The following is a 72,089-nucleotide window of genomic DNA, read 5'->3' as shown; positions in this document are numbered from 1 at the left end:
TAGTGCAACTGCTGAAGGAAGATGGGAAGTCTGAACAAGTGTGGGGTTACAGAAAGCGTGACGGACCGTCGTGTCCATGACAGTCTGTCCTGCAGGTTCGTCATGAAGTTCAGTGAAGTAGTCCCAGTACCCATATTCCAAGAGTTCAATTGTTTTGGAATGGGGACCCTCGACGGACTGTTGTGCCTGTGACGATCCTTCATACTTGCCGTCGAGGGTAATGAAGAGAGAAACGGAAGAAATTGCATCAAGTATGGGACGACGGAGTCCATGACGGTCCGTCGTGACCATGACGATCCGTCGTGTTATCCGTCGATCCAGCCGCGTTTTGACAGATTTCCAGCAAATAGAGTCTTTGTTTAATTAGGTTTTTATTTCCTATAAATAGTTCAAAAAACCTCGTTTTTGAGGTTAGACTCTGGATTATTAGGTTAGGCCCTTCATTATTGTTAGATTCTTGATTATTTTGAGATTTTTTGAATTGATTGTTGGTGATTTTTGTTGATTAATCAAGCGAACTTTCGAATTTTACTCTTTCTCATTGAAGTAAGTACATGATTCTTATACCATATATTTGAATATTGCGATTATGACTATGGGTAACTAAACTCCATAACTAGGGTTGTGGAAACCATAGACAAATAATGAGGTAAAACCTAACTAAAATAACAATTCTAGAATAGTGTCTTGCATGTATTGATAATTCTTTCGCATAGAAGTCTTTTTAACGGATGGCCAACGTTAGAACTCGCCTTAATGCTACTTGCCGGACCAAGGAGGTAGATAATAGAAAAAGAATTATCAACATAGATTTAGTGTATAGTATCTAATAGGCTAGTATTGATTGGTACGAGGTAATAACTTAGTCAAATATCGAATACGATGCTTAATATGAGGTAAAGATTAGGGTTAGGATAGCAACACACGTAGCCGGACCAAGGTGCGGAGTGTAATTTTCTAGATGCCGGACCAAGGATTTAGAAATACATAACTCATCACTTTGCATGCAAGATACTAGGAAAGAATTGTTATAGTTAGACTTATCAAGTTATGAACCTGCGGGGAACACGTAAACCCTAGTTACTTTGATTAATTGATTAAACTTCAACATTCGAAGCTGTTAGTTGTCTCCTTTTGTTTCGCTAGTTATTTTCATTTATTTAGGAATCGAAACCCCCCTTTTTATCATTTTTGCTTTCCAAGGAAGTAATTGACTGAACAATAGTAATTATAGATTGAAGTAAAGTCTAAACTATTTTCTACGTGGGAACGATCCCAACCTCACTAGTTGGGTTATTTACTTGACACGACCGCTTTACTTCTTATTTGAGAAGTAAGTTTGAGCGTATCAGGAATTTAGAAACTCCATGGAGGCAAGAGCTCCATAGAGAAAGACTACGATTTTTGCATAAATAACTATACATCAATAAAAAATATGTGAGTATCTATTATGAGAATCTTCATTGTTCCACTTTTGGTCAACTCATGGCATCTCATAGAGAATCAAAGAATACTTTAACATAGAAAATCTAGGTTGAAAATAAGAATGTATGGTGAACCTGAATCTAATCTTGTTGTCTAATCATTTAAATAAAAATGCAATTTTTGCAACAAAATTAAAATATGTAATGAATAAAAAATGAAGTGTTGAAGACTTTGTAGATACAATTTAAATAAATACATGTACAAGACAAATATCACAAAATTAGAAGTCGTGGCCATCAACATAAGTCTAAATTGAGAAGCAGAAATCGTATAGAAGTGAGTTTAAAGTGATGTGTGAGATCCTAAAATCCCAATAGGGATAACTCCTAAATAATTTTATAATAAATGATAATTATGATATTATCCTCTTTAATATACTTTTGTGATATTTAGTCATGTGGACTTTCTAGAAAGGCTCAAGTTAAACTTTAGAAATCACCTAGTTTTAAAATGAAATCACAATCTACCTCTTTAATTTGTAATTCTTTAAAAGTAACACAAACCTGATACATAATATGTAGCTCAAATAAATTAAAGAGTATCTCAGATACATTATAATATAGACCGAATACATAATATGTAGCTCGAAAACATTAAAAACTAGTTCAAATATATAATATGTAGCTTGAATACATTAACAACTAGCCCACATACATTATAACAAAACCGGATACATAATTTGTGGCTCGGATACATTAAATATTGGCTCGAATACATTAAAGAAAGGGAAAATTACTCATCATAACTATATTTTGCTATAATTACAACTCACGACTAACATTATACATTAATTATGTGGGCTGACTTCGAGTTTGTATAAATAATCACGTTTGTATATATATAAGTCGTCAAAATATACAAATACATATGTATGATATATACAATTATTTAACCTATATACATAGACAATTCTTCTCTCTCCCACTCTCTTCCCTCTCTCACTCACCTCTCTCCTCCCTCTCACAATCTCACTTGCCTATGTACAAATGTATATGTATAATATACAATTATATACATATACAATTCACCTCTCTCTCACTGCTTCCCTCTCTCGCTCGCAACTCTCCTCCCTCTCCTAGTCTCGCTCGCCTCTCTCCTCCCTCTCCCAGTCTCGCCTGCCATAAATATAAATACATATGTATAATATACAATTATATAACTGATATACATAGACAATTCGCCTTTTTTCCACTCCATTTCCCCTCTCTCTTCCAGTCTCACTCTCCTATCTTCTTCAATAACATGTAGCTACGAATTGTAATTATCAAACTATAGCTATGTAGAGTAATTAGACTATTTTAAGTAGTATGTGAAACTTTCCCTTAAAGAAATAATGGATTTTAGAGGTTTTTAGAAATAGAAGGGGATATTGGAAATAAGGAAAATATAATACGTGTATTTCAACAATTTTTGATATATATATATATATATATATATATATATATATATATATATATATATATATATATTAAGATACTTATTTTTGTAATCTAAATATATTTAAGTATTGACATTTATAAAAAGGGATGTTGTGGGTTATACAAATACTTTTTCTAGGTATTTTATAATTTACAATTAAAAAGATTTATGAAGTAATGATTACTAGTTGGTGATGTTAGCGTAAAATCAAGAGCAAAAATTAAATTATTAAATTTACTAGTCCCTGTTAGTGTTGGGCGATTTGTACAAATTAATGAGAAGATTATCCAATTGTGCAAAAGTCATAATAATTAGTAGAATCACCTTTTCTTCTTCTTATTTTTGAAGTGAGCTCTTTTAATTATCGTTATTTCATGTTTAAGTAAGATTTACCATCAGATTTTGTTGTTATAGTCACAACTAATTGGTAAACCGGTCAAACCTGACCAAACCAAATCGATTTATGTTATTTTTGTAATAAAATCGTGGATTCATATTTAAGTGTAACTGTCCTGAACAATTTGGATGATCTTTTTAATTTATGGAAAAAAATATTAAAAAATCCAAACCGAATTACGTTACATGGACGTAAATATAATTTATATATTAACAAGTTAAATTTAATATATAAATATATTTTATAGCATTTTTCAAATATAAAATACAACATAGGCCCTAGGTCTCTGGTGACTTGAAAACTTTGAGTATTTGCTCTTTGATTAGTCTTTACTTAATCAGGTTTAAAATAAAAAATAATGTGATAAATACTCTATCAAACAATAGCATTAAATGTTTAATACCAAACAATACGACAACAAGGCTTTAAATTCTTGTCATCTTAGTAAAGAACTAAAGTGTTACTTTAAGAATTTATTTGTGAAAGAAATATTTTATAGTAGTATATTTTGAGGTGATACTTTAAAAGAAAAAACGAAAATTAACTGAACCGTAACGATACCAAAGAGAAACCGATATCATTGAGATGGTTTAAAAAAATAATTTTGATTTATATATTATAAAGTACGTGAAAATTGGGATGGTATAATTTAAAAAATAATTAGCCACACCGTACCATAAAAACCTTAATTTGCATTTTTGTTCTAAAAATATATGTCTCTTCTAGCATGACTTCATTTTATGTTTATACTAGGCAAATTGTCCGCGCTTTGCGCGGTGGTGAACTACATCAATTATCTACTTTTGAACATTTAATAATATAACTATTTTCGAGAGGGTACAATCCTACCATGAATTGTCAAAAATATTTTATCCAAAAAAGAAATGAATTGTGTTTTTAATCTTAAAAAGAAAAAGATTTGATTCTAAGTTGAACAAACCTTACCCCAGAACAAGAACCAGGTTCTTGTAAGTTGCTTTTAAGTAAAGACACAAACACTTGTTGAATTAAAAACCTTCCTCACTCAAGGAAGGAAAAACCTCGTTTTATTAATTCAACTATAAGATTTTGCGATTACAACTCAATAATCGAAAATCTTATCTCTATTACCTCCCTCGATTGACTCCAATCGATCTCTCCAAAAGGCCAAACCCACCTTTTGATACAATTCTCACTAACACTCAACCCTACAAAGAGCCAAACCCAGCCTTTGTACAATAAACTGTAAATTACAATCGAAAAAAAACAAGACAAATAGTTCTACACGTTAAAACCTTCTCACTCAAGAATGTTTTAAACGTAGCAATCCTATCAATCTTGAAGACTTCAGTTTGGTGAATAATTCTCCCTTTTCTCTCTGTGTGAAGTCGTGAGATTCTTCCTATGCATCGTGTTCTTCTTATAGAGTTTCTTTTGCCTTGTACAATCCTTATTAGATAAGGTAGGGAAGTTATTGTTAAATAAGTATTCCTTTTTTAAAGTACAATCCTTATTATATACAAATTCCTTCGTTAATAATATATTTAAGGTTTTCCTTATTTGCATCAAATTGTACCTTTAATATATTATTTTTGGCTTTGACAAATAACTCCATTTTACTCGATCTTGGACTCTAGCTTGGCTTCTTTTGCTGCGTACATTTGCTACTGTTCTTTGCGCTTCTTGTATATCATCAAAACATGAATTATCGATTCTATCATATTCCCCCTTTTTGATGAAGATAAACAAATCTTTCTGTGTGATGCATGCGCAAATACTCTTCTCCCTTTTGACAAATCAAAAAGAATCCAACAGCGGCTAAACAACCCAATCATCATCCATAGCAAAAAAAATAAGCCCAGCCAGTTGAGCAAACTAAAATGTTCTGGCAAAAAAACAAAGAGCAACAATACAGAGTAAAAACGACTAAGAGAACTAGGTTCAAACATTATGCTTTTTCAATGTGGAGGTTGACCAAGCTTAGTTGAAGCAGAAGCCAGCATATCAAGAACTCTGTCAACTCTTGCATTGTTAGCAAGTTATTGCTGCACCAACTGATCCTTCAACCTGTGTATTTCAGCATTTGAAGAGTCAAGCTCAGCACGTAACTTCTGGTTTTCTGACTCAAGAGTGGCATTCTTTTCTTCAGCTACTTTAATTTCCCTGAGTAACTGAGCAACAGAACCAGATGTACGTGGAGATGCAGTTGTAACCTGCTCCGACTCCATGGGAATGCCACAATCAGCAAGGATGATTTGAGTGAACATATCTGCATGAGTAAAAATTCTGCCTTCTCCCAATGGTACTTCAAATGCATCAAACACTCTAGTCAACAAGTTTCCAAAAGCTAACTGATGAGAACCTAGCTTAGGATCCACAATTGTAGTAATATGTTTGATAATCAGTGTGGGCTAATCAATGCGTTCTTTGCACTCAAGTGCATTCATAAGTCCCATGTCTCTTATGGAGGCAATGTGACGTTGGTGACCTCTAGGCAGTATCACCATATGAACTATCTCGAAAAGAAGCTTATGCAAAGATCTCATAATTCCCTTTAAAACAGTTTGAGCCCTAGAATTGACTCTACCTTGAGAGAATTTGGCTGGCAGACTAGAATATTCATCAAAACCCCATTTGTACTCATTTATCCCCACAGATGGTATATGCAAGATTTCCCCAAGTTTGGTTGCATCAAACACAATGTCAACCCCCTTTACACTAGACGACACCACATCTCCTTCTAGGATGACCAAGTTCGTATAGAAATCTACCACTTCCTTTTCATAAATCAAACTAGGTTCAAGGAATAACTCCTCCCACCCCTGAAACCTTAGTAGTTCACAAACCTGCTTCACTATATCCATTGAAAGTATATCAAGGTGAAAGGTTCTACCCCTAAGCACTGATTTGGTTTGGAAGTACTTTTTTCTTCCCACTTTGAGAAATTTATTTGCATTTCTTTTTGCAGATTTTGATTCTGATTGGAGAGTAGCAGGATATTTACCCTCAGACACATCATCAGTTTCAGAATCAAGATTCATTGGAGAAACGGATGAATGAACAGGAGACTTACCCAATCGCCGACGCTTCACACCAGATGTTGCATCATCAGTTGGTTTGACCACATGATGCGCACTCCTTGTCACTGGCCGGTGTGGACGAACCTGTTTAACTGCAATGTGCTTTCTTGGCCGCCTTGGTTTTTTAGGGTGAAGGGAGCTAAAAAGAATATCATCATTGATTGGAAATGGTGGTGGATTTTGAGGAGTGGTTTTGTGATATGGGGAAGGAGGGGGATTATTTGGGACAGTGGTTATGGGAGATTCTGGATTTGGTGATAGTGGGGTTTCATGGACTGGTGATAATGGGGTTTCTTGGACTGGTAGTGGTGGAGATTCTATGATGGGTGGTGGTGGAGAATCTGCAACTACAGGTGGAGATGCTTCTTTAACTGGTGATGGTGGAGATGTAGCTTTTGGTGGTGGAGATGGAAGTTGTGGTGGTGTAGACGTAGCTTTTGGTGGTGGAGATGGAACTTGTGGTGGTGGAGATGTAGCTTTTGGTGGTGGAGATGGAACTTGTAGTGGTGGAGATGTAGCTTTTGGTGGTGGAGATGGAACTTGTGCTGGTGGAGATGTAGCTTTTGGTGGTGGAGATGGAACTTGTGGTGGTGGAGATGTAGCTTTTGGTGGTGGAGATGGAGGCAGATCTGATTTGGATGAAGATGTAGATGGTTTTGTTGGGAGTTGGCTTTCTTCCCCAAGATTGGGAACAACATCAACAACTGGGTTCTCTCCCCCCTGAGAATATGCACTATCAGACGAGCTTTCGTCATTAGAGTAAGCAACGAGTGGATTTGCCATGGTGATAGAAGGGATTTTGGTTTCTTGGTTTTCTTAAGAATGAAGATGAGAGAAAGTTGGTTGTTTGTTTAGAGAGAGTGCTTTATTGGGAACGGTTTTGATGTTGTATTCGAGGGGTTTGAGTAATTATGGGGGATTGACATCGAGGAGACGTGTGCTGTGACGGTTGCACCTGCTTTTCAGAGAAGTGACATGGGAGAGAGAAGATGGAATTGATTTCCCCCATTTTTTTATTTTTTTTAATTATTAATTTTTTTTAAAATTCCTCCTTTTTTTTGTTTTTTTTGAAAGTAAAGAAAATGTAGAACCAACTTGACTGAACATGGTTTATATCTCCTTATAACTTGGTTGGACAGAGTTCAATCTAAAAAGATGAGCCCTAACTCAAGTCTATTTTTATGAAATGACTCTCTTCCTAGTGCCTTGGTGAAAATGTCAGCAACTTGATTCTCAGTTTTGCAAAACTCCATTACTATGTTTCCTTTTTCAACATTATCACGAAGAAAGTGATGTCTAACATCTATGTGTTTGGTGCGCTTGTGTTGAACTGGGTTTTTGGCCATGTTCATAGCACTTGCGTTATCACATAGAATAGGAATACAACCTATTTCTATACCAAAGTCTTTAAGATGCTGTTTTATCCAAAGAAGTTGGGCACAACATGAAGCAGCTGCAACATACTCAGCCTCTGCAGTAGATAGAGCCACTGAATTTTGTTTTCTAGTTGCCCAAGATATTAAACATGGTCCTAAAAAGTGTGCCATACCAGAGGTAATTTTTCTATCAACCATATGTCCTGCATAATCTGCGTCAGCAAATCCCTTTAGATCAAAAGAGTCACCAGTTGGATACCAGAGAACCAGGTTCATTGTGCCTTTCAAATATCTCAAGATTCTCTTGACAGCTTTTAGATGTGATTCCTTTGGACAAGACTGAAACATTGCACATAGACCAACACTGAACACTATATCAGGTCTGATGGCAGTGAGATATTGGAGTGATCCAATCATACCTCTATATATAGTGTCATTGAATGGTGAACCAGGTTCATCTTTATCAAGCTTTGTTATTGTCCCAATATGGGTGTCATTTGACTTAGCTTCATTCAATATCATACTTCATCAGTAATTCCTTGATGTACTTTTGTTGATGAATTGATGTTCCAACTGGAGTTTGCTTAATTTGGAGTCCCAAAAAGAAGTTCAACTCTCCCATCATACTCATCTCAAACTCACTATTCATTAGTTGAGCGAATTCTACTCCTAGTTAGTCATTGGTTCCTCCAAATATGATGTCATCTACATATACTTGGACTATGAACAAATCTTTTCCTTGTTTTCGAAGAAACAGTGTATTATCAATTTTCCTCTTGTATATCTATGTGTGAGAAGGAAAGTAGACAATCGATCATACCATGCTCTAGGTGCTTGTTTTAACCCATAGAGTGCTTTGTCCAGTTTATATACATGATCAGGATATATGGTATTCTCAAAACCTGGGGGTTGTTTTACATACACCTCTTCTTGTAGGTAACCATTTAAGAAGGCACTTTTGACATCCATTTGGTAGAGTTTGAACTCCATGTGAGCAGCATATGCAACCAATATTCTAATTGCCTCAATTCTTACTACTGGTGCAAAGGTTTCATCATAGTCTATACCTTTTTCTTGGTTGTATCCCTATACAACTAGCCTAGCTTTGTTGTGCACTATTTGACCTTGCTCATCGAGCTTGTTTCTAAACACCCACCTAGTTCCTATCACTGTCCTGTTTTGGGGTTTTGGAACCAGGTTCCACACTCTGCTTCTTTCAAACTGGTTGAGTTCTTCTTGCATAGCACCAATCCAATCAGATTCTAGCAGTGCTTCCTTTATATTTTTAGGCTCAATCAGGGACACATAGGCAGAGAATGCACACATACTACGTAATTTGGATCTTGTAGATATGCCTGAGTTAAGAGGAGTAAGAATGTTTCGCAAAGGGTGAGAGCTTTGATGTTTCCAACTGTGAGTTGGAATACTTACTGGTTCTTGAGGTGCAGATGAACCAGTTTCATTAGTAGACTTATCTCCTATTTCAGACGTTTTATCAGAGGGTATGGGTTCTTTTTCCCATATTTTTGGTTCTGATGGCTTGGAGCAGGTTCCCTCATTTTGTTCATCCTCTGAATTTCCTTCTTCACTAGTATGTTCATTAAAGACAACATGGACACTTTCTTCTACACGGTTTGTTCTTTTGTTCAGTACCTTGTAGGCCTTGCTTTGTGATGAGTAGCCCAGAAAAATTCCTTCATCACTCTTCGCATCAAATTTTCCCAAATTGTCTTTGTCATTGTTGTGTATAAAGCATACACACCCAAAGGCCCTAAGATGTGATAGATTTGGTTTTCTTCCTTTTAGCAGCTCATATGGTGTTTTGTTTAACACTGACCTGATCATACATCTGTTTATTAGATAGCATCCTGTGTTCACTACTTCAGCCCAATAGAATTTTTGAAGTTTGCTTGAGATTAGCATTGTTCTTGCAATATCTTCCAGTGTTCTATTTTTCCTCTCAACAACACCATTTTGTTGTGGTGTTCTCGATGCTGAGAAGTTATGGTCAATCCCATTTGTAGTACAAAATTGTAGGAATTGTGAGTTCTCAAACTCCAACCCATGATCAGATCTGATGCTGATTATTTCTTTGTTGAATTTCTTCTGAACCAGATTTGCAAAGATTTCAAACATAGTGAATGTCTCATCCTTTGTTGCAAGAAACAATGTCCAAGTGAATCTTGAGTAGTCATCAACTATTACAAACACATATCTTTTTCCACCCCTGCTTTGTACACGCATTGGTCCACACAAATCCGTGTGAAGCAGTTCTAGTGGCTTGGTAGTACTTACTGTCAACTTTGGTTTGAAGGATGACCTAACCTGTTTTCCTTGAATGCAGGTTCCACATACTTGGTTGTCCTTGAAACTTTTGGTTGGCAGTCCCCTAACCAGGTCTTTAGATATGAGCTTGTTTATAGTTGTCATGCTAATGTGTCCCATTCTTTTGTGCCATAACATGGAACAATCAGAGACTTCACTTAGACATTTAAGAGTACCTTCCTTGGAGTCAACAATCTTGGCTTTGTACATATTCTTGTGTCTCTTACCTAGTAGAACCAGGTTCCCAGTCACTGAGTTTGTTACTCTGCATTCCTTTTCTGTAAAAAGAACGTTATTTCCTTTATCACATATTTGAGATATGCTCAATAGATTATGTTGTAAGCCATTCAATTAATATACGTTCTCAATTGCATGAGTATCCATTGATCCAACCTTTCCAATTCCCTGAATTTCACCACTTTTTCCATTACCAAAGGCAAAGTTTCCTCCTTTGATGTTCTTGAGTGAGAGGAAGCTTCTTTTATCTCCAGTCATGTGTCTGGAACATGCACTATCCAAGTACCATTGTTGCTGCTTCTTCTTCACTGATCCTTGGAATTTAATTTTGGGGATTAGATTTTGGTACCCAAATCCACTTCAATTTATGCTTAGGAAATGGGTGGATAAGATTTCTTCTGGCCCATCTAGGAAGAGATTTGACTGTAGGAATTTGTTTTTGCTCGTTGGGTTTCTCATGATGAAGTTTTCTGAAAGACTTCAAGTTTTTGTTATGAGTAGTTTATTTTCTTTGACAATCATGACTTTTATGCCCTACTAGCCCACAGTGCATGCGTAGACAATCTATGTTGGGATTTTTTACTTGAGAGCTAGTTCTATCAAAACCTATCCCATGTTTCTCAGATGTGCGATTCTTGTGAATGTTGTCAAGCAGTATGGAGGACCTGGTCCATCTCATTCCATTTTCTGCTTCAGTTTTAGTCACAAGAAGCTCTTTGGATAGTGCTTCATTCCTTTTAGTTACCAAGTGTAGGTTTTTACTTAGTTCAGTATTCTTGGATAAAATATGAAGATTCTGTTTTTTAAGAATCTTGTTTTCTTCTCTTAGTGATGCATAGTCTTCCATTATCAATTCCCTTTTTGAGTCTATGGTTTTGTATGCATCAATGAGAGTGTAGAGTAGGGATTCTAGCTCCCTTTTTGAGTATGAGCTTAGATTTTCTTGTATGTGATGAAGACTAACCTTTTCATTCTTATCTTCTTCTTCTTCATCTTCTTCAGAATCTGATCCAGCCATGAGTGCTAGTATGGTTTCTTGTGATCTGCAGGTTTCCTTTTCTTCCTTGGTTTCCACTGCTACAAGATCAAGAAAGTCATGATCATCTCATTGTTCTAGTGCAAGAAGGGACTGGTTTTCTGTCTCATCACCCTCAGACTCTTCATCAGATGAGTTCCCCATTGCTGCAAAGGCCCTCTTAATTGACATATCTGCCTCTTGAGTTGTCATTCTTCTGTTTGAGGGGACAAACTTATCCTTTTTGATGTCTTTGCCCTTCTCAAAGTTTGTCTTTTTCTACTCTAAGGCCCAAAGTGGACAGAATTTGATGAATTGATCTGGGCTCCCACACTTATGACAAACCTGGTCTTTAGTGTTTTCAGATGGTTTTTGAGAAGCTTTCTTTTGAAAGGCCTGCCCTCTCTTTAGCATTCTGGTGAACCTTTTGGTTATGAAGGCAATATTTTCATCTTCAAAATCATCTGATGTAGTATCCTTTAGAACCAGGTTCCTTTCCTTTCTTTTTCCTCCAATTTCCTTTTCTTGGTTTTTCTTGAGTTCGTATGTGATGAGATAACCAATTAACTCATCCATGGCCAGTGAGTCTAGGTCGCGGGATTCAGTGATAGCCTCGACTTTACTTTCCCAAGTTTCATGAAGGACACTCAAGAGTTTCCTTACTGTCTTTCCATTAGGAACTATCTCTCCTAAAGAGTACATCTCATTAATGATGGAGGTGAACCTGGTGTGCATGTCTTGAATAGTCTCCCCTTCTGCCATCCTGAACAGCTCATATTGCCTGTTCAAGTTATCAATTTTAGACTTCTTGACTTGCGTTGTTCCCTCATGAGCGGTTTGTAGTGTTTCTCATATGGCTTTGGCATCTTGACAAGACGACATTTGATTGTATTCGTTTGGTCCTATGCCACATATCAGAATTTTCTTGGCTTTGGCATTGTTTTGAATTGCAAGCTTGTCTTCAGCCTTCCATTCTTTTCTTCTTTTGGGATTTTGGTGATTCCATCGGTTGCGGTTTTCATAGGTATGGTTGGACCATCTAGAATTATTCCCCATAGATCAGGGTTTTCGCCTATAAGATGATCCATCATACGATTTTTCCACCATCCATAATATTTGCCATTGAAGAGTGGTGGTCGTGTTTGTGAAGCTCCTTCTTCTGGGGTAGGTGGTGCTGTGATTGAGTCTTTTCAAGGTGTGAATCTTTTAGCGAAAAGACCTGCTCTGATACCAATTGAAGAAACCTTACCCCGGAACAAGAACCAGGTTCTTGTTAGTTGCTTTTAAGTAAAGACACAAACACTTATTGAATTAAAAACCTTCCTCACTCAAGGAAGGTAAAACCTCATTTTATTAATTCAACTATAAGATTTTGTGATTACAACTCAATAATCAAAAGTCTTATCTCTACTACCTCCCTCGATTGACTCCAATCGATCTCTCCAAAAGGTCAAACCCACCTTTTGTTACAATTCTCACTAACACTCAACCCTACAAAGAGCCAAACCCAACCTTTGTACAATAAACTGTAAATTACAATCAAAACAAAACAAGACAAATAGTTCTACACGTTAAAACCTTCTCACTCAAGAATGTTTTAAACGTAGCAATCCTATCAATCTTGAAGACTTCAGTTTGGTGAATAATTCTCCCTTTTCTCTCTGTGTGAAGTTGTGAGATTCTTCCTCCGCATCGTGTTCTTCTTATAGAGTTTCTTTTGCCTTGTACAATCCTTATCAGATAAGGTAGGGAAGTTATTGTTAAACAAGGATTCCTTTTTTAAAGTACAATCCTTATTATATACAACTTCTTTCCTTAATAATATATTTAAGGTTTTCCTTATTTGTATCAACTTGTACCTTTAATATATTATTTTTGGCTTTTACAAATAACTCCATTTTACTCGATCTTGGACTCTTGCTTGACTTCTTTTGCTGCGTACATTTGCTACTATTCTTTGCGCTTCTTGTCTATCATCAAAAAATGAATTATCGATTCTATCATATTCTATCTTAAGTGTTTATGAATTTTGTTATTAATTCTTGATTTTACTGTAGTTGTTCATCACCAAAGTCTTTGGAGATGACATGTAGTTGTTTCATTGTTTATATTTGTATTTTCAAAAATTGGTACAAACATTTTATTCATCAATTGCAAGAGTTTATATCCTATTCAAAGCCTCTACATACATAATCTAATATTATTCATCTTATATAATTAGTTGTGTACTTGATAAGTTGATTAAAATATAAAAACACATATCTTGAAGTTCAATGAAATAACGTATGTCACTCAAATATTTTGAATTAAATGATGCCTTGGCATGTCCCTTATTCAAAATCATACGTAGTCGATGACACTAATTTGAAAGCCAAAAGACGTATTTTGTTGTTTATGTTTCGATCAATATAGTAAAACATTATTTTTTGGGACTTTTAATCTAAAATTTATTAAGAAGATTATTATTTTTTTAATATTTGATTAATATAGATTCATCATACTTTGAGGGGTTATTCAATTACTCCAACCCAACATTTGAACCCCAAACATTTGATTAAGGTTGAGTAAAATACTTACCATCCCACTACATTCATTTATTTATTGGATGTCACTGATCGATTGAATGCCTCGATAAGATTAGAAAGTTGAATAAATAAAATACAAAGGTAGTGTGGAACCACCATAACTTTTGAGCACTCAAAATCCCTTCTTAGACATCTCATAGATCTTTTAACCACTGAAAATTTATTGTACAAGTGTAAGAATTCTAATCTACATGACAAAAATAGTACATCAAACTCATAAAAAACATATTTTTACTTCAACATAATAATCAAAAGTGTAAAAATAAACAAAAAATTTAAAACATGTAATCAATAAATACAATTAATAACATAAGCATAAATTAATGACTATAAAAAATATACCAAGACCTATAATAATAAAATGAAACATAAGAGAAAAAATTGAGTCCATTGAATGCACATTGTCTTTTTAATGAAATTATTTCATTCTAGTACCTAAGGGATAAAGGAATAGATCCTCTTAGGGTAGAATAATTCTATTCACTAGTGTGGTGATACAAAAGCAATGGTGTGAGTGAGCCACTCAACAGGATAAAAGTAAACAAATATTTAATTGTGCAGGCGAAGAAGAAGAAGTCCAAAATTTTCATTTTTTTTTTTGAAATGAGAGGAAATTCCTCTATTTATAGACTACAAAGGGAGAATGAATCAATGTTTTTTGTGCCTTATCGGAAAGGTCACAAATCTTTAGACAAGTAGCAATCATTTGGACAAGTCCAATTATTCAATAATGTTGAAAATCTTCATAAAAGTCGTACCTCTTCGTAAAAATTGCAACTTTTCATAAAAAATCACAATTTTTTGTAAAAGTCACAACTTTTCATAAAAGTCACAACTTTTTTATAAAGGTCACAATTTTTTTAAAAGTCACAACTTTTGATGAAAGGAAAGGCTAATTTTTAAAAATAAATGAATTTAAAGGGAATATCGTGGCTGTCGGCCAACCACCGACGGTGGTTGGTCACCTTTTTTCTTTTAATGATTTCTATGTTCTTCCTATCGATTAAAGTGAAGCTAGTATAAATTATAGTGTGTTATATTATATGGTGCCAAAACCTAATTTGTCTATTGACAAATCTTTTCATGATTCTGTTGGATCAACATCACAAAAATCCACATCTATTTAGTGTAAGGAGGTTATCATGGTGGAAGGTATCCCACATGATAAATAGATTGAGGAAGAGGTTGAAATCATGATTAGAATTCAAAACCTTCAGTTTGCAGTTATTGACAAATTTATCTATAACGGCACATATATGGCATAAATGCAAAGAATTATCCCCAAACATTGTTGTATTAAGGGTGACTATCAAACTGGTTACTTCGAGAAAAACATATTTTGATAACATTATCTGAAGAAGTATATTTCATTAACCTAATATCAAAAGGGGCTTTCCATATCACATGAAAAGATGGGTACTTTTGCCTTATGTACATGCTCATGTATGATTGAAGGTTCAAAATAAATGAAGAAACAACAAAATCCTAGCATGGATATATTTTCCTAATCTTTTACCTACTTACTTTGTTAAAGAATGTTTGTTCTCATTAGTATCGACAATGGAAATCCAGTGCAACTTGATCTAGCCACTATTAATAAAACTGATCAAGTTGTGCTAGGGTAACAAATTTGATTGATCTAAAAGGTGACTTTTCCGAATCAATTTCAATGGATATTGAAATGATTCTTCTAGGGAAGTAAGGTCAGAAGAGATATATATCAGATATGACTATATTTTATTTTATTTTTGATGAATGTAAAATACAAGGGCATACCACACATGAGTGTATAGTTCATAATAAACATAAGGTGATACGGGAAGATACATGAAAGAAAGTGGAGGAGACTAGAGCTCAACAACAACTTAGGATGCATCAACCATTTCAATTATTTCACAAAGGAAAGCTAAAATCATGTCTAATAGAAAATTAGTAGGCGATCCAGGAGCGTGGAAGATGGTTGGACGTGAATCCAACAAACAAGTAGCTTATACTTCTATTCAAAATACTAATAAGTTTCCTACTTTTTAAGATGATCCACAAGCAATCAGATCAAACAATTATGAGAGTCAAGAATCAACAAGACCGGATGAAGAGGATGAGGATATAAGCATGTGCAGTCTAGCAAGGAATGGGTGTTACAAACTAATAGGAAGTAATAAATTCCAACATAAGGAAGGTTAACAACTTAATAAGTGAACAACCAAGGATTTGGAGTTTTGAAAAGACTATAGATACCCTGCAAAGTGTAGTTAACATTCAGGAAAAGAGGCGTAAAAAAGGTTGAAAGAACAAATAAAGTGATTAGGATACCATTTTAGGAAGTGTGGAGTACCAATGTAGTGCTAACAATGAAGATGATCTATCCATTACTATTAATTTAGTAATTTTGCATAACCTAATATCAGATGATATTGAAGAGAATAAATATTAAGCGAAAGTAATTATAGAAGATAATATGTCAAACACAATTATAGTAATACCACACCAACAAGTTGATCTTTTATATTAGCCATGAGTCATCCTGCAATTCAAGTCAATAATCAAAAGTTAGATAACAAGTTTCAATGTTAGTTGAAATAGTGCAGGGAAGGGATATGGATGTGACTGGAAAGGAAAATCTCAAGGCAGACCTCTCATAGACAATAGTCGAGTTTCCAGTGATGGTTCAACTGGATGTTAGTTAGTTGATTCAAGTGGAATCCCCTAATAGAATATTAAAGAACATTATATCTCATAATGTTGATCTAGGAAATACTGTTAACGGAGAATAAGATGGTACACTAATTGCTAAAGATTTAATGAAGGAAGACAATACTGATGAATTGTGGGATGTTCAGCTTGATGCAATACTATCACTAAGACTGTTGATAAGTACAAGAAAAGGGAAGAAACAAGTCAATAGTGATAAAATGTACCTATTAGAGTTCAGCCTAAAAAGATTAAAACAGGTCCTAATAAACAATGAATGCTTTTATATGAAATATTAGATCAGTCATATCGCAACAAGCTTTTGAAAGAGTATTATGTTGCATAACCACCATAAATTCTCAATTGTGGGATTATTAGAACCTTTTCAGAATATTAGACACATCAACATGTATAAGAAACGATTGAACATGCCATTTGCTACTGTGATTTTAAATGACAAAATTTTGTTCTTTGAAAATAATAGGATTAATGCTACTGTTGCAAAGAGCTTAGATCAACACCATGATGTTTCACAATCAGCTAATCTCATATATTTTATTTGTAACATCGGTTTATGAAAAAATTACTGATAGACATATTTGAGGTGGCATCATCAATGACTAATCCTTGTTTTGTAGGGGTGATATTAATGTGGTATTCAATGTTGTAGAAACAATTAATGGTCCATCGGTTCATGATCTTGAACATGAGGATTTTCATAATTGCATTTCATCTTATGATATTACATAATACAATTTAAGGGAAGCCCTTTCACATGGTGAAATGGAAGGACTGGCCATGAGTGCATTTTGGAAACATTCGACAGAATCCTAATCAATTAAGAGATGCAAGAAAGCTTACCCTTATGGAGGTGGAACACTTATCAATGATAGGATCAAATCATTCCCCAACATTTCTCTCTAGCAAGGATGGGGAGATTAATTAATAAGAAGAAACTTTTTAGATTTCTTTAAGTCAAGGGTTCACAATCCAAAGAAAGGTAGTTAGACATATTTGATTTGTTAATGAGTCCCGAAATTTCTCTTTTGACTTTAAATCAATAGAGTCAAAGCAACATTAAAAAAATGGAGTTGATAAACATATGAAGACATTTTAAAGAAACTTATTATTAGGGTGGATATTCTTAAGACAATTAAGAAGTTATTTAAAGAATTTCCAAATGTTGAGAACAGGAAAGTGCTACACAGAGCACATGCTGAATATGAGAAATACTTGCATTATGAAAGGATATTTTGGCAATAAAAGTTTGGGTATGATTAGTTTGATAGTGGAGACAAAACCACAAAGTTCTTTCGCAATATTCTGACGGGTAGGAGAAGAAACCTACAACTTCAAAGAATTCAACATGGTAAGAAGAGGCAGGTTGAAATGATAGAGAAGATTGTACATTTATCTCAAAGTCAGTTTTTACAAGAGAGGGATGCTACTGATTTCTCTTTGTTGAGAAATATCCCCTCTCTTATAAATAAAGTAGAAAATTATTTGTTGTGCAAACAACCTTCTATAGAAGAAGTCATGAAAGTTGTGTTAAACCTAAATGAGGATTATGAGTGGGCATAAATATCGAAAAGTCAAAAAAATCAAACCAAATAAAAAATTTCAGTTCACCGATTAACTGAACCTTTATTTTTAAAAATTTAAAAGTTAAAAAATTATATACATATACATATATATATATATATATATATATATATATATATATATATGTATATGTATATATATATGTATGTATGTATGTATGTATAGAAATTCTCCTAAATAAAAATTAAAAATTTAATCAACAATAAAATCATTGGTGAAAGAATCAAAGTAACACAATGTCATAACCCGAAACCATACCCTAGAAGTTAGGGTACAATCTTGGATTGTGACCGGCGTCGTCGACTTCTCGAATTTCTTACACAAGCCCTTTCATATCATTCATTGCATATACATAGTTAAAAGTAGTGTGGAATTAAAACTTTTCACAAAACATAATATAGTCTTCGAAATCTCTTTCATATAAAAGTAATAGGAAATACTAAGTCTCAATCTCATCATCTTAAGACACAAGAATACTTGGGACATGGACCATACTTCAAAATACGAATAAAGAAATACTTAGTCTATTATAATACTTTGAATGAAAACATAAAAGACATATATGCCCTCGAGTCAAGTGAGTCTCTTAAACGATCTTCTAAGTCTAAGTCTTCACTTTTCAAAGCTCCTCACCTACCAAGAACTATATAGATAGATAAAGGCATGGAGTTAGTGCATACACATGTACTAAGTATGACTATATGCATAAAAATCATGAAAATGGACATTATTGGAAATATGAATCTTTTCATTTAAAAAATCATATTATAATCATAATAACATCACAAATCAATTTAGAGACACATAAGATACTTCTAGCATGTAATTTCTCACTTAAAGTCATCCTACGATTCACTTAATTTACACAAAGAGAGACCGCTCATACACCCTCTCTAGATGTGCCTAAACGACCGTTAAGATTACCTATAATGATTCAAATACATACTTACAAAGCAATCATAAACACCAAGGTAAGATTTATTAACGAAAGGTAAACTCTAAGTATCACTTGAGTGAGTTGTGAAGCGAACACCCATAAAATCCCTTTCACACACACATTTAAGTGATCCTATAGACTCCCTTAGATAGAATCATTCTCGCTACCTCACACATAAATGATATGACATTCTCTTCCCAAGGGCTATCAAAAGACCTACTTAAGTAAATCAAGAAGATAACGTCCATAGTGACCTCTTCGAGATTACCTAAATAGTCCTTAAGACTACCTAGGGCTTAGATCATGTCCACAAATCAACCAACTTCCCTAACTAGAGTTATCCTGAAGATTTCCAAAGATAAGACATGAAGAGATCATCCCTTATGCCCTCTTCAAACTTTAGCAAAGGAATCTTTAAGTCACTTTAGATTAGGTACTACTTTATTTGCATACTCCTTAACATAAGTCATTAGTTCATTAAGACTCATACATCACATAAAGGACATTCAAATAATTGTCTTGTACAAGACCTAGGAACTCCACTTAACATCTTGAAAGTCTATTGTGCAATGTCTAGATAGTGTCCTATACCACCACCTTAACTCCATAAACTCCTCAAATGCTAATAGGTATTCCATATGATGAGAATAGCAAATAACCGACATAGACCATGATAGCAAGACATGGAATCCGGAGTTCTATACTACTCCAATGAGGTTGTTCTACTTGCCAATGGTAGAACTTGGACACATCCCGTGTAGGCACATGGTTAAGGTATATGAAGGATTTCTCGTATTCTAGTCTCATACTTAACTCGAACTACTTCCCTTACTATACTAACTCGGTGCTAGCCTTCGTTATCATAGAGTTATTTTATACATTAGGTCCATATTAAAGGTTTCATAACTAGTTCATAACCCAATCACATTTACCCTACCAAGGAAGGTCCACTAGGGATACCTCACAATGGCGACAAGAAGCTCATGACATCATTTAAAGTCACATTTGAACGATACCATTACACCATACACTTCAATCAATCTTAACCTTACCCTTAAGTCAAGGTTTTCACATAATAGACCCTCATAACATCATTTAAAGTCACATTTCATTCATACATTCAAGAATAAGAGATCTAACACCCTAAATCAAGACATCACATATTCATAATCATATACACATCAAGCAAGATATACAAGTCAATCAAGAAAAGACATCACATACTTCACTTTTAACTTAGAATACAAGCAACCTAACATCTTCAAGTCATCCTATATATCATCATAACATCATTAATATACTCAACATAGACTCATAAAGTCAATTAGGAATAACCAAGACTTAATCTAACACTATACTCATAATGTCAAGTTAAAGTCTAACATGATCAGTTAAGGCAACATAAGTAGAAGAATACATATATGACTATATAACTTCACATATAGATAGATAATGTCATGGTTCACATAATAAAACTAAACACATAGCCACATAACTTCAAGTAATTGCCAATAAGGCCATGCTCATAATATTGCATAATAACGCCGACAAGGCCACGTCAATTGCAAGTAAAACACATAACACCGCCACCATAAGTGGACAATACCAATCACAATATAATCAAAGTATAATTATATAGAATTAAATAAATCCCGGCAGCATACCTTTATTCCCTTATTAACACTTCAATTCAATGCTAAATCGTCCAAATCAATATCACAATGCCCTTACCAAAGGCCATAACAACAATTCAAGCAATAATCATAAAATCGAATGAAATCTCTGTCAATTCAATCTAGGTCTAACAATCTAGGATCAATTAGATAAAAATTGAATACAATTCTTACTTCATTAGAAATCCCATAAGAAACTACATAATAATTCATCAATATTAGCTTAATATCAAGTAACCCACACTATAGTAAAAAACTAGGGTTCATCCAAATTTACATGGATTCATTAGGTAATTTAGATTGGATTCATAAATACAACATCAATTAGATCATAGTTCAATGTTTAGAAATCATTTATGCAAGAACCCATGGTAGAATCATGAAATTGGACAATTCACTTTGGAAAACTTTGAAAAACTTGTTGAGAGTTGGGCTTCTTGATGAAACGAGTTTCTAGGATAAAAATTCATACCTCAAGGATTATAATTATTCACTTTGATGAAGAATTTAGACACAAAAACCTCTCACCAAGCTGCCTCTTCAAGTTAGACTTTAATATAGGTTTTGAGATATTTTCTAAGAATTTTTGGGTTTATGAATTTGAAGAATGAAGTCTTCCATGCGATTACCCCTTATATATTTAATTAAAATACCAAAAAGACCCTGAATAAAAAGTCCATGACTTAATTTAGAAGTGGGGTGAATTTAGACAGCAGCACCTGCATAGAAACAGGTCGTGAGACGCCTGCCCTTGACGGGCCGTCACAGCCACCAGGGGCCGTCATAGCCCTCTATCGTTGACTACTGTGGTTTCCAAGTTTCCTTTCCCTACAATGGTTAAGTCCTTATAGACGACATCCTTTAACGGGGAATCACAGCCACGACTGGTCGTTGACTGCTCCGTTGTTTGGGGTCTGCCTGGGATTGCCATGCCAACAGTTTGGGTCCTTCCTCAAGGACCCTTAGATGGTCCTTGGGGATATTTTCCCAGACATTTCCAACCCAAATACAATATTCTATAATCTTAAAAACTCTCACATGAATTTCATCAAAAACTAAAACATAAAATTTGACGAAACTCGTCTAGACGTACAAGGTCGACTCAAGGCATATGTCTCGAACACCTTGGACGTTCTTGGTCGTTTGACCTCCAAACTACACGAAACTTTAACCACTTCCTATAAATGATATATTAACTATATTAAGAACCTTAAAACACCATGAAACACAGATAAACACATAGAACCACATTTTAGACATTTAGGTGACTTAGTCGTCAAACGTCTTAGTCGTCCCTCAACGTTTGACTTCCAACACCTCTAATACTTTAGCTACTGCCTCTATACCATATATTAGACATATTTAGGACCTTATAGAACAAATACAAACATTTTAGGATCTAGTTAACCTAGGTAATCTTCGGGGTCTTACACACAAAATATACGATTCATAGTTAACTTGAAATGTTAATTTCCAAAGAGAAACTTAAACATATTTCTGTAAGTGTACATTATATAAAGGAACCATGTTCATACTTATTTTTCTCTATAAATTGTTGGTAAAAATTCTTGATAAAGATAAATATAGTCTTTTAGTTAGCACAATAAGTGTTCCACGGTAATATGCACAATTCCTTAATATAGTTTAAAATTCGAAGTATCTTATACTTTATCCTTATATCATTATTCAATCACATCGAAAAACCAATTTTAAAATACCAAACTTATAAATCAAATCAAAGTATAAAAATTCAAACCGAATTAGTTTGATTTATTAGACGGTGCACACTTTTCTAAAATCAAAAACCAAACCGAAGTTTGATAAAATCAAATCGAAGAAATGAACGCTCACCATAATGGGGATAGTGCAAGTGGTCTAGATGGTTTGACTGTTAGATTTTACCATTCAAGTTAGGGATTTTAGGTAATAATATCCTAAGGTTGATTCAAGTTTTTTTTCAATGGTATACCCTTTCTAAATCCATTACTCATTCTAATTTGGTCTTGTTTCCGTAGAGATTAATCAATCTTTTTCTGACTTAAGGCCAATTAGTTGGAGAAATTTTATCAAGAAAATCATCTCCAGATTGGTGCATGACTTGCTTGAGGTATTACTACCTAAATTGATTTCGTATAATCAATATAGTTTTGATAAAGGGAGGAGTATCATAGAAAATATTTTGCTGACACAAAAGATAGTTACTGAAGGGGTAAACCCGCTAATATGCTCATTAGACTGGATATGTCTACGACATATGACGTAGTATCTTTGTCTTTTCTTATGTATGTGTTGAGAAAGATGAGTTTTTAGAAATATTTATATGTATGATTTGAAGACTACTTGCTATTAACTGGTATTTAATATTAATTAATGGTCAACATCATGATTTTTTTCGCTGTACTAGAGGTGTAAAATAGGGTGATCCTTTATCACCTACATTTTTTATATTGTTGTTTGAAGTTTTGAATAGGTCTTTAAATTCTTTATTTGAGGATGATCAATATGTAGGCTATGGATTACCAAAATGGAGAACTAATATAAATAATCTTGCTTATGCAGATGACCCTGTTATCTTTACATCAGCTAATGCATACTCTTTGTAGAAAATATTGTCAATATTGTAGGATTTTGAGAGGCAATCTGGAAAAAAAGTAAATTGTCACGAACCGAGTCTACACTCTAGACGAGGCCAATACTCAAGAACCATTGTTGGTCCCCAAGCGAACTGTCATCTTGGATAACTACAATCGGAAGACTAACTTAAGCATGTAAAAACTTAAAACTGAATAAAAATCAATGACTGAAATACAAATCTTTAACTTAAAAGATTAACTCAAAATAAAACAATATATTAAAATCTTCATGAAATAGGCAACTTAAGTCTTTAAAACATTGAATAAAATAAATGAACAAATACAAACTTCTTAACTAAACTGACTATCTATGAAACCTCTAACTGATAATGATGGAAGTCGGGACAAGACCCATGACCTCCTCACTAAATTTAAAAGTAAATGAAATCCTCAAGAATAAAGGAGGCTCACCATAGCTAACTCAAACTCTCAGATGTATCACAGAACCTCCTGTTGATGATAGTGAATACATGTGTCTGCATCATGAGAAGATGCGGGTCAAATGGATCAGTACATTAAATATACGAGCATGTAAGGGGAATTCTAAATCATAAACATAATCTTCCAACTTTATAAGAAGGAAACATACTTACCTCTTTCAATCTTAGTCAACTCAAGGCAATACTCAAGGATACTCAGAACTACTCAACTTAGTCAACTCAGAATTACTCAAGGATAAGATATTCAACTCAAATATTAGATTCTAAATTCAAAGATTAGATACTCAACTTCAAATATATGATACTCGACCCAATGAAGCATAGATCAACTCAAGATACTCAACATAAGCTACTCAACTCTGAATACTCAAATCCTGATATTTAGCTAAACTCATTTAAATATAAAGCAGTTTAGACAAAGGCAATATAAAGAAAAGTTGTTCAAAAACATTATGTCAACTCTGTGTATATATCAAGGATACAACATAACTCTGAAATGTATATGGAAATACAATGAACTGATGTATATAAAATACAATAACTTCTATAGGAGTTTCTTTTACTGATAACCATTACTTAAGATCTAGAGTGATCATACAACATTTTCCCTCACGCTGCCAGGGTCGTCCTACACCTTGCAAACGATATAGGACCTGAACTGCCTAATGAATCCACTAGTCTATGCTAAAAAACACTAAAGGAATCATCTAAAAAGTATGACTATTTTCTATCCATAGTGGTTGCATGGGTTATGGGGGGCTGAGAGTTATCTAAACTCTCCCCCATATCAGTTCTCAATACTACTCCCAAAAATATTATTATGTTAGGTCTTATCTTTTAAAAATATACTTCTTCTGTGATTTGAGATTAGTTCTCAATAACTTAGCTCAAAGGCTATCTTCTTAAACCTCAGTTTCCTTTCTTGCTTTATTTAGAAAATGATTACTCTTTTCTGGAAACTAGCCCAAAAGATTTTCGCAAATCTTAGTTTCCATTCTTTTCTAAATGTGAAAATATTTTTAATCTTTTTGATAATACTTAGTCCTCATATACTTACTTGAAGACCATAACTTCAACTTTACTCTTTCTCAACTCAGTACTCAGGTCTTTAAAACATGATTTTAAAACAATTTGTAAAAAGACTTCTTAAGATAGGGTTCATCTGTAAATAGGGACATTAATGAATCAATTCAAGGTTTTCAATAACCATGCATTGAACCCAATACTTCGAACTCAACATCTCTAAAACCGATAGAGTCAATGATACTACTCATGTCAAGAATGCTCGACTCTAAGGGTTCATGTGGAATCATGGCCCTAATCTACTCGAATCAAGGAATTCATGGTAATATTTATTATTCACATGATTAGAAATGAATCTCAAAGACGGACTAGGAACTCAACATTTAAAGGCTTAAAACTTGAAGATACTACTTTTATGAAAGATGCTCAACTTACAAAGTTCATACTAAATTATGGGCATGAAACAACTAGACTCAAAGGTCTACATAACTACATGGAACTATGTATATGACTCTTATCATTCCCTTGTTTACTTCATCAAAACTTAGTTCAGTCAAAGATGGATCTCAAAAAATTCACAGTTGAACTTAAAGACTTTCTTGAACTCTACTCTTAACACCCTCTTGAATGTGAATTATGAATACAAGAGTTTAGTTCATGACATGGAGGATCTCATGATGAAAAGGTAGACTCATGAATACATTTTCTTCATCATCATACTAACCTTCTTGAGTCTTGAAACATGTTACTAGAAGTTGTAGAAGACTCTTCAAAAGGACTCGAACGGACTCTCTCAAAAGGTTCGGAAGAACTCTCAAAACGTAATCTTAACTTTACTTTGAATATGAATTAGTAATTCAAGGTTATGATCCATGTTATGAATGATTTCTAAGTTTTTAGAAGTATTGTTTAGAATCAAAAGGAGTCAAGATACACTTTAAATGAGCTCAAACGTAACTACCGTCGGAAAAGGAGTGCGGGAAGGTGACCCTGGCACATTCCGGACGCGGGGAGCCAGCTCCTAACTTCGGAGATTGAATTTGGGTGCAATTCAGGTACGCCGCCCAAGCCCCTTGAGCGCATATGGGGCGCGGCGCACCAGCCCTTCCCCAGGTAATGTTTTGATGAATTTGCCTCTTGTTTTCTGACCCTAAATCACTTTTAATCTATTTGTTTTCTCAAGTTTTCCTTATATTCAATTGTCCAGCCTAATTATACACTAATGAAATCCAAACAACACTTACAACATTCACTTTAATCTCAAGAAATCATCAAAACTCCAACAAGATAAAATTTATAATGAACCTCAAGAACACCTTACAAGAACTTAAATCCTTCAACTTTATGAGAATGAAATTACACTGAAAAGAATATGTTTGGCATTTCGCTGCACTCACCCAACACTATGAAAGATTACGTACCTCTTAGGGATTAAACCCATGCCAATAATCCACAACTAAACTCAAGAACGTCGACGAAAGTCTTCATTCTTTCCTTTTTTCTCTTCTTGTCTTTTCTTGAACTCTGCAACTAAAACCTAGGTGTATATTAGTAATATAAAACTGAACCTTAAAGTATTAGACCCATAAAATAATACAAAAAATGAATTAAATTTTGATTGGGTAAGGAAAGGACCAAAATACTCCTCATATTTTCGGCTAACTTTCTTTAACCGGACAACCTAACTTCAAAAGGTCATATCTCACTCACCCAAACTTGAAAATTAGCAAACTCGGTGGAGATGGAAAGAAAATTAAAATATCTTTTGGAACATCTAACTCATTTTGCGCTAGGATTGATGGTAGTTTGAAGTTAACCAAAAACTCATACTTAACTTAACTCTCCAAATTTCAAAATTTTTTTATTTCCAATTTAGTTATTTTGGTACTCAAGGTTCTACATCTAGGCACCTGACCTTAATACTTTAACAAATTTTAAATTCCTTAGTATAAATAAGAAAAAAAGTTCCTTTTATCTTCATCAAAAGCTATAGTTGAAGTTAAAATCTAGTGGAAGATTGTACATGTATAAAAATGGGCTTTTTTCCTTCTAAATACCTAGGTTGTCCTATTATTCATACAAGGAAAAGAAAAGAGCACTATGAAAAGCTAATTCAAAAAGTGAAGGCCAAGTTGCAAGATTGGAAACAAAATATGCTAACATGTAGAGGTAAAGAGGTGTTTATTGCCAGTGTGTTATAATGTATTCCCATTCAAGTGTTTTCATATATTGTTACTCTTAACTATGTCTTAAAGGATATTCATAGGATATTTGCTAAATTCTTTTGGAAAAATTTATATCAGGAGACTTGCTTGGGAAAATATTTTTTTTCCTAAATAAGAAGGTTTAGGATTTAGGTCCATCTTTGATATCTCAAAAGCCCTGTATGCAAAGATCTGGAGGAGATTCTTAACACAAAACACCTTATGGGAAAATTTCACGTGGAACAAGTATTGCAACAATCAAATCCCTACACTTGTTCAATAGAAAGTAGAATCTCAAGTGTGGAAAAATATTCTACAACATAGAGAATGTATTGAACATTTATTATGTTGGGAACCTAAAGGGCTAATTCTTCCATTAGGTATGATAATTAGACTATGCTAGTTCCCTTATATCTTCACCATACAGAAGTACACACATTTTACCCAATGATAGATGTTGATAAATTCTTGAAGGAAGCTAGTTGGGATTATGTTAATATGGAACAAAATTTATCAGAGAATGTGGTTAACCAAGTTACATTGCATATGAATCATATTTTTATGACTCATCAAGGGGACAATCCTAGGTTGACAAAAACAAGACGAAAAAGTTTAGTGCAAAGAGTGCCGGGGATTTGTTACGAAAAAGAGAGTATGTAAATGTGAACTTAAAGCAAATTTAGTTGAAGGGTCTTCTTTTAAGGTTGCATTATTTGCGTGAAAAGTATGGTCAAATAGAATTCCTATAGCTACTATAAGGATAATTGGAACCCAGTATTTCTCAATTATACACCCTAGTAGAGAAACCTTAGAGAATTTATTTATAAAAGGTGAAAATTGCCAACAGAGTTCAAAAATACTTCACATCTGGTATCATTGACCCCTTGATTCAGATTAAGCAAAGAGTGAATTTGTAGTGCGGTTCTACTGGGAATGCTAGGAAAAAAATTATTTTTCAAGCAATTTCTATTATAGTATTATGGTTCTTATGGAAGAGAATATTGGGTTGAAAAGGAGTGATTAGAGCGTCATGTAGAAACTTACAATTGAAAAACATGAGTGATTAATAAGATAACAAAACTAATACTAAAAATAAAAATTGTTATTATATCAAAACTAATATAAAGAACATTAAAATTGTAGAGAGAAAAATTTCCCCATAAACTAACTCTTAAGCTTCTATATTGTGGATTCTATTGTGTTGTTTTAGAAGAAACAAGCTTATATTTATAGAGTCCTAAAACCATTTCCTACTAGAAAAAAATAGCTATTCCAAAATATTTTCCTAAAAGGAAAGAATAAACCGAATATATAGAGAATTATATTTTCCTTTCAGAAAAAGTAAAAACAATTATGGTAATGCTTTAATTTTCCTTCAAGGTAAAAATAGAACTCAAATATGGTAAGAGAATCAGGGCAAAACCCTAACAGAGTAAAAACACACTCGTTCATGATGGTTCTTATTCAGTAAGCATGGTTATCTGGATTACAAATAGCATGGTACAAAAGTTTATGACATGTAGATTCAGGTACAATGAGGTCCCACCGCTTATGCTGGCACTTCTAGATGGTTTCAGACCTTGTTTTGTCATGCCCTAAGGCTACCCCCTTGACGTAACATGGGATCTAGGATCACGAACGACCCCAAATTAACATTGTGTCTGGCATATATCAAACATATTGAGAATAACTAAATAAAAAGATATACTGTGTACAAGCTAAACTATGGATAGCTGAAATGAGGAATACCCAACTAGTCTGAATGTATGAAACATACTAAGAGCTTAATCATTAATGAAAGATAAGCTTAAGAAGTCAGGTTGATTATACTACTATGTCTGCAAAACCTCTAATTGAGTCGAGTTGTTGGGACATGCCCACGTAACTCTATCAAAATTGAAAACTGAATAAAAGACTAAAAATGAAAAGCATGATTGTTGTCCTCAAAGTATGAGGACTCAGCACTGAAGTTGCGAAATGCGGAAAGATAATCGATCTAAGCGTGATCTGGATGTTGAGTACCTGAACCTACATGATGAAGGGATGAAACATAGAGTATATGTTAGTACTTGAAATGTACACAACATGTAAGATATAGATGCTAAGCTGAACAAATGTATATAAGCTAAACTAGTTTAACTGAGAAAGAATATAAATACTGAAACATAATGAAAAACTAAATTGAATGCAATAACCAAGTGTTAATTATGAACATGACATGCTAATTGAAAATTGAAGTATATATTTGAAACCTGGTCAAATGCACTAAGAATCTTACCATGAGAGCTATATTAACCGACATGGAACCATATGATCTAAACATGGAGTTTGATGTATACACCCCATCGAGAGGACCAAATATACCTTAACAGGGGTATAAAGGCATGACTGACATGATCACTAAATCTGATGCCATAGACGGATATTATACTCTATGGGGGTACATTGTTTTGGGACTATGAGGGTACACTAAACCCTAGTCTAACTCAGTGCTAAGTCTACTCCCAACTGAATATGAAAATGATCGAATATAATTGTAATACTGAATAGCTCAAAATACTAACATGAAATCTGATAATGCAACATTTATTTACTTATAATGTAACGTTCAAAAACTAGAGCATGATTATATGCTTATCTGAACTAGGAAGTATAATTCATGAACTAAGAGAATTTATACAAATTAGGGTTCTGAGTTTCATGTAAAGAACTAAGAAAAACTTCTAAGAAACAAGCTAATTCGATTTAGGATACTACAACAACTATATCACAACAATTTATCCCAAGGTTTAAGAACCCTAGGTCGAAACGAGATATGGAGAATCAAGAATCTCACTGAATGCTTGGGACCTATTGGATCAAAGGAACCCATTACTGAAATCTCAAATACCTGATGATGAAATCTATGGAGAAATCCTTTGATTTTGGGCTGAAACTTGAATAAAGCCGATTGCATGTTCTTGAGAAACTCGTGTCTCTTTATTCTTCTTTTTTCTATAAGTTTAGATGATTTTTGGTGAATAATGTTTTTGGGTAAGTTTTTACTAGAATATTAGGGTTAGATCTAGCAAAATGACTTAGTTTAGACATTAAACGACGTAGTTTAAGGGTCCCAACGCATAGAAAAAAGAACTAAATTACCCTAACTTAAAAGCTAACGAAGGGCATCCATATAGGGATGTACAGACTCTCGTTCGACTAGCAATCGTCATCCATGGTCGTGTTTTGTGGTCAGCCAGCCAGAGCTTCACTAAAATGAGCATAACTTTTTACTCTAAGGTGGTATTTTATCAAGCTCAGTGGCGTTGGAAGAGGATTCAATTAGTTTCAATTTGATAGGTCATGGGCTACCTAATTCATTTTGTTCTAAAAGATATGATCGACTAAAATTGACCCAACAAGCATTTCTCTCCTATTGACTGCTGAATCTCTGTAAGTCCAACCATAGATTGTCCAGGTCAATTGTGGGTGGAATCAAAGACTATCAACATTTGGTGCCCAACAACGGACCCCCACATACGGACTGGTGTCAAACCACGGAGTGTGTCAGACCACGGACAATCGATGATTTCCATAGTTTTGGTGGAAAGATTCATTCTTTCTATCTTCTCAATATTTTATGTGTTACATCTTTTATATCTAGATGGGTAAGGTGGAATTTGTCTAATTGAAGTTTGGTTGAAGGTGAACAGTGATGGAGCTTCAAAAGGAAATTCAGGTCCTAGTATTGCGGCATTGTGTATTAGAGATAACAATTGAGACCTAGTTTCTACAAGAGGTTTGAAATTACCATACACTACTAATCTAGTTGTTGAGGTTGTGTCTATTAGCTTTGCAATATTGATGGGAGAACAGATTTAACAATGTTATTGTAGAAACTGATTCTTTGGCATTTGTCGATATGCTAAATTGTTTTTGATATATACTATGAAGTGTGGCTTTGAAGTCAACTACATTTAGGCTGAATGATAGCATATGCTATCAGTAAATATAACATTTTTTAAAGGAGGGAAATACTTTTGCTTATTTTTTGGTAACCAGTGTTTTGTTTTGCAGGTAACTATGAACTTACAAATTTCCAGGATAGTAGAGGCAGAAACATAATCAATATGGATAAGAAAAAGATTCCAAATTTGAGAATTAGATAGTCAAATGTTACAAGTCACTAAAACTTTGAGTGTATTTACAAGTTTCATGGTGAAATTTTACGCAAGATAGATTAAAACTATATATCGATGCCTGTAGAGTCTGAAGTAACTTCATTTGGTCAATAAAACCAGGACTAAGAAAGTAATGACATTCAAGTTTTATCTGATCTTGTTTTAAGTTTCACCATCTTTTGTAAGAAGACTTATAGGAATTGCAAGATCATTTTGTGTTAATAGCGATAGGTATGCAATCTCAGTCTAATAATGAATAAAACTAAATATAATGCTACTGGTTAACATACCTGGTTATGTAGCCTAAAGAGATAATTGAAGATAAAGTCAAAAAAATTTCACAAGCTCCACAACACACATTGCAACAATCAACAAAATTAGTCAAATTTATCTGAGTTTAGGAATAGATTGTGGTATTAATCTCTTGGTTGGATTCAACCCACGTAAACCTATATTTTTTTTTTTTTTTATTTTTTTATTTTAATACCCTTGGAGGGGTAGGGGCTGATCAATACCCCCAGGCCTTAACATTAATAAAAAGCAAAAATACATAGAGGGGGGCATATACCAAACCTCTAGAAATATGATGGTTTGGAGTCTACTTCCCAAAAGAAGTTGACTCCTCCCCTTACACAAAAGATGATTCAGAAATACTAAGCACCATTAGAGAGGACTCCTCTCTTAACATAGAATCTAAGAAGCATAAACAAGGGAGACTCTCCCTTTACATTTGTAAAATAAAAAAAAACTAACCTATTTAAAGAAGTTGTTGTTCATTGAACTATAGCTAAGTTGAAAAGATAAAATCAAGGGGGTTCTTTCATTTTCTTATGTTTCTTCCTTCTAAAACTTGGCATTTCCATTAAGTCTATATGGTAGTATGCCTTAGCTTCCTTAGGTAATTGTTGTTGCTTGAAGAATACTTGAGGGATTGTTGTTTGATGGTTGTGTTTGGACAAAGCATCCACAACCCAATTTGCCTCCGTATAAACATGTGTGCACTTGAATTTTTGGGTTTGGTTGATCAAGTTCTACAGCCTGCCTAAAGAAATTAGGAAGTTCCATTGAGGAGTTGCCTGTTGATTAATCCATTTAACCACAAGTTGTGAATCCAACCCCAAAATAATGCTCCTGTAACCTAGCTCCAATGCCCAAGTCAAACCAAAAATAGCTGCCTCAATCTCTGCTTTATTATTTGTTCCTTCTCCAAGGGTTGATGCAAAGGCCATCAACATTTGGCCAGACTTATCCCTCAAAATGCCTCCAGCCCCCAGCCTCCCCGGATTGCCAAGGGCACTGCCATCAGTGTTGATTTTAATTCATTGATCTGTAGGCTTGTTCCAAGTTACCACACTTACCTTGGTTTCTTTGATACATGTTTCACATTTTTGGATCAAATCTGTCCATTTTGATGGCCAGCTAATATGTCGAAAGGTTATGCTTAGCATCTTATAGTTGTCTTTATAGATTGCATACCTCACCCTGCTGATATTAGTTGTTTTCCCCCCATATTTGACTGCACATATATTCTTCCACAGGTTCCAGCATATGAGGATGGGAGTGGCCTGCAACAGCAACTTATGTGCTAAATTATTTGCCTTTGCTATCCACCAAGCTTGAAGTTGTTGTTGTAGTGAGTGGCCATTTTGCTCAATCCTTGTTGTTCCTGCAAAGCTCCTCCACACTTTGGCAGCAAGTTGACCTGAAATGAAGATGTGTTGGATGCTATCCATACCTGCATTATCAGTACAACAAAAACACTTTGATGGCTCAATGCCAAAGATAGTTAGTTTTTCATTAGTGGGAAGTTTACCCCTTAGGGTCCTCCAAAGAAGAAAAGAAGTTTTAAAAGGGATATGTTTATTCCACAACAAGGAATTGAAGTGCTGCTTATCCCTTTTTTCCCTTATCTCCTCCCAAGCTGAAGAACAGGTGAAATTGTCATGGTTAGTGAGATTCCAAGCAGCCTGATCCTTGAGGTGGATTTGAGATGGAATTTTTGTGCTGAAGATGTTGGAGAATTGACTGACAGGGGCCTGTTTAATCAGCCTGCTCCAGTTCCAGTTTCTTCCTTCCCAAAATTTAGCTACAGATTTGTTGTTGTATCTTTTGGTATTGCTGGTAAACTGAGTTAATGGACCAGTTCCAAGCCAATTATCCCACCAGAAAAAACAATTTCCAGCTTGCAGATTCCATTGTATATGTTGTTCCACATGCTGTCTGTTTGCCAGCATGTTCTTCTATGTTAGAGATCCTCTTGAATCCCATTATTTGCAAACTGTATTGGCTCTTTGGCAATATTAAGACATGAAGAAGTCACCCCACAAGGTTTTTTTGGTTCTAATGATCCACCACTGTTTGAATTGAAAGGCCATACAAATATCTTTCAAATTTTTCATGCCTACCCCTCCTTCCTCATATGGAAAACTAAGGTTATTCCTTGATGCCCAATGGTATCGCTTTCTCCCATCCCTCCATCCCCAAAAGAAATCAGCAATCAACCTTTGGATTTGTTTAAGTACAGAGGATGGAGGAGTTACTGCAGACAATAATTGAATGGGTATTGCTTGTAAAACATGTTTTGTGAGGATTGCTTTTCCTCTATAACTAAGTTGTCTTGTTTGCCAACCTGTATTCCTACATACAACTTTGTCTATAAGGTCAGAAAAATAAATGTTCCTAGGATTGCCAACAAATAAAAGGCAGCCTAGGTATGTGAGGGGTCCCTGTTTTTGCTTGAAACCAGTAAGCCTCTTAATCCTATCTCTTGTGCTATTGAAAGCATTAGAGTGCAGCATAAAGTGACTCTTGTTTTCATTGATAAGTTGTCCAGAAGTCTCTTCATAATCCTTTAAGGTTTTCATTAGCAGCTTCAAAGATTTGTACCTTCTAGATGTGAAGTGAATTATATCATCAGCAAAGCTTAAGTGGTTAACTGGAGGACCCCTCCTCTCCATGAAGAAACCATGATAATCCGGGTGAGTATGTAGCCTGTTATGTGACCTGGATAACACTTCTGCACCTAAAATAAATAGGGCCAGGGATAGGGGGTCACCTTGCTTAAGCCCTCTTGTAGAGTAAAAGAAGTCATGTCTCTTACCATTAACTATGATAGAATACCAGTTGTTTTCCATTATTGTCCATACCATGTCAATGATCCTCTCTTCAAGCCCCATCTTCCTTAGAACCAGGAATATGTAAGACCAAGAAACCCTGTCATATGCCTTTGCCATGTCAAGTTTAATGATGACATTACTCCCAACATTGGGTTTCTTAATTTGGTGGATAATTTCCTGAGCAAGCATAATGTTCTCATAAATACTTGTACCTTTAACAAACCCGGATTGATTGGAAGAAATCAAGGAGGGGAGAATAGGGCTAAGTCTGGTACTCACTATTTTAGAGATAATCTTGCTAGTGAAATTACTCAGACTTATAGGCCTAAACTCAGTTAACCTATTTGGATTGTAACTTTAGGGAGCAGGACAATACAAGAATGGGAGAAGTATTTAGGAATCATTTGTCCACAAAAGAAATCCTTAACAACTCCCATTAGATCATCCTTAATAATATTTCAACATTTCTGATAGAAAATATCCATTCATGCCATCAGGGCCAACTGCAGAGGTAGGGTCACTTAAACCTATATTTAGATAAGGATTAATAGGTTTTAGGTTAATAAAGTATAAGATGAATCAAAATGAGAGATTAGATCCATTATTCTACTACTCGATAAAGTTTAGACCTAATCATCAATTCAAAATAATAATTGATTAAGATCAAGAGCATGCCTATCCCTTGAAGATGAATCAAAATGACATTCGAGAGATGAAGTGACCTGGTTATCCATATTTCTAATTAAATTTAAGATCCAATGGATCCTTTTGAGGATAAATTAGCTAAGTAGTCAATATTTCAAATATAATTATTAAAAACATCTATAGTTTAAAATAATTGTTAAAAATGTCAAAATGTCAATATGTTATCAAATAAAATGTATCATAATATAACTTATTTACCTTCTTTTTATTTCTCAACTTGCCCAGTTTGACTTAATTTTAAAAAAAAACTTCACTGCCACTTTTCTCTCTTAATTATTAACCACATTCTTTCCTTTCTCTCACACTTTTACTCATACTCTCTCACCTCAATTACCTTCTTAAATTGAAAATTCTCCATTTTCTAAGAAATTTCAGTACTCATTCAAAAGAATTTCAACCTTTGATATAGGTAAATACATTGTCATGAAGTATTTCATTTTTGCATTCTATAGTTCTTTGCTTTTGTTTGAAGCTTTTTAGATTTTTGTGTGTTCTTGTACATTTCAATCTACCTATTATCATTTAAGATTTCAAATATAGGGGAAAACACAAAAAAATGCAGTCAAATGTACGATATGAAGAGGACTATAAGAAGTATCACATATAATCATCAACTTTTAGGGATTTTGACTTTTTGATTTATGCATTACTCAAGGATTATTCGAAAATGTAGGTTGTGCACAAAAATGACTCAAGAGAGGAGATATGAATTTCTTCATGATTCTACTCACATTCAAGTTCAAGATAGTAATGTCAGTAGGGTAAGTATACTATTAATAAAAGAAAAAATATTGGATGTAGAAGATTTCAAAATCTTGTTGAAGACCAAGTTGAGGAAGAACAATTTTTCATTAGTTTTTTTTGTATTTATAGTTCGTTTATAGAATTTGGTATTCCTTCTCAATTTATATTCAAATCACTATGTATGCTATCAATATTTGTATTTATTAAAAATCTTATGTTGCATAGTTTATGAATCTTGTATTTGTCCCTAATTTGTATCATCCCAAATGTATGTCAGCTAGTTATGTATTTTGTTTATAGGAAGAAGAACTTTCTTTAGTTTATTTTGTTTTTATAATCTTTCCTTCAAATTTATATATTCTTTCTCAATTTGTATTCAAACTACTAAATATGCTATTAATATTTGTATTCATTCAAAATCTCATGTTGCATAGTTTATGAATCTTTATTTGTTCCTAATTACATTCCTCCCAAAGGTAAGCCAACTAGTTATATATTTTATTTAAGAATGATTGCAAAAAATATTTTCGTATTCTTTTTATATTTCATTGTTACTTTTTCATCATATTATTTTTATATTTTATACACTATTATATAAAATATAGTATAAAAACTATAATCATTGTTGTCTTGGAGAACAAGAAATTGAATCGGTTCAAGAACCAAACTGAAACTTCCACCTGAATACAAATGAATAATATACATATTGAAATTAATACGACTTAGGAAAAGAAACAAGATTTTGAAGAGAAAAATGAATACACAGTGAAAAAATATATGAATACAAATATCTTTCTTAAATAGCTACATATTTATTTGACATACATATTGGAAAGAATACAAAGTAATCAAGAAATACAAATTTCACTATACAAAATAGGAAAAATGCACAAACACCCCCTCAATCTATGTCCGAAATCCAGAGAGACACTTATACTATACTAAGATAATATTACCCCTCAGAACATATTTTATAAGTAATTTTCTATCTCTTTTCGGCCTACATGACACTAGATTGAAAGAAAAAGTCAACCGGCGTTGGGCCCACAAGATTGTGTCAAGTAGGCCGAAAAGGGGAAGAAAATTATTAATAAAATAAGTTCACGGGGATAATAGGACCTTAGTATAAAATAAGTGTATCTTTAAGATTTCGGGCATAAGTTGAGGGGATACTTGTGCATTATCCCTACAAAATACAACATGAATACTAGAATTAAAACAAATACAAATAGTATACATATTATAATGAATACGATTTAAACAAGGATACAAAAATCTGAAAAATAGAACATATATACCGTGAGAAAAGTATGTCAACTAACAGATTAAACTATAGATGTACAAATTTCTAAATTAAAAAAATTTAAATTTAAAAGATAAAACTATAACGTATTATTATAAAGTTTCATAATAGTAATAAGTGAAAATTGGATATTAATTTTTTGATTCCGTGATTTTCATAACAATATAATTAGTGAAAATTGAATATTTATTTTGGTAAATAAAAGTGTTTAGAAATTAAAAAAATAAAAAAATTGGATATTAAATTTTTTTAGTAAAAAACGTGTTTTCAGAACATGGTAAAAGAAGAAGACAGAGATGGATGTTGGTGTATTTTAATTAATTGTAACTGATGAGACTTTTAAGTATTTATTTTTTTTTTACAAAAATTATCTCCCCCAAATTCCTCCAATCTGTTATACAAGAATTGATTTATATAAATAAAAATAAATAATAAAAACATAAATAAGATACACAACAAACTAAAATGTTGACATTTTTGAATATTAGAAGTGTTGCTATCAGCCTTTAAATATTAAAATATTGATATTTTGAAAATTTTCCCTTTAAAAGTAATTTTTTATTTCACTTTTGATTTTGTTTTAATTCAACTTCTTAAAAATTAATTCTCCTTTTTTGATTTAATAATTATTTCAATTCAGTTTTTTAAATTAATTCTGGTCTTGTAAGTTAAATTTTTTTTTCAGTCAACTTTTTTAAAAAACTTCTCCACTTTTGAGTTAAGAAATAAATGAAATTTGCAGAAATATATTGTAGTACCACAATGCGAGATCTTTTTGTTGATTAAAATTCTCCAATGGATTTATGAATTAAAGACATAAAAACAAAATAAACAAATGGAATTTCTTAAAGGAAAAATAGTGTAATTTGAATTAATTGACTAATAAATGAAATTCTTTGATTTTAGAGAAAATCTTTGTTGTAATCTTGTCTCTTTGCTATCATTATTTTCAAGTCAATTTTTTTTTTAGTGTTTTTTCTTGTATTTAAGTTTTGCACAAATTATCTTTACTCTCATTTTCTAGCCTCTGCTTGTTAAAGTTTTGTCTCTCTTTCTTCTTTTCTTGTTCAAGTGAGACTTATTCTAGAAAAAGAAATCATGGAGTCATGGAATGCTCAAATGATGTGAGTTTCTCAATGAAAACTATATTCCTAATTATTTTTTTTATTATTGTTTTCTCCTTTTTATATGTTTTCGTAATTTTAGTTTTCTTAATTCTAGTTTTATGACTCTTTTATGATATGCATTTTTTCTCCTTTAGTGTTCTCATAATTTTAAATTTGAATATTTTTTCCTAATTAAAGTAATTTATGTGAAACATGATTAAAATAAGTGTGGAAACATATAAGCATTTCACATGTTCAAGTTTGACGTTTTGAGTTTGGATCATTAAGGGGGGGGGGGGGGGGGGGAAGGAATGATGAGAGCTCTTAAGAAAGGATAAAAACAAAAAAATAATTTTTCAATTGTTATTTTGAAGGGAATCGAGGCACATTTAAAGAAATTAAACAGATCTGATCAATAATTGAATTTGATTAGAACTTGTCATTTTTTTATAGATGAATTGATTTTTCAGATTAGTTATATGTTTTTGTGTAGTTTTATATATATATATATATATATATATATATATATATTTTGCAGATCTTTATATTAGAAATAAGGATGTTTATTTTTAAATTTTGAATAAAATTATGTTATTCTATTTAATTCCTCAAATTTTTTCTTAGGGTCAATCATCCGATGGAAAAAAATATTGTGTCAAATTATTAAAAATAATAGGGTCATAAATCAAGCTGGCCAACTCAAAATTGTTCTTCATCTGATTATTTTCTTAGTTTACTTTGTACATATGATATCAAACTATTAAATTCATTTTCTTTTATTTATCATGACTAATAAAATAAAAACTAAAACACTTTTGTTTTTATGTATATATTTTTGTTAGATTAATTTAGGCTATAGATTTAATTCAATTTTGGCAAAAATTCTAGATATACAATTTGGATCACGCCAAAAATGATCTGTAAATGAATATAAATCAAAGTCAATATGTTCAAATCTGGACAGGTAAGATTAATTTTAATATTTAATGAAGGGATAAAAATTAAAAAAAAAAAAAGGGGGGGGGGGGGGGGGGAGGGGGGAGACACTCCTATACTGTCCCTGAAGTGAGGAACTGTCTCTTGTCCATGTATATTGATTATTTTTTTAAATCAGTTTTCTAAAAAAAAATTACATAACATATTTTAAATCACTAAATTCAATATTATTTTTTGTATTCTGTACACATTTTTATTTAGAAGCATAAGATATGAATTATTTTTACTAAGAAAACTTACGTCAATTTAGAATAAAAACAAAATAAATAAAATAGAAGAAAATATTAGAATTTAAGTCAAAACTCAAAATTTAAAATTGTAATTCTTTAAAAAAAAATAGATTTAACACATGAAGTCTCACTTATTCACACAAAAGCTCAATGAATCATGAGTAATAGGGAGTAGATATGCCACAATTCATTAATTTCAAGGCCATGAATAGATACAAAAATATAATTCATGATATAATTAACTAATTTAAAATAGTAGATGGGCAAAATCAGACTATTTACCTTTTAGAGTAGTTTTAGTATGGGGAAAAATATTTGTGAGAAAATATTTAGCTTCTTCCCTATATATTTGATTGGATAAAAGTTTTCAAAAATATTTTCTTCTTTTCATAAAATATTTTCTAGTATATTTCCACCCAACACCTTCAACTCCTACGTCTTGACCATTCTACTCCCATTACCCTCACCTCTATAGTTTGTTTTTTTCTTTCTTTCTAGATTACACATAATATAAATATGCACTTGATATAATATTATTTTAATACTTATTTACCACATGCAGATTACATACAAGAAACCAACTTATTTTACAACTATCTATTTAAAAATATCAGGTTGAACAAATATATATTTACTTGATTACGAAGGGGTTGCATACGACTGCTGAGATATGCTGCTGAAGCTAATATTAAATATCTCAGGAATGTTGGTAAGTTATTATTTTAATAAATTTAACTTATGATGGCTGATTTGAACTCATTATTATAATTTTAAAGTTATTTCGGTGTAACATATAATTTTCTATTAGTTATTGATACTCGGTGTTAGGATAGGTTGTTGCTTAGGTCGGCTACGTTCCTTTTTCCGGACTTTGGGAGGGTGAATGTAGGTGTCAAACCCCAAAATAGGAAAAACTCACAGTGCCCATGATAATGATTCTCCAGACTCAATTTACAACTATGACAAAAATTATATATATCTTCATTTATATGTTGCCTTTAATATCTCAATAACTATAGATCACCATGTATTTCTACCCTATAAACAAAATCATATCATGCCTCAATAAGGTTGGAATATTACCCCATCAATGATACCGATATAGATTCGTGCTTGAAAATTCAAGAAAGGAGCGCCTTTACATGCCTCATATATAGATATTACTCGATAGCTTGAATTAAGTCTATTGAACAAATATATTGTAACATATATAAAAAAAAACACAATCCTACAGCCCATATCCATCTAAAATCTTCCACAATTTAAGCAAAATGGACGAATTTTCAAAATCAATAGTCGTCATTCGATAATTAACGTATGACTTCAAATTAACTATGAACTTTTACCTTGTCATAACAACTTGTAGATACACCCATATGCCTTTACTTTCTTCAAAAATCTGTTTTACATATCTTGGAGAGAAACACCGAACCAACATGGACAAAACTATTCCAATACGATGAGCTCAACGTGTAGAACAACTTCCATTAAGGACTTAATCCAAGATCATCGACATATCGGTAAAATTTTGAGGTTATTTTTTTAAAAAAATCTTACGAGAAAGTTCGAAAAACAAATACATAAAATTCCGAAAAGAAAAACCAGAATATATACATAGCCACCGACCTAGGGCCCACTTCACATGTATGCTTGTTCAGTTTCACAAAAGGGCAAATATCATTCTTACTTGTATGCTTCAGAAACTAGACTCATACAAATTTAATTATAGGTTGTAGGCTCTCTAACTCTTTATATATCGGGATATATGATCATCCCAATTCAGACTACATATGAAATTATTTGTAAACTTAATCGAAATAATTTGGCTTGTATATCTTCAGCTTATAAGCCATTTAGTAACTTTAATATATACGGGTTGTTACATTAGGATGCCTCATAGTTATCTATTCCTTTTATTTCATTTTGGCATAATAATACATAAATAGCATGTCTTAGCTAGCAAGTAATACTCCAGCTTTTAGAGTGCATACCTAGACATCAGAACTTGATCTTAACTGTCAACTAAACACTGCCACTCGTTTTCATTGTGTCTTATAAACAAGGGATAGAGATGTGACATATGAATCTTCAAGGTGTCTAGAATAATCATTTTGTAATGAGTTTTCCATCGACACAATCAAGATGAGTTGAGATGTCTATATGACATATAGAAAGTTGGAGCGCTTATTTGTTAGCTAAGACATGTTTCTGTTATGCATTATGTCTTTTAGTTTTTTATTTGAGTTGTAGCTTTTTTGTGAGTTTCACGCTTGACTATTGGTTGTTTTCTTTTCCTACATGAACTATCACTATTTATTTATGTATAAAAACACGTCACAATTATCAATTGTTAATAATGTAGAAAAAGGGAATAACCATGGTTTGTGGTCTATTTATAGTTTGTGTAGGTAAAGGCACAACCATAACCAGAGTATGAAATTTATAGAAAAGCAATAATATTGGCGTATTTTTCACCATTAAATCTTTTGATCATTACATGGTATTTAACTGGACACATAATTTAAGAAAAATAGACAAGTCTTTCACACAAATTTAATTTATATCTTCGCAATTCAACTGTATGGGTCATTGCACATTGGGGAGTGATTTTAAGACGTGAAGGAAGTCTATTGAAATATCTGGTCTAAAATGAGCTTAGGTATGTTTGAATATACAATACTATAGTATAATGAGAAAAGTTTAAAGTTGGACTAATATTAAATATGTCACTTGTTGGCAGACACTAAAGAAAGTGTGCTACATAAACTGAGATAAAGCTAGCGTAATACTAAAGAGATTTATAGAAGGTTTCACCTATTGAAAAAAATCTTTTATGATATATACATACATATATAGAGTTTCTAAGAAAATTTTAAAAGATAATCTAAAAAGTAAAGATTATCATATAATTGGTTGGAATGGTAGGTAAAACCATTCTTTGAAATTTTTAGTGCACCTATATATATTTAAAGTCAATTGTTTTTTCTCTAATGTGCTTTTTGTGTTTCTGAAATTGACTGATCATTTCTGGTAATGTGCTAATGTATTTATTTGTTCTGTACAATTTGTTTTAGTTATCTAATGAAATGGTGGGATGGTTTGTATGATATGTACAACACATATCAAGCTGAGAAGGCCCAAGGATCCTTTGCTGAGGTCTTACCTAAATCTTTGAAAGCTAAATTCATCATTTCCAGAGTTTATGTTAATCATTCTTTAAAATTCTCAGGCTGAAGGGGCTACTCACAATGAGGTATATCATCTCCCTTCTGATATATCAACCTCTTCTTCTGTGCTGTCCTTCCACCCGATGACACCTGGGGTGAACTGACGTTTGATTTAAGGTTTGTTTTTAATGGATTGTCCAAGTTAGATGTTGTAACATGTTATGCTTTTTTGATAATGTGGACCAACATTTCTGCACTTGATGAGTTTTGTTCACTTAAGTTTATCTCATAAAAATTCTGCATGTTTTCTTGAACAAATTCATGCTTTCATTGGGTTTTATGCAATGCAATTACAAGAAACAACAACAATATACTCAATGAAATCTCACAAGCAGGGTGTGGGGATGGAAGAGTGTAAGAAGACCATACCCCTACCTCATAGAGGTAAATAGTCTACTTTTTGGAGGACCCTCGGCTTGAGTACAAAATATAAAAATAGGAATAAAAAAAATAGTAGTGGAGTAACAAAGTAATTAATAAGGAAACAATAAAAACCACAAAATGTTGTAATAACAAAAAACATTCTATTCCTAAGAAATCTTATACCCTAATACGTGACCTCCACACCCTCTTATCTAATGTCGTGACCTTGATAATCTTGACCTAATCCATGTTTTTTAATCACCTCTCACATACTTTTTTTGCCCTACCTCTACCTCTCCTTATATCAACTATGTCAAATGTATTGTACTTCCTCACTAAGGCATCTTGGAATCTATTTATCACGTGGCCAAACTATCTTAGCATTGCTTCCCTCAAGTTTCCCACCATAGAGGTCACTCACATCCTGTCTTAGGTATCCTCATTCCTAATCTTAAATTTTTAGTGCCCACATATGTAACTCAACATCCTCATTTCTGCAAATTGCATCTTCTAAACATAATATTTCTTGACTTCACAAACTCCAACCTATACAACAACATCGATCTAACGGCTTCTTAGTAGAACTTACATTTCAGTTTACGTGGTACCTTCTTATAATATATAAAAATAGAGGCAAGCCTCTTTTTTCGTACATGTTGCACCACTACGATTTGTAACATCATTGTCAATGTCTCCATTTCTCTTGATTACTGACCCTAGATATTTTAAGTTATCCCACTTGAGGATAAATAGGTGTCAAACCTCACTTCCTACCTACCTCGTGCACTATATTGTTGAATTTGCATTCCAAATGTTCCATTTTGGTCCATCCTAACATGAATTCTTTAGAATCCAATGTTTGTCTCCAACACCTCCATCTTAACATTAAATCCGTTGTTTTTCTAATCAATAAGTTCTATAACATACCTAAATAGCACAAGCCATTGCACATCATCTTGAATCCATCCATTACCAAGGCAAACCATAATAGGATAAGGACTGATCTCTAGTTCAAACCCATCTCAATTGAAAAGTGTTGCGAGTGTTGGATCTGTCATTCATGTCCTCTATTTCCCTAATGTAAACGATTTGTATGATTGTAGCCTCCATACACTTTGAAGAACTACCAATAGGAACTTTTCGTATGACTTTATAAGGTCAATGAATAACATATGTAAGTCCTTCTTTGTTTCCCTGTATTTCTCCATAGTCTCCTTGCCAAATAGTCGCCTTATTTAGTCAATTCCCCCAACATGAATATGTATATATTAACAAAAATGGACATACCCCTTCTAGCCCTCATCTTCACCATCCTCTCCCAAAATTTGACAATGTCCTTAGCAACATATGCCTCTATAATTATTAATAGTTTGGATATTACCCTTTTTTGTACCATGCATTCTTAGGGAACTTTTGTCATCTTAAAAATGACATTAAGCAACCCAGTTAACCTCATTATACCTTATATGACTGTGCTCTTCTAAATTTAACCGGAATCTTACATGGTCAAATGGATCTTTCCCTAGTCATCCTATTAACAGCATACTTAAATTCCTCTACTTTATTACATCTACAATATCCTAATTCTCAATGTTTTATAGATTTCTACAAATTACCCAACATAATGTCTCTGTCTCTTTCTTTGTTCAAGAGTTTGGGGAAGTATGCTTGCCAACTTTGCCTAATGAGGGTCTCTTCCACCAACAAATTGTATTCCTCATTGTTGATTCCCTTAACTTTAACAATGTATCAATCATTCATCTCTCTTTACTTTAAAAGCATGTGTAGTTTCTTCTCTCTACCTTATCCACTACATCGAAATACAAACTTTCTAAAGTTTATGTGTTAAATTGTCAACATATCCATTGTCGCCACTGCCTTTGATCCCTTATATATTTCCTTATTCGTATCCCCAGCATTGAACTCTACCAATTTTACGTAAGAAACCTTCTTCATTTCCACTTTGAAACTCCTAGCACCTCTCTAGTTTTGTTCATAATGTAATTAGTAGAGTTTTCCCACATGTACTTTGCATTAATTCCCACTCCTCAGACAAGATAAAATCATCATTATTCATTAACTTATCCATTATCTCATGAGATAAGGCACGAGTCATACTACCCAATTTATTTCTCGGACAATTATACAAAGTCTTCTTCCTCCCCTTTCTCTTAATGTTTAGGTCATTCACCAAAAACTTGTGTCGTATAATAAGATTTCTACACAGAATAATCTTGCAGTTCTATGAAGAATTCTATCACCCTTCCTAAAGGGTAACTAGTCTATCTAAGTTTTAGCCACCACACTATAAAAAGGTAACCATGTAGTTCTCCTCCTTTGAAAAAGATGAGTCATCTATCACCTATGCAAAAGCTTTACCAAAATCCAGAAGTAATGTTCCACCTCCATTTCTATCCCCAAACCAAAGCCTCCATTAGTATCCTTACCAAATTGATGACTTCTATAGTCGATCACTCCATCATGAATCAAAACTTATTCACAAAAATGGACACACCCCTTCTCGCGCTAAACTTCACCACCTTCTCCCAAAATTTTGTAGAACCTTAGCAGCTTCATGAATGTGTAATTTTTATAGTATTTGTATATTAAACTTTTTTTTTACATAACGAGCTATTGTAATCAAACTCTATTATTTGGGAACTTTTGTCATCTTAAAAATTACATTAGACAACCTATTTAACAATTTTATACCTTTTATGTCTATGCTTTTCCAAATTTTCATCGACCTCTCATCTGGTTATATGGATCTTCCCCTACTCATATTATCAATAGCACACTTAAACTAATCTACTTTAATAAACCTTTTGTATCCAAATTCTCACTGACTTTTAGAGTGCTCCAAATAAGCCAATATAATCTTTGTATCCCTTCTTCCGTTCAAGCATTTGTGGAAGTATGTTTATCATCTTTACCTAATAAGGATCTCTTAAGACAACACTTTGTCTTCCTCATCATTGATGTACCTGATCTAGGTCTCAAGAATTCATGCCTATCTTGCCTATGCAACCATTTACAATTTCTTCTGTCTACCTTATCCCCTAAATCAGCATACAATTGTTCGAAAGCTTCCATTTTTTGTGTTGTAATTGTTAACATATCCCCTGTCTTTGATGCCTTATATATTTTCTTATTCATACATTTAGCCCCCTTATCATTGTACTCTGCCAATTTTATACAAAAAAACTTTCTTCTTTTTTACTTTGCCTTGGACTTGTCTATTTTTATCAAGAATCCCCTCGGTCACCACCTATGTTATCCCTTGAATCTCCTATCATCTCTATAGTTGTTTTCATAATGTAATTGGTTGAGTTTTTCCACATATAGTTTTCATTCCATGTCCTCCTTCAATCCCCAATCATCATTAACTTCTCTGTCATCTCATGAGAGGGCATAGGTCAAACTATCAATTTATTTCTCAATCGATTATACAAAGTCTTCTTCCTCCTCTTTCTCTTAATCTTAGGATTAATCACCAAAAACTTATGTTGGGTAGTAAAATTCTAACTTGGGACCATCTTGCAGTCCTATAAAAGCCTATATTACCCTTCCTAAAGAGTAAATCATCTATCTAAGGTTTAGCCACCAAACTATGGAAGGTAACCAATTGGTTCTCCTCCTCTAGAAAGCACGAGTTAGGTATCACCAATGCAGAATTTTTAGGGAAATAAAAAATTAATGTTCCACCTCAATGTTTATCGCCAAAAGCAAAGCCTCCATGCACATATATCACCAAAACTACTAGGTGTTACTCCAATGTGGGAATTAAACTCTCCACCAATGACGATATTCTTGGTGTGTGGTGTACCCCTTACTAACTTGTCCAACTCCTCCCAAAAGTATTCTTGGAACTTCTCATCCAAGACAAGTTGAGGTGCGTAAGCACTTATAACGTTCAAACTATGCCTTTCAATGACTAGCTTAATTGTCATCATCATCTTATTAGTCCTCCTAACCTACACCACTTTATTCCTTAAGTCATCATCTAAAAAAATACCTAATTTATTCCTATCCCTCGTGATTCGTGAGTACCATGACTTAAATCCATCAATATCCCATTCATTGATACCTCCCACATGGTCTTCTAGACACAATGACTAATAATCCTTTTCTTTAGGATGTACTAGTTGAATGGATTTCCGCATTAATTTCGTATGTTCCAAGACCTACCTATAGACTTAAAGTCACCTTACCCCACTTACCACTCCTTTCCCTTACCCCTAGTCCTATCCGAAGATATGACCTTAATCCAATATAGTTCACTAAAGACATCAAAGTTGATACAAGCTAAATAGGGAGTAACAACAATCATGAGTCAAGTAAGCAGAAATCAATAAGTTAATAAAGAAGGAATTTCTCAAAAATCTATCCCTGATTGTATGCACAAATTAATAAGAAATAGAACATAAATTACGAAAAATCTATTCCGAATTACGCCACTTGTAGGGCATCAAGGAAGAAATTGGCAACATGAATGATAAATACCAATAACCCTATAGAACAAGAGAATAAATAAAAAACAAGAAATATTTATGAAAATAAGAATTGAAAATCAAGAAATAAAGAGAAAAGGAGGAACAATAAACCTAGCTGGTAGCACGACGAAGAAACTTAACTGTGGACATTGTCAATGTTGGCTAGAACTTTTTAGATGTCACTAAAAGTTTCTGGTTCTTTCATGAGAGATCTGATTCTTACATGGATGTCCATATTTTTGGCCTAGGATAGTAGTTGTGTTGGTTGGGCCTTGCTAGAAAGGGTGAAAGGCAAATTGGAAATAGAAAGTTGCAAGGATGAATTGTATAGTTGAATGGGAGAAGGACTGAAGAAGATAGAAAGATGTCACTTACTTGTCGTTGCAGGGTTTAGATTACATGAGAGATAGGTCACTAGTAGAGAAAGAGAGAGGGGTGTGTGTGTGTGGAGAAGGGGAGTGTGCGTGTACTCGGATGGCTGAAAAGGGAGAGCGCATACTAAAGAGGGCCATAGAGAGAGGGAAAGCATAAATTTAAATGTCATGGTCTTTTATGTAAAGAAATTATGACAGTGAAGTGTCTTAAATATATTTGATTCTCTCTGTTATTTATCTTGATGACTAGTTATTGCTTAGATAATCGATATTACATAATATAAGCATCATTCTGATGGTTGAAGTTGCTAAGTAAGAAGATCTCTAACTCTTTTTGATGTTCATGTATCATCCAACCACTCAATGGAGACACAGTTGGAGAAGAATCCAAACATGTCTCAAGGGTTGGAGATGATTCCAAATTTTCCTCAACAGTTGATCCAAATATACCTCAACAGTTGGAGAAGAATCCAAAAATGCCTCAACAATTGGAGATGATTCCAGATATGCCTCAACTATTGGAGATGATTCCAAATATGCCTCGACTGTTGGAGATGATTCCAAATTTGCCTCAACATTTGGATCCAAATGTACATCAACAGTTGGAGGAGAATCCAAATACGCTCCAAGAGTTTGAGATCATTCTAAATATACAACAACCGTTCCAGCTGATTTCCAATATGACTCACCAGTTAGAGATGATTCCAAATATGCCTCACCTGTTAGAGAAGAATTCAAATATACCTCAACAGTTGGAGATGATTCCAACTATGTCTCAACAGTTGGACATGATTCCAAATATGTCTCAACTTTTGGAGATGATTCCAAATTTGCCTCAACGGTTGGAGATGATTCCAAATATGCCTTAGTTGGATATGATTCTAAATATGCCTCAGCTGTTGGAAATGATTCCAAATTCGTTTCAACACTTGGAGAAGATCTTAAATATGCCTTAACAGTTGGAGATTATTCAAAATATGGCTTAACAGTTAAAGAAATCCCAATATGCTTCAAGAGTTTTAAATGATTCTAAGTTTACCGCAACAGTTGGAGATGATTCCAAATATGCCGCAACTGTTAAAGATGTTTTCTAATTTGCCTCAACAGTTGGAGATGATTCCAAATATGTCGCAACGGTTGGAGATGATTCCAAATATGCCTCAATAGTTAGAGATGATTCAAATTATGCCTCAACAGTTTGAGATGATTTCGAAAATTCCTCAACAGTTCGAGATGATTCCAAATTCACCTCAACAATTAGAGGATGTTAGAAATATGCCTCAATAGTTGGTGATGATTCCAAATATGCCTCAACAGTTGGAGGTTATTCCAAATATGCCTCAACAATTGGAGATGATTCAGAATATGCCTCATAATTTGTAGAAGTATCCAAATATGACTCAAATGTTAGAAGAAGATTCCAAATATGTCTCAACATTTGAAGGAGAATCCAAATATACTTCAAGATTTGGAGATGATTCAAAATATACCTCAACAGTTGGAGATGATTCCAAATGTGTCTCAACAGTTGGATATGATTCCAAATGTGTCTCAATAGTTGAAGATGATTTGAAATATGCCTCAACTGTTGAAGATGATTCCAAATTTCGCTCAATAGCTTGAGATAATTCCAAACGTGTCTCAACAGTTGGAGATGATTTCAAATATGCCTCAACTGTTGAAGATGATTCAAAATTTTCCTCAACAGTTAAAGATGATACCAAATATGCCTCAACTGTGGTAGATAATTCCAAATTTGCCTCAACAGTTTGAGATGATTCCAAATATGCCTCAACAGTTTGAGATGTTTCCAAATATGCCTCAATAGATGGAGAAGAATCCAAATATTTCTCAACAACTTGAGATGATTCCAAATATGCCTCATTAGTTGGAGATGATTCCAAACAAGCCTCAACTGTTGGAGATGATTCCAAATTCGCCTCAACAGTTGGAGATGATTCCAAATATACCTCAACAGTTTGATATGATTCCAAATATACCTCAACAATTGGAGATGATTCATAATATGCCTCAGCAGTTGGAGCTGATTCCAAATATGCCTCAACAAGTTGATATGTTTCAGAATATGCCTCAGAATTTGGAGAATTATCCAAATATGACTCAAATGTTGGAGAAGATTCCAAATATGTTTCAACAGTTGAAGGAGAATCCAAATATGCTTCAAGACTTCGAGATGATTCAAAATATACCTCAAAAGTTGGAGATGATTCCAAATGTGTCTCAACAGTTGGAGATGATTCCAAATGTGTCTCAATAGTTTGAGATGATTTCAAATATGCCTTAACTATTGAAGATGATTACAAATTTCCCTTAACAGTTGGAGATTATTCCAAATGTGTCTCAACAGTTGGAGATAATTTCAAATATGCCTCAACTGTTGAATGATTTAAAATTTGCCTCAACAGTTGGAGATGATTCCAAATATGCCTCAACTGTTGGAGATGATTCCAAATTTGCCTTAAAAGTTTGATATGATTTCAAATATGCCTCAACAGATGGAGAAGAATCCAAATATTCCTCAACAACTTGACATGATTCCAAATATGCCTCAATAGTTGGAGACGATTTCAAATATGTCTCAACAGTTGGAGATGATTCCAAACATGCCTGAACTATTGGAGATGATTCCAAATTCGCCTCAACAATTGTAGATGATTTCAAATATGCCTCAACTGGTGGAGATGAATCCAAATTTTCCTCAATAGTTGGAGATGATTCTAAATATTCCTCAACAGTTGGAGATGATTCCAAATATGCCTCAACAGTTGGAGATGTTTCAAAATATGCCTCAACTGTTAAAAATGTTTCTCAATTTGCCTCAACAGTTGGAGATGATTCCAAATATATCTCAATAGTTGGAGATGATTCCAAATATGCCTCAACAGTTGGAGATGATTCCAATTATGCCTCAACATATTGAGATGATTCCGAAAATGCCTCAACAGTTGGAGATGATTCCAAATTTACCTCAACAAGTACAAGATATTAGAAATATGCCTCAATAGTTAGTGATGATTCAAAATATGCCTCAACAGTGTGAGGTGATTCCAAATATGCCTCAACAGTTGGAGATGATTCCTAATGTGCCTCAATAAGTGGAGATGATTTAGAATATGCCCCAGAATTCGGAGAACTATCCAAATATGACTCAAATGGTAGAGAAGATTCCAAATATGTCTCAACATTTGAAGGAGAATATAAATATGCTTCAAGATTTGAAGATGATTTAAAATATACCTCAACAGTTGGAGATGATTCCAAATGTGTCTCAATAGTTAGAGATGATTCCAAATGTGTCTCAATAGTTGGAGGCGATTTCAAATATGCCTAAACTAATGAAGATGATTCCAAATTTCCCTCAACAGTTTGAGATAAATCAAAACGTGTCTCAACAGTTGGAGATGATTTCAAATATGCCTCAACTGTTGAAGATGATTACAAATTTTCCTCAACAGTTGGAGATGATACCAAATATGGCTCAACTTTTGAAGATGATTCCAAATTTGCCTCCACAGTTTGAGATGATTACAAATATGCCTCAACAGTTTGAGATGATTCCAAATATGCCTCAACAGATGGAGAAGAATTCAAAAATTCCTCAAAAACTTGAGATGATTCCAAATATGCCTCAACAATTGGAGGTGATTTTAAATATGTCTCAACAGATGGAGATGATTCCAAACATGCCTCAACTTTTGGAGATGATTCCAAATTCGCCTCAACTATTGGAGATGATTCCGAATATACCTCAACAGTTTGATATGATTCCAAATATACCTCAATAATTGGACATGATTCATAATATGCCTCAATAGTTGGAGCTGATTCCAAATATGCCTCAACAAGTGGATATGATTCAGAATATGCCTCAGAATTTGGAGAATTATCCAAATATGACTCAAATGTTGGAGAAGAATCCAAATATGTCTCAGAAGTTGAAGGAGAATCCAAATATGCTTCAAGATTTGGAGATGATTCAAAATATACCTCAATAGTTGGAGATGATTCCGAATGTGTCTCAACAGTTAAACATGATTCCAAATGTGTCTCAACAGTTGGACATGATTACAAATGTGTCTCAATAGTTTGAGATGATTTCAAATATGCCTCAACTATTGAAGATGATTTCAAATTTCCCTCAACAGTTTGAGATTATTCTAAATGTGCCTAAATAGTTTGAGATGATTTAAGATATGCCTCAACTGTTGAGTGATTTAAAATTTGCCTAAACAGTTGGAGATGATTCCAAATTTGCCTAAACAGTTTGAGATGATTCGAAATATGCCTCAACAGATGGAGAAGAATCCAAATATTCCTCAATAACTTGAGATGATTCCAAATATGGCTACACATTTGGAGATGATTTCAAATATGTCTCAACAGTTGGAGATGATTCCAAACATGCCTGATCTATTGGAGATGATTCCAAATTCTCCTCAACAATTGCAGATGATTTTAAATATGCCTCAACTGTTAGAGATGACTCCAAATTTTCCTCAACAGTTCGAGATGATTCCAAATATTCCTCAACAGTTGGAGATGATTCCAAATATGCCTCAACAGTTGGAGAGGATTCCAAATATGACTCAAAAGTTTGAGATGATTCCAAAAATTCCTCAACAGTTGGAGATGATTCCAAATTCACCTCAACACTTGGAGGATATTAGAAATATGCCTAAATAGTTGGAGATGATTCCAAATATGCCTCAACAGTTGGAGATAATTCCAAATATGTCTCAACAGTTGGAGATGATTCCAAATATGCCTGAACAATTGGAGATGATTCAATATATGCCTTAGAATTTGGAGAATTTTCCAAATATGACTTAAATGTTGGACAAGATTCCAAATATGTCTCAACAGTTGAAGGAGAATCCAAATATGCTTCAAGATTTGGAGATGATTCAAAATATATCTCACCAGTTGGAGATGATTCTAAATGTGTCTCAACAGTTGGAGATGATTCCATTTGTGTCTCAATAGTTGGAAATGATCTCAAATATGCCTTAACTGTTGAAGATGATTCCAAATTTCCCTCAACAGTTGGAGATGATTCCAAATGTGTCTCTACAGTTGGAGATGATTTCAAATATGCCTCAACTATTAAAGATGATTCCAAATTTCCCTAAACAGTTGGAGATGATACCAAATATGCCTCAACTGTTGAAGATGATTCCAAATTTGGCTCCACAGTTGTAGATGATTCCAAATATGCCTTAACTATTGAATATGATTCCAAATTTGTCTCAATTGTTGGAGATGATTCCAGCTATGCCTCAACATTTTGAGATGATTCCAAATATGCCTCAACAGATGGAGAAGAATCCAAATATTCCTCAACAACTTGAGATGATTCCAAATATGCCTCAACAGTTGGAGATGATTCCAAATATGTCTCAACAGGTTGAGATGATTCCAAACATGCCTCAAGAGTTGGCGATGATTCCAAATTCGCCTCAATAGTTGGAGATGATTCCAAATATACCTCAACAATTTGAGATGATTCCAAATATGCCTTAACAATTAGAGATGATTCAGAATATGCCTCAGAATTTAGAGAATTATAAAAATATGACTTAAATGTTCGAGAAGATTCCAAATATGTCTCAACAGTTGAAGGAGAATCCAAATATTCTTCTAGATTTGGAGATGATTCAAAATATACCTCAATAGTTGGAGATGATTCCAAATGTGTCTTTACAGTTGGAGATGATTCGAAATGTGTCTCAATAGTTGGAGATGATTTCAAACATGCCTCAACTGTTAAAGATAATTCTAAATTTCCCTCAACAGTTGGAGATGATTCCAAATGTGTCTCAACAGTTGGAGATGATTTAAATACGCCTCAACTGTTGAAGATGGTTCCAATTTTCCTCAACAGTTGGAGATGATCCCAAATATTCCTTAACTGTTGAAGATTATTCCAAATTTGCCTCCACAGTTGAAGATGATTCGAAATATGCCTCAATTTTTGAAGGAGAATCCAAATATGCTTCAATATTTGGAGATGATTCAAAATATACCTCAATAGTTAGAGATGATTCTAAATGTGTCTCAACAGTTGGAGATGATTCTAATTGTGTCTCAATAGTTGGAGATGATTCCAAATATACCTTAACTGTTAAAGATGATTCCAAATTTGCCTCAACAGTTGTAGATGATTACAAATGTGTCTCAATAATTGGAGATAATTTCAAATATGCCTCAAGTGTTGAAGATGATTCCAAATTTGCCTCAATAGTAGGAGATGATACCTAATATGCCTAAACTGTTGAAGATGATTCCAAATTTGCCTCCACAATTGGAGATGATTCCAAATATTCCTCAACTCTTGAAGATGATTCCAAATTTGCCTCAATTGTTGGAGTTGATTTTATCTATGCCTCAACAGTTTGAGATGATTCCAAATATCCCTCAACAGATGGAGAAGAATCCAAATATTTCTCAACAACTCGAGATGATTTTAAATATGCCTCAACAGTTGGAGATGATTCCAAATATGTATCAACAGTTGGAGATGATTCCAAACATGCCTCAAGTGTTGGAGATGATTCAAAATTTGCCTCAATAGTTGGAGATGATTCCAAATATACCTCAATAGTTTGAGATGATTCCAAATATGCCTCAACAATTGGAGATGATTCAGAATATGCCTGAGAATTTGGAGAATTATAAAAATATGACTCAAATGTTGGAGAAGATTCCAAATATGTCTCAACAGTTTAAGGAGAATCCAAATATTCTTCAAGATTTGGAGATGATTCAAAATATACCTCAACAGTTGGAGATGATTCCAAATGTGTCTCAACAAATGGAGATGATTCCAAATGTGTCTCAATAGTTGAAGATGATTTCAAACATGCCTCAACTGTTGAAGATGATTCCAAATTTAACTCAAAAGTTGGAGATGATTCCAAATGTGTCTCAACAGTTGGAGATGATTTAAATATGCCTTAACTGTTGAAGATGATTCCAAATTTTCCTCAACAGTTGGAGATGATTCCAGATATGCCTCAACTATTTAAGATGATTCCAATTTTCCTGCACAGTTTGAGATGATTCGAAATATGCCTCAACTGTTGAAGATGATTCCAAATTTGCCTCAATAGTTGGAGATGATCTAAATATGCCTCAACAGTTGGAGATGATTCCTAATATACCTCAACAGATGGATATGAATCAAAATATTTCTTATTAACTTGAGATAATTCCAAATATGTCTCCGCAGTTGGAGATGGTTCCAAATATGTCTCAACAGTTGGAGATGATTCCAAATATGTCTATACAGTTGAAGGTGATTCTAAATTCGCCTCAACAGTTGGAGATGATTCCAAATATGCCTCAACTATTGGAGATGATTCCAAATTCGCCTCAACAGTTGGAGATGATTCCAAATATTCCTCAATTGTTGGAGATGATTCGAAATATGCCTCATCGGTTTGAGATGATTCCAAATATGCCTCAACAGATGGATATGCCTCAACAGTTGGAGTAAAAAGAATATGTCTATACAGGTGGAATAGATACCAAATATGCCTCAACAGTTTGAGAAGAATACAAATATGCCTCAAAAGTTGGAGAAGATCCCAAATATGCCTCAATAGTTGTAGATGATTCCAAATATGCCTCAACCATTGGAGATGATTCCGAATTCACCTCAACATTTGGAGAAGTTTCTTAATATGCCTCAAAAATTAGAGATGATATCAAACATGCCTCAACAGTTGGAGATGGTTCCAAGTATGCCTCAACAGTTAGTAAAGAATCCAAATAAGCCTCAACAGTTTAAGATGATTCCAAACATGCCCCAACAGTTGGAGCAGAATCCTAACATGCCTCAAAAGTTGGAGAATATTCCAAATATGTCTCAACACGTAGAGAAGAATCAAAATATGCCTCAACAGTTGGAGAATATTCTAAATATGTCTCTAGTATGTAAATTTATAAGAAGACAACAATTATTTTTGAATTTGTGATAAAACTTACAAGGTTTCATGCTTGAAGGATGAGCATGAGGTTTTCTCTAAACGAACTATGCAAGTGGAACTGAGTCCTGGTGCCCTTAAAAAGATTAAGCTTCTTCATGTACTAGAGACTTTTGAACCAGGTTCGTTGTCTTGGTATCAAATACTTTGCTTTTACGTTTTGGAATCTTTTGTCTTTGATCTTCATAAATCATAATACATGTGAGCTCACCTAAGTAGTGTATACTCATATATGTTTACTTAACATGAATTAAGATGATATCCAAATTATGCAATAAAAGTTATTTCATAAAGGAATTAGTTGCATACTATTAAAAATGGGCTTAATCATGAACATATAGTATTTAGCTTAAATTACATCCTTATTCATGTCCATTTCTAAGTATATGAAATATTTACGCTAAATTCGAAGTATTCAAGAACTCTCGATACATAATTGAATGTATCTTTAGCCTATATTATTTGGTCATCGCAAAAATGAATAAATTCTTATTTTATTTATCACAGAATGCATTCTAAACCAAAATACTAGTGTCATGGATGATCTATTTGTCTATTATTAGCTCATGAAGAAAAATTAAATAGATTTCTATTTTAGTAGAAAGTCATATGATCAAATTATCTGTTGATCTTCCTTTCAAGTTGTTCCATCGGTTTCTACTCGGGGACGCACACAACAAAACTCCCTAATCTAATCAAGATCTAGTGGGTTTTCGACCTTCTTCTTGGCATGGAATAAGAAGGAAATAGCTTCAGAATGATCATAATCAATAATTGTTATACAATATATGTAGGGTATAGGCATGGATACAATTAAATGAATTTGGTTACTTCTTCATCATTTTTCTGAATTTTTAAAATTTTCTAATGTAGGTTGTGCTCATGAGTACTGAATAATGATTAGAAAAAAATTAAATTTTTTTGCTTGCTACAAATTTACTAATATCTGCTATATATTTATTAACTATTTTCGAACATGTGCGTTGCACGTTTAGATCTCGCTAATTAGTATAAATACTTCTAAAATATAAAAGTGCGATGTTTAAATACAAGATCAAATAAATTAACAGTGAGCATTATATTATAATCATCGCAAGGCACATCATACCAAAAAATTGTTATCAATTGACTTTCAAAACTGATACTATAATGACTTCAATTATACACTTTTTATAATATATCAAGTATTTAAATTATTAAAAGTTTTATTTTTAATATGTTACAATACATAATTTAAATGTCGACATTATAGTTACAAAAGATTTAATGACTTAAAATTTCTAACTTCTTTTTAAGGAATAAGGTTGTCCACTTTTTTTTTTTTACAGATGCATACATATCAAGAACTTGTTATCGAAGGAGAGTAGTGTTTTGTAATAGTTGTAGAGAAATTCGATCAGCATATGTCTTTCTTAGGATGACTAGTAGATCATTATAAATTTCATAGTCTAAACCTACAAAATAAATTATTTATTTTATATAAAATAATCATTATTTAAATATTTAATTGACATATATAAATAATAATTACACTTATATGTACCCTTCGTCTTCTTTGGCTCATTCAAAATTATTACTTTTGTCATCTGTAAATATTGACAAAAGAAATTTGTTTCAAGTTATATACATATAATTGAATAATGAAATACACCAATATGGTAGCAAAAACAAGACCATATAAACCAAAAATTATATGTGCAAAAAAATGCATATAAAAAATAATTTCAATATATATATATATATATATATATATATATATATATATATACACACACACACTTATGGACCAATCTAAAAAACATATGAATTGCATATAAGAAACTTAAAATCATCGGATATTACTAAAATAAAACCGATAGAGCTACATAAGAATAAATACAAAAGGGATCATACAAGTAATATGATAAATAAGAGGGTTTAATCTTTCAAGTAAAAAAAATTGAAAGAAGAGACATACATGTTATGCTTGTTTCATTCAACTATTGATTAGTTTAAGCAAAATAAATAAATAATTAAAATAGAAAAAAAAATCTTCTCTTCTGTCCATTTGTATTTTCATAACAATGTATTTACGAACATAATAAAGTATAATTATTAGTAATTAGTTGAGAATATCAAAATTACTCTAAGCCAATATGTATAGTAATTTTACATTTACACAAAAAATAGTAAGAACAAATTCCAGAAAGAAAAAAAATCGTAAATAAAGAATTAGATTTAAAAAAGCTCTATCTCTTTTAAAAAAAATCTATAAATGATAAAAATCTTTAAACAAACAATAGAAAAAGGAAATTTACCATATGAATACGTAGAACTGCTAATGGATGAATTCAAGATAACAACTTGTTAGGTTGTGGAACCTGATTAATATTTGATATACTGTCATATATTAATGTTCTCGCGGTTAAACCTAAAATACTCTGAATAATTAATATATATACCCCACCGTAGTAGAAGTTTACTCACGGGGTGTTACCACGAAATATTAATTTCTCTCTCTAGATCTCTCATCTCTTTCTCTCTAAAGTTCTTGTGTTCTTCATTCATCAAGTGTGTGTGTGTGAATTCGATCCTATTAACTGGTATCAGAGCTAAGGAGATTCAACACGATCACTAAAGATGGATAGTTCGAAGCTTGGAATTGAGAAGTTTGATGGATCCGATTTCAGTTTCTAGAAAATGCAGATAGAAGATTTTCTTTACCAGAAATATCTTCACGAACCGTTGACCGGGATGAAGCTGGAATCCATGACGAAGGAGAAGTGAAAGCTCAAGGATCTCCAGGCTCTAGGGTTGATCCAGTTGACTTTACAAGAAATGTGGTGTTCAGCATCGTGAAGGAGAAGATTACGTTTGATATGTTGAAGGCACTTTCAAAAATGTATGAAAAACCATCGGCGATGAACAAGGTATATTTGATGCCTAGATTGTTCAATTTACAGATGTCTGAGAATGGATCTGTTTCTGATCATATAAATGAGTTCAATATGATTGTGAGTCAACTCAATTATGTGGATATTAATTTTGCAGATGAAATTAAGGCGTTGATTTTGATGTCATCTCTGCCCAAGTCTTGGGATACTGTTGTTGCTGCGATTAGCAGTTCCCGTGGATCTAAGAAGCTGAAGTTTGGTGAAATCTGTGACGTTATTCTTCGCGAAAGTATTCGCAAATGAGAAGTGGAAGATCCACCGGGAATGTGCTCGCAGCATTGACCAAAGGGGGAGAAGTAAGACGAAAGACAAAAATCAACATGGTCGATCAAAATCAGGAATCAAGGAAAGTCCCTGAACAGATCAAATGTGACTTACTGGAACTGTGGAGAAAAAAGGCACTTTCGGACAAGCTGTACAAATCCAAAGAAGAAACAGAATCAGAAATCTGGAGATGAAAATGATTCTGTAAATTCAACAGAGGACATTGGGGATGCTCTAATCCTTAGTGTGAATAGCCCGGTTGAATCATGTATTTTGGATTCTGGTGCATCTTTCCATTCATCTCCAAGCGAGGAGTTGTTCCAAAATTTCAAATATGAAATTTTTTGAAAGGTGTATGTTGCTGACAATAAAGCCTTAGAGATTGAAGGAAAGGGGGATGTTTGCATAAAGACCACCTCAGGAAACTAGTGGACATTGGAGGATATCAGATTTATTCCTGGGCTCAAGAAAAGTCTGAACTCTGTTGGTTAGGTTGATAGCTCGGGATATGCAGCAGAGTATGGGAAAGGTTTGTGGAAGATTGTGAAAGGTGCTATGGTAGTAGCTCGTGACACAGAATTTGGAACTTTTTACATCACTGCAGGGTGTATTAACATGGCCGTTGTTGCCGAAGGTGCTTTGGATTCATGTCTGTGGCACAACAGACTTGGACACATGAGTGCTAAAGGAATGAAGATTCTGGTTGCAAAAGGATCATTAGAGGTCCTGAAGTCTGTTGATATAGGTCTTTGCGAGAGCTATGTTATGGGAAAACAGAAAAGAGTAAGCTTCACAAAGACTCCTAGTGAGCCAAAGAAAGTGTGGTTTGAAATGGTCCATACAGATGTTTGGGGACCATCTCCAGTATCATCACTTGGAGGATCCAGATTCTTTGTTACCTTCATTGATGATTCCAACAAGAAGGTATGGGTTTACTTCTTGAAGCATAAGTCAAATGTGTTTGCAACTTTAAAGAAGTGGAAAGCTGAAGTTGAGAATCAGACCGGTTTGAAAGTCAAATGCCTAAGGTCTGAAAATGGAGGAGAGTATGACAAATCAGAGTTCAAGGCATTCTGTGCTTCTGAGGGAATCAGATTGATGAGAATAGTTCCTAGTAAGGCAAGGCAAAATAGAATTGCTGAGAGGATAAACAGAACATTGAATGAGCTTACAAGGAGTATAAGGATACACTATGGGATGCCAAAACATTTTGGGCGGATGCTGTGAGCACAGCTGCATACTAGATCAACAGGGGACCATCAATTCCTTTAGGGTTCAAGATTCCAGAGGAGGTATGGACAGGAAAAGAACTCAAGTACTCACACTTGAGGACTTTTGGTTGCGCTGCTTATATTAATGTTGATCCAGAAAAGAGAGACAAGCTTGATGCCAAATTTATGAAATGTTACTTCATAGGCTATGGTTTTGATTTGTTTGGTTATAGGTTTTGGGATGACAAAAACAAAAAGATCGTGAGACATTGTGACATGACATTTGATGAGTCTATCCTGTACAGGGATAGAAAGCATAAGGTTCTACAGATCACAAAGCAAGTGGAGTTGAGGTTGAGTTGGAGAAGAGTAACCCAGAGATGTCAAAGCAGATCTCAGCCAACTCCTACTGAAGAATCTGAACTGGAGCAAGTTACACCTGAGCAGGTCTTAAGAAGATCATCCAGAACCATCAGGGCACCATATAGGTATTCACCTTCATTACATTATCTATTGCTGACTGATGAGGGGGAACCACAGTTGTTTGATGAGGACCTACACGTGGAGGATTCAAACAAGTGGGAGCAAGCCATGGATGATGAGATGAGGTTACTTGAGAAGAACGACACATGGGTGTTGACTGAGTTACCTGCAGGGAAGAGAGCTTTGCCGAACAAGTGGGTGTTTATAATCAAGACTGAACCAGATGGAAAAAGAAGGTTCAAGGCTCGTTTAGTAGTTAAAGGATATTCATAAAGGAAAGGTATTGATTATGCTGAAATATTTTCTTCTGTTGTGAAATTAACCTCTATTCGAATTCTGTTGACTATTGTTGCATCAGAGAATTTGCATCTAGAGCAAATGGATGTAAAAACAACATTATTTCCATGGAGATATGGACAAAGAGATATATATGCAGCAACCGGAAGGATTTTTGGTTCCAGGCAAGGAACACATGGTGTGCAAGCTCACCAGGAGCTTGTATGGACTAGAGCAAGCACCAAGGCAGTGGTACAAGAAGTTTGACTCCTTCATGACCAAGAGTGGATTCTGCAAAGCTGAAAAGGATCCGATTTGTTACTTTAAGAAATACACTAATTCATATTCCCTTCTACTCTTTTATGTGGATGATATGTTGATTGTAGGATCTAGTATGAGGGAGATTAATAATTTGAAGACATGGTTGTCTGCAATGTTTGAGATGAAAGATTTGGGTCCAGCGAAGTAGATTTTGGGGATGAGGATTACTCGGGATAGATCTGCTGGCACTTTAAATCTATCTCAGGAGTTGTACATTGAGAAGGTGTTGAGCAAATTCAGGGTTAATGATGCTAAACCCAGGACTACTCCATTGGCAAATCACTTTAAATTATCAAAGGAGTAGTCACCCAAGATAGCCGAGGAGCGTGAGCATATGACACTTGTTCCATATGCATCAGTAGTTGGAAGTTTGATGTATGCTATGGTCTGCACTAGACATGATATAGCACATGCAGTGGGAGTTGTTAGCAGGTACATGGCGAACCCAAGGAAAGAGCATTGGGAAGCTATGAAGTGGCTTCTGAGATATATGACAGGTACATCCAGTACTTCACTTTGTTTTGGCAAAGACAAGGTGACTCTACAGGGTTTTGTGGATGATGATCTTTGTAGGGATGTGGACTCGAGCAAGAGTACATCCAGGTTCATTTACACCATAAGTGGAACAACAGTGAGTTGGATGTTAAGTCTTCAGAAGTGTCTTTCTCTTTCATCTACTGAAGCTGAGTAAATGGAAAAAGATGAAGCTGGGAAAGAGATGATATGGCTGGTAGATTATTTGGAGGAATTGGGCAAGAAGAAGAGCGAGAAGATTCTTTACTCAGATAGCCAGAGTGTCATACAGTTGGTGAAAAATCCAGTCTATCATTCGAAGACAAAGCACATCAGAAGGCGGTACCATTTCGTTCGCAGGGCAGTGGAGGATGGTGATATGTGTTTGGAGAAGATAGAGGGTGCAAAGAACCCGACATACATGTTGACGAAATGTGTTGATGTTGGGAAACTGGGGTTATGCAATACCTCGGTTGGTCTTCTGTAGTTGTTGCAACATATGTTGCGGTGCGGTAAAGATGTTGATGATGAAGAGATTTTTTTTGAGAATGTATTTTTTGGATGACTGAATAAGCTTACAAGTGGGAGACTTGTTAGGTTGTGGATCCTGATTAATATTTGATGTACTGTCATATAATAATGTTCTTGCAGTTCAACCTAAAATACTCTGAATAATTAATATATATACCCCACCGCCATGGAAGTTTACTCAAGGAGTGTTACCACGAAATATTGATTTCTCTCTTTCTCTCTTAAGATCTCTTATCTCTTTCTCTCAAAAGTTCTTGTGTTATTCATTGATCAAGTGTGTGTGTGTGTATTCGATCCTAACATAACTTGTATATGGTAGTTGTACATATTGATTTAGATACAAATCTTCAGTTTCTTTAATCCAATATTAAAAGGAGAAAAACCTTGATTCATGTACTTATTTAATATTCTAGAAATCCTAAAACATTCATTTCCTAATAAACAACTTAAAATTCGAAAATAAATAAAATAATATAATTAAATTAATTAGATATTTAATTTAGTCCACGAATAAAATGGTAATACAATTTTTTTTCAAAAATATTTGGAGCTTCCCACTTAAAATAATATATGATATGATATATGATTATAAGCATGGAAAAAAATAAATGCGTATATTTATGAGAAATACTTCTTCATGAAATATTCTTTTACCTTTATGAGAAGTAGGAATGATGAAGGTATTATAGTGCAAAAGTTAAAGTACAATGTCTCGAGGGTAAATTTTAAGCTGCTAATAGGGGCATACCTACACAGTTATTTTCGGGTGCTTATAGTTAAATCAGCACCCCTAGAACGAATGCAGTTGTGGGTGTGTTGGTTTATGCCTTTAAAAATTAGTTGTATGAGCACGTGTGCGAGGGTTCAAATCCCATTAACCCCATTCTTGAATTTTGCACCTTTTCTTTTTTCTTTTTTTTTAAATTCTATTTTAATTAAGGGAATATTTTACTTCAAATTTTTTACATGTTTTGACTTTTCTTTTCTTAATTAGTTTAGTTTGAGTAGCTTTTTCTTTCTTTTTTATTTTTAACTTTTCCTATGATTTAAAATATTTTTCATTACCCGCCTTTATGGGATTATCAAGTTTACTCTCATTCTTCCCGTTGCTACTACTTTGTGGAACGAGCTTTCTTATCCATTAAGTACATTAATAATGATCTTCGTAATAGTATTTGTGATGAATTTTTGAACGGTTGTTTAGTTAGCTATGTAGAGAGTAAGATATTCACAAATGTAAGCAATGATGGTATTATTTATCGTTTTCAACATATGAAAAATCGTCGAACAAAATTATGAATTTAAGACTAGAAGTCTCTTTTTGTAATAATAATATTACTAGTAGGTCATTATGAATTATAACTAGATGTTGTTTTTTATGATGATAATAATGATTGTCATTTTTTTAATTATTTTTTTACTTCTTTTTATTAAAGAGTTTGAGTTAGTATACGTTTACACTATGTGATTGCTAACAAGTTAATGTTAAATGAAGTGAGCACCCACAACTTTTAAATCTTGGATCCGCCACTGCCTGCAAACAACTTTATATGCAACATAGAGGGTTAAGGTTTGAACAATGAAGAGAACACAATGTGGATGACTTCATGCATAATACTGATAATGGGGATGTGAAGGGCGGTTTGAGTTTAACCCCCAATAATTTTAAGCTGCCCCATTAAAAAATTCTTTTCGTTTTCAATCTGCTCACCCCGCCCTTCATAAAGCCACCCCACATAAACCCTCCCCACACAAATTGTATAATGTTCCCTTTTATAGGTAAGTTTGATACTAAATATAAAATTCATAAAAACAAATTTATTTTTCATCAAGTTATGTTAGTTTAGTCGAGAATGACTTAAAATTATATTTCTATAGGTCAATCGAGAAGAATGTAAGTATTTGTATTAGTTTTGATTTTATCATTTTCATTTACTATTTTGAATATTTTAGTAATTTAAAAAAAAAATATTAGTAGATAAATCTCTATCACACTTCTAACTTGTCAAAAGATAAAATTAAGTTTAAACTTGCATAAACCTCATATAACTGCAACCTGCCTTACCTGACATTAGATTTGAAAACCGAGTTTAATATTCCCCACATCCCTCCCCCGCTCCGGATAACCTTAAACCGACATTGCTCTGCATAGCCTGAAAGACATCCACTCCGCGTCTAGCCCACCCCATTTCCATCACTATTCATGCACGAGTTATTTAAGTTAATCTTAGGAAAATATCTTATATTATACTAGTATCCTTGATTTTCAATGCTTGAAGTAACATTATGCTGATTGTAGTTGAGCCTTTGCAACTTAGAATCTAAATAATATTAGAGAAACTGATAATTTTTTATGTTGTGATCACACTATCAAACAAGCTTAGACCATCATGCTTCAATGTTTTGAAAAGTGAAGAGTACAAAAAGGCAACAAGATCAATGGGATTGAAGCAAAAATTTAGAACTAAAGCAAGTACTTCTATAATGTTAATTGCACAAAAAACCAATGGGATATATCATCTTGAATGAAAAAGCAAGAACCGAAGCGCATACTTCTTCAAAGTAAACTACACAAGTTTTTGAAAACTAAAAAAACAGCAAACATGTATGGGTATTACGCTATATGAAACATAAAACTAATCCAACTCTTCATAGTTTAACAAAATCTCGATTGCTTATCAGTAAAATTATTTTACGCGTCATCATATGAAGTACATACTTCTCTAAAACTTTCTCACTTTAATCATGAAGAGATAAATCCTTGCTTAGCTTGCTTAATTGATTTAATTGAAAAGATATTGACCCTTAATAACAGTGTGAAATTTAGTTGATCTTACCATCATAACATGTCAAACATTTTATTTTATTTAATTTTTTATTTGTTCGACAAGTAACTTGCTATAAAACAAATATATTTTAAACCGTTATTTTTTGCAAGTAGTCTAAAACCCTTTTATATAGGTCATACAATTTTAAGCAAGTTATTACTAGAGTTCTCAAACTTGATACAAGTAGTGATGGAGAATGTTATAAACTTAGTAGAAATATTTCATTTGTGACTTCTTTTCTCTTTCCCTAATATTTGTCATATGATAGAACGTAAAGTACATAATGAAGTAAAACACACAAACTATGGATTTTTTTAAATAAAACATGTATTAATTTAATTCTATAATTAAATTATGCGTATGATTATTTTCGTCTTCATTTGATTGTTGGGTCTCTCTCTATACAAATCCTCCCTTCGATTGCTTTATCCCTTTAAGTAGGGAATAATTGAAATTTATCAACACATTGAGACTAAATGTCACTATCATAATATGTCTAAAAGTTGATTCTATTTACATTGGTTCACTTTTATATTCATCAAGTTGTTGCCTATAAAGTAAACATATGCTAAACTACTCCGTCTTTGTAAGTAGTCTAAAATACTTCTACCTAAGTTATTCTAATTTATACATGTTATTACCAGTACATTACAACTTGACAAGTTGTATTAGGGAATGTTATACACCAAATAGAAATACTTCATTTGTGACTTTGTTAAGAAGTCCCACATCGGTAGAGGGATTAAAAATTGATTTCCTTATATTGACTTGGACAAACCTCTCTTCATGAGCTAGCTTTTGGGGTTGTGTTAGGCCCAAATGTCATATCTTAATATGGTATCAGATCAGGTAGAGGTCCCGGGATTAAATTTCACCACCACCCTTATTAAAAAGAATTTTCACGTGTTTGACCCATGAAAAATTAGGCCTACACGTGAAAGACCAATTTGAGAATATAATAAAATAATAAAAGTGTGTTATATCTAAAAGCGTAAGCTTTTAAATGATATGTTCATACACTTCAATATGTTATCATATCCAGGCTCATCTCAATTTGGTGTACACAAATGTTGGGCCCACATTTAAAAGTGTCCACGCTCCAATTGAGGTATGAGCATGCAGGGGAGTGTTAAGAAGTCTCACTTTGGGTAGAGATATGGAAAATTGGTCTCCTTATATGAACTTAGAAAAATCTCCCCTCATGAGCTGTTTGGGGTTGAGTTACGCGTAGCTGTCATAGCTTTACAAACTTCATTTGTCTTTTACTAATAATCTTCATAAGATGAGGATAAAAATAAAGATACAAATGTATAATGAAATAAGAACTTGTTTATTATTCTGTAATCCCATAAGTCATTATAAATGCATAACCAATGAAGTCTGATCCACATTTTAATTGTTGATGAATGGGTGACACTGTTATTAAAAGTGAACGCACCAAAAGCTTTAAGGTATGTAAGGGCTTTAAGCGCAAATAAGATGAGATTTAATGAAAATAGGTACAAAGTGTGAAGCACACAAATATATATGTTTAGTCCAAAACTAATGTTTATTAAAATAATAGCAAATATATGAAAAAACCAATTAAATAAAGATTAAATTGAGTAAACTACCAATTGTTTAGCGTTACCTTTTTAGAAGAGTCTCATTGACAAGAAAAAATATGTCTTAGAACCATGATGATGACATTGAACCGCACATAAAGTGAATAGAAGCTCTCATCACATTTTAAGCCTTGCTCCAGGGCTTAAACGCTCCTTTGACAATACTTATGGGTGATTGATGCGCAAGGGTGTTTGGAGACTTTTTCATAATAACAAGTGTGGGTTTCACTAAGAGGTAGGTATAGTGTTGCGACGATGGGTTCATTTTCCCTGAGTGAACTTGAAGCAAAATATGAATGTATGTGTAGATCTCTACTAATGTTTTGATGACTAATATGCATGGATCAATAATTTCAAAAATTCAATGGGTTCGATACAATGAACCTTAAAGGTTAAACCTACATTGTTTAAAATTTGAATTGATTTTCATTAATCCTCATAGTTCCCTTTCATGCTTTTTCGATTTATTTTTTACAAAATCCTATAGAAAATAACATATATTTAAAACATAAGACTATAATATTAATTTTGGAATACAAGAAATAAAGGTATTCAGATAATCGTTAGTTCTGATTAGTTCATTTATGATCTCAATGGTGGAAATATAGGACTAAACATTTTTTTTTATTAATCAAGAGATCTTACTAAGAGTTTCTATTGACACTTTATCACATTGGGAAAACATAAATCTTCTATTGCTCCTAAGGGTAAAGAGCATAAAGTTTTGAGCCATTACAATGTTAAACATAAAAATATATTAGATAGTCGAGTTTAGATGTATAAGTTGAACTCAAGTAATGCTACAATTTCATCATTCTAAACCCAAGGTTTATCCTAGAATTCAACAAAATGGATGAATAATACAATACACATATTCAAGTTCAACTAGAGATAAGAAAATTCTAGGTAGATTTGGTGAACATGATATCAGATGGCATCAGGGTATAGTCGGTAAAGATTAAGGCTATTCGTGATTTGTCTTGACCTACCTCAATTACTGAGATTCGAAGCTTCATTGAACTAGAAGGATACTATAGATGATTAATGAAGGGTTTTAGCTACCATTAAAACACCATTGCATTGATTTACTCACCTTGATGTTCCATTTGAGTGGTTTTAGAAGTGTGAGTTGAGATTTCAGAATCTCAAGGATTTACTTACAACCGATCTTGTATTGACTCTGTTCTAGTTGAGGGTGAGGGTTTTTCAATGTAATGTGACACATTTAGCACTGTTTTGGGATATGTATTGATGCAATGGGGCCAGGTTCTGCTTATGCATCAAGGCAACATAAGGTTCATGAGTACAATTGTCACGCCCTGAGTCTATTCCCGAGATGCGACACTACGTACAAGACTATGAAATTCTTATACAATCTTTATAGCATGTAATTATATAAGACACTTACAAAAAGTGCGGAATTTAAAACTTTTCTTTAAATCCATACAACCGAAAACATTTCAAAACATTTAAAACAATGCTCTCACATGGCCATCTAGAAAAATATCTTAAAACAAAAGTAGAGACACTACTCTTTACAATAGATGTCTAACAAATGTCTATTACATAAAGGAAAATGAAACATCAAACGTACTTCTCTTCGAATTCATGAGGATATATCACTTTTCCTTGGAAGAATCTCAATCCAAGCTCTTGAGCTAGAGTGAAAGATGCTCACTTGCTGGAACCTACACTTGTAGCAATAATAGAAGAATATGGTTTAGCATAATTAAGTACCAAGTGTGATGCCATGCAAAAGCCATGCTTAGAACGGACATTTTCTCTGAAAATCATGATATATGACAATCTGAGAAAACTTCATGAACATAAGTATTAAAGGCATAAGATGAGACATAATCAACATACAATTCATTTCATCGTATTCAACTTTCACCTCAAGTAACTCAAGCTTATACCTTTTGAAATGTATGAATAGCATCCTATACAACCATACACACTAAAGTACCACTTAAGGCCACCAAAAGTTAAATTATCATTCCTTCTTCATATTTAGATAATAATCATATATTAGAGACACACACATTTCGTAAGTCATAACAACACATTAGGACCATCATTTAGGGCAACTCTATGTCATACTTGTGCAATGTATGAGTAGCATCCCATACTAATCACAATAAGTACGCCTTGAATCCACCATAGACAAGGAACCTTCATACTCAGTGATTCACGGCAAGAAAATAACTCACAATACAATCTAAGTAAATCATGCATCATCTCATTAAGCATATAAATTAACATTCTTCATTAAATTTGTTAAGAGCACATTCATTTATGTCATCATAAGACATCAGAGTTTTCACTACCTCTCTCAAGGCCTACTCATGTAATGCATGGATGAAATCCCATACTACAATCCACACTTCATGAAACCTCTTAAGAAATCATAATGCACATCTCACATGATGGGGATAAGCATTAACAGACATAGACTATATGAGCTTGACATGAAATGTAATGTCATGAACCCACATTGAAAAGAGGTGGTCTACTTGCCTAAGGTAGAATGCTAACATTTAGCTTAGGGGGATACACTAGCTACACCTATAGGGGCACATAGTTATGCGATAAAAAAGATGTTCATTATAATCCGTCCTAACGTAGGAAGAACTTCCATTTTGTCGTATCTATTCGGTACTTAGACTCCATTACCATAGAGTAGTTCTCTTTCATTTCATAGGGACTTGAGAGGTCCACTAACATTAGGCCTACCGACGTAAACTACATCACAAATGAAAGGGCCACCAACATTATGTCTACCGATTCAAGGTACATTTTAAGGATAGATCATTGACTCCTCAAGAAAGGGCCACTATCATTAGTTTACCGTATGAAGGTTCATAATTTCACACAATAAAGGGCCACCAACTAGTATACTGTTTCAAGGTTCAACATCACATTAGCTTATAGACTCATCATGAAGAACCACCAACATTGGGTATATCAGTTCAATACATAAACTAAAATACCCCATTATTTATGAAAGGGTTAACAACATTATTTCTATCGATTCTAGGTCATTAAGACAAGATACATTAATTATACAAGAAGAGGATGCCTAAGCCTACCAATTCAAGATACCATTTTCACATTACTTTCGTTTATACAAGAAAAGAATGCATAAGCCTACCAATTCAAATTAAATAAAAGATAACCATTCACATTCTATCATCATCATTCATAAGTGTTAATTGAGAATATTCTTTCAATCATAACAAAATTACATTCTAAATATTATCATTATCCTATCATTGAATCCACATGCATATACTTCACATCATAATCATACATTATCCTTCATAGATTGCCTTTCAAGGCCATGGATCACATTAACCCAAACACCTTAAAATGCTACAATTAGGCATGAGTATGACATAATCTCAATAATCTAAATCATTAAAAAGATAAAAAAATTTAACAAACTTTCATGATCAATCAATTCCCAATTACAATTTATAACTTGGGGTTTTGGGGGTAAACATGGGTTCATAGTGTAAAAATATCTTAACTCACCATTAAAATATCACTTAAACAAGGATTCAGCACAATAAATTCCTTTTAAAACATTTGGAATTGAAACCATGCATAGATTGAAAACCCTAGGTCTTTGAGGAACTTTGGAGGCTTAGAAACATCTTAGAAATTGGCTCTATGAAATAAACTAAGTCAAGGATGAAGACAACATACCTTTAGGGAAACTACGTCAAGGATGAAGACTACATACCTTTAGGGAAGAAACTCCACGAAAATCACTTGAAAAAGTTGAAAACTTGAACTTGAGATCTTGAATCCTTCACCTACAATGGAGGTTTTCTAGACAGAGTACTTTTGGAGGGGAGGTGAGGTATTAAATTTGTGATTTTTTAAAAAGAAAAAGGACAAATATATCCCCAAACTTTCATAAATGGTATGTGTATACCCCTTGTGTTATAATTTTAGGACATCAGTACCCGTACTATCCAAATTTTGGAACATATATATCCTTTACTCTAATGGAGATATACATGTCTATATCTTAACGATTGACCAGATATTTCTTGAACTTCTACCTAAAATTGAAAAATCCACCCGAAATTAAAGTAAAACCCACCCAAATACATATACCCACAATCCAAATATACTAATCAAATCTCCCAAATTAATTCACTTAATATCAAATTAAGCAATTCAAACGTTTTAATAGCATATTCCCCCTCATCCCCAAATCATCCTCAATAGTCAACAGTCAACAATAAATCCTTCAATTTTTCATCAACTTCATGAGAGGAAGACCCATCCAACCATCTTTATCCCCAAATCATTCTCCATTTTCTCATCAACTTCCTCACATGTTTCTTGACCCATTTAACCTTTTCTTTGACTAAATAAATTATTTAGTCATTATACCTTTGTATTAATTTGATCAAATCTCACTGGAAGCACTGTTGGAAGACTTTTTTCTAAGAACACAACAAAAAATATAGATAGAAACATGAAACATAATTAAATACTAAGTTTTTTTCGCAAATTGCAGAAGAAAGACCTAAACAACTTCAATTTCAGTTACAAAATACACCAAAATACATTACAACAAAAATCTTATTTTTCAATCTCCATTGCTTTTACAACTTTAGCTTTGTCTAATGGAGTCATCTTTGTCTTCAATTATTCTTGTCAACTTGAAATCCATTACAACCTTTCTTCTTCTTGTCCTTACCATCCACCTTCATCTTGTTATTTTTTTTCTTCCTCTTCTTTTTCCCTCTGAATATTGAACTCGTGCTATTTTTTTCGGCAACCCAAATCGTTTTTCCTTGACATTTCGTCTGGTTGCTGCTATCTGCGATTTTCTTCCTTCTACCAACAAACAATACCTTAAACCTTATGGCCCGTTTGGTTTCACACAATCTTTGTATTAGATTTTATCTATCGACCATTAAACCTTAACTCTTTTGTCCATACATCTTGTGCATATGACGGTTTAAGGACAAAAACAACTGAAATAGGTATTATAATCTTTCTCTTTTCGTGTAGAAAAGAAGACCATTGTAGGATTGACACAACCACTGATAGTAGGATTAGGATTTGGTTTAGTATTAGGGTTAGATTTGTCTGAAATTTCTTTGGGGGAAGAGGTAAACGATAAAGAGAAGAAATTAAGAGAATTATTGATATGGGTTTTTTTTGGTGGGTCTAATGTA

General features: G+C 33.4%; 3 protein-coding genes and 1 pseudogene across 3 annotated transcripts; 1 reads left to right on the top strand and 3 right to left on the bottom strand.

The window, feature by feature from the left end:
• Window positions 1–7,502: 7,502 nt before the first annotated feature.
• Window positions 7,503–8,258, bottom strand: LOC138340388 (secreted RxLR effector protein 161-like). Its single transcript, XM_069292110.1, has one exon. The coding sequence runs from the start codon at window positions 8,256–8,258 to the stop codon at window positions 7,503–7,505; it is 756 nt and encodes a 251-aa protein (XP_069148211.1).
• Window positions 8,259–48,394: 40,136 nt separating this feature from the next.
• On the top strand, window positions 48,395–48,787 carry LOC138340387 (uncharacterized). The gene has a single exon (XM_069292108.1). The coding sequence runs from the start codon at window positions 48,395–48,397 to the stop codon at window positions 48,785–48,787; it is 393 nt and encodes a 130-aa protein (XP_069148209.1).
• A 531-nt stretch (window positions 48,788–49,318) lies between these two features.
• On the bottom strand, window positions 49,319–55,574 carry LOC104645051 (uncharacterized). Its single transcript, XM_069292107.1, has 11 exons — window positions 55,467–55,574; window positions 55,226–55,417; window positions 54,713–54,862; window positions 54,323–54,592; window positions 53,873–54,082; window positions 53,215–53,754; window positions 52,645–53,064; window positions 52,345–52,584; window positions 51,477–51,956; window positions 50,337–50,726; window positions 49,319–50,218 (listed from the first exon to the last, which is right to left on the bottom strand). The coding sequence occupies exons 1-11, from the start codon at window positions 55,572–55,574 to the stop codon at window positions 49,319–49,321; spliced, it is 3,900 nt and encodes a 1,299-aa protein (XP_069148208.1).
• Window positions 55,575–71,487: 15,913 nt separating this feature from the next.
• LOC109119167 (uncharacterized) lies at window positions 71,488–71,709 on the bottom strand (annotated as a pseudogene).
• Window positions 71,710–72,089: the final 380 nt, after the last annotated feature.

Source organism: Solanum lycopersicum, chromosome 12 (assembly GCF_036512215.1).
Source record: "Solanum lycopersicum chromosome 12, SLM_r2.1".
Lineage (NCBI taxonomy): Eukaryota > Viridiplantae > Streptophyta > Magnoliopsida > Solanales > Solanaceae > Solanum > Solanum lycopersicum.
The sequence above is the reverse complement of the archived record's forward strand: the minus strand, read 5'-3'. Positions and strand labels throughout refer to the sequence as shown.

What these genes read in the sequence shown, in the direction of transcription:
- LOC138340388 (XM_069292110.1), bottom strand. Translation starts at nt 8,258, where the DNA reads ATGATATTGAATGAAGCTAAGTCAAATGACACCCATATTGGGACAATA.
- LOC138340387 (XM_069292108.1), top strand. Translation starts at nt 48,395, where the DNA reads ATGCCTCAACAATTGGAGATGATTCCAGATATGCCTCAACTATTGGAG.
- LOC104645051 (XM_069292107.1), bottom strand. Translation starts at nt 55,574, where the DNA reads ATGGTTGAGGCATATTTGGAATCATCTACAACTATTGAGGCATATTTG. An exon ending in ATTTAGAATCACCTTCAACT is followed by an intron (nt 54,863 to 55,225) that starts GTATAGACATAT and finishes CCAACTGTTGAG; the next exon opens with ACACATTTGGAATCATCTCC. An exon ending in AATCATCTCCAACTGTTGAG is followed by an intron (nt 50,219 to 50,336) that starts GCAAATTTTAAA and finishes TCAATAGTTAAG; the next exon opens with GCATATTTGAAATCATCTCA.